The sequence below is a fragment of the Salvelinus fontinalis genome, chromosome 10 (assembly GCF_029448725.1).
Source record: "Salvelinus fontinalis isolate EN_2023a chromosome 10, ASM2944872v1, whole genome shotgun sequence".
In the NCBI taxonomy this organism is placed as follows: domain Eukaryota; kingdom Metazoa; phylum Chordata; class Actinopteri; order Salmoniformes; family Salmonidae; genus Salvelinus; species Salvelinus fontinalis.
This window is the reverse complement of record NC_074674.1, coordinates 23033394-23105482: the sequence shown is the minus strand read 5'-3', so window position 1 is coordinate 23105482 and position 72089 is coordinate 23033394. Positions and strand designations below refer to the sequence as shown.

Here is a 72089-nt window from a genome sequence, read left to right as displayed (position 1 = left end):
TATTAATTTTTTCACTAACCTTCTCAGAATTCTTCAGATGACACTCCTGTAACATCATATTACACAATCCATATAGAGTTTGATCGAAAATGTTTATATTTAGCCACCAAAATCCTGGTTAGACAATGTGAAATGTAGCTCAGCTGGTCAGAAAATGTCCGTGCGCCACTTAGACAGTGATCTACTCTTATACATAAATACTCATAAACGTGACTAAAAAATATAGGGTGGACAGGGATTGATAGACAATTTAATTCTTAATACAATCGCGGAATTACATTTTTTAAATTATCCTTACTTTTCAATACAGTTTGCGCCAAGCGAAGCTACGTCAAAAAACATGGCGTCCTAAGCCACTAACATTTTTCGACAGAAACACGATTTATCATAATAAAAATGTCCTACTTTGAGCTGTTCTTCCATCAGTATCTTGGGCAAAGGATCCTTTCTTGGGTCCAATCGTCTTTTGGTGGAAAGCTGTCCTCTTGCCATGTGGAAATGCCAACTGCGTTCGGGATGAACTGGAAGCGTGCCCAGCAATTCACAGCGTTTCAGAAATAAATGTCCCAAAATCGCACTAAACGGATATAAATTGCTATAAAACGCTTTAAATTAACTACCTTATGATGTTTTTAACTCCCATAACGAGTAGAAACATGACCAGAGTAATATTACTCCCTCCACTAATGCTTGGAACAAGTGCGGGTCGATGTCCTCCACGCGCATTACGCAGCAAGAAAAGACTTGCTAGCTACAGGTTTTTTTAATTTATAGTGCCTGTGAACGCGCAATCGACCCCATTCAAATCGTCATCACGTAAAGGCATCCAGGGGAAGACGTAAGCAGTGTCCGTATAGTCATAGCAATAACAGTGCCCTTTTAACTGACTCCAGAACAGTGGCCAAAATTTCTGAAATCTGACTCCAAGTCAGGGAAATTGCTGTAGAATGGGCTCTGTTCCACTTAGAGACAAAATTTCAACTCCTATAGAAACTATAGACTGTTTTCTATCCAATAATAATAATAATATGCATATTGTACGATCAAGAACTTTGTGGGAAGCCGTTTAAAAAATTACACGATTAGCATAAATAGTCACAACAGCGCCCCCATCCTCAACAGGTTAAACATTTGGATAATAAAGCATTTAAAACATTCTAAAGATAGAAGCCGCCTGCATTTGTTTACTAGGCTACTGTGCAGTCTGACAAGTAATCATAGCCTACAGTACATACTATAGTAAACATGGTAACGTTCTTATTTCCTTACATAAGGGGGAGCAGGTCATGTCCAGACTTTCTCGGTGATCTCAAGTACTCATTAACTCTGTCTTTAATGGTTTTTGGGCTGCAGTCATGGACAGAAACTTCTGAGACACAGTATTAATGACGAACACCCGGAGGTTCACTGGTAATCCACATTTGCCTCGAGATCCATCCCAGTTGGTATTCTGTGTCCACTTGTGGTATCTCTCTTCAGTTACACATCCTTGGAATAGCAGAACAACATAACGGTCCGGACGGCCCTTGCAGTGCCTGGTGAGCATTTGGTCAAATTCTGTTGTCAGACGAGGAATGGAAATGTTAGGGTGAACTGAAAACCTGATGAACCCGCCAGGTATGTTGACTGCCTGTCGGAGGTGGAGTTCCAGAGCTCACATGTGTGCCTGGTATGGATTGTGACTCCATCTCGTTCCTCGCCCTCTTCAACGCGTCATCCTACACCTGATTCTTCGCCGTAAGCGCCTGATCCTCTGCCAATGATGAGTGACTATCTGCCAATGCCGCCTGGCTCTGGACCAATGCATCAGCTGTCGCCCGCATCTCTGCCAAAGTATCTATTGTCCTGCTAATAGTCCATAATGGCGCTGTACAACATGACCGGTCGGGAGTAGGCTACAGTACTACAGTAAGAGCAAAATAATCCTAACATTTCCACACCCTAATTGTAGTCTAAGTTTCTCTTAGAATAAATACCTTAGTGTAACAACAGTTTTAGTAAGTAATACTGACGAGTAGTAACAAAAAATATGTGTGCGTGTGCAGGACAGAGGAATTGCAATTCTTAGACTTTTTGTTCTAAATTCAATCACCTTCTTCATTCTCATCATTCAGTTCATTGAAATTCAATTTTGAAGTTGTGCACAATTATCAGTTTCTATTTGGTTTATGTTACCCATTCATTGTCAGTTAGCATAATCAATGCTCTAACTCCCACTTGTGCTGGTCTGGAGCAATGGAGTAGTGACGCAGGGTATTATACTAAACTACAAATTACCTCTAAGTCCTGCAGTATAAACTTTTAGTTGAGCTACCACTGTATTTAACCAACCAGGTTCAATGTTAGCTAGCTAATGTTAGACTATAACCAGCAAAGCAAATGGCTCTGAAATACGAATAATAAGATCATATACGTAACGTTAGCTAGCGAGCCAGCCAGCTTCGTTAGCTAGCTAGCTAACAGTACACTTTAACTTGAAATGCAAATGACTTTGTCACAATTTGAAATGTGTAATATCTGAAAATATAGCTAGCTAGACTATCTTACCCGTATAAATGGAATGGACAATTCTCCTTGTCACGGATGCCATGGTTGCCTTTAGTTTGAAGATTAAATCCGGGGACTTGTGTTTTCTCCATCTCCTTAACTATCATTCTTCAATTCCACTGATTTCAAAACTTGATCCTCCAGAAAGTGGAGAGCAACACTTAAGAAGCGTGCTATATGGCAGACCAATCCGAACTCATCTCTCAGCATGTCTAGCCCACTCATTATCTCAGCCAATCATGGCTAGCGGCAAGGTTTGCTTCTTTTTTTGTGGCTAAACCAACTACTGTAGGCTCATAATTTAACAATTGAATCCTACAGACGAAGAACCATATATGTGACAATTTTTCCATTTTAAGATAATCAGTTATTTTTATATTATTAATTGTGTGTACCACATTAGGTGTTTTATGGTTGACAAATAATTCACCATACCCATATCTTCCAACAACAATGAATATTTTTTTGTTATTTCAAAAAATACTTTTTTATTGTGGGTTAAAATGTTTAGAATGTGGAAGAACAGTATATCTCCAGTGATGATTTCAGTTTGTGGAAGAACAGTATATGTGACATTTTGCATGACTCTTGTAAGATGTCCTTTTTTTAACACCTGATATGATGTTTTAAGTACTTTCAAGTACAGATGCCCTTCATGTAAATAACTTAACTGCAATATGTAGTTAATTCATTTGAATGGAGGTTCATTTTAAAGGTGGTCTATCAACTTCAGCACTGATGACTTTTCTGAAAAGTTGAGTCATGAAATCTTAGTCTCATTTAAAATGAAGCCCTCAATGTGAACACCATAGAATAACTACAAAAATAGAATACAATTAAATTAATTCAATCAAAACAAGCACAACTTGTACATATCAAATATGGATCAATGTGATGTGCCAATATGCATGTCCATTATGCAGGTCCCTACGGTCAATATTACAAAACGTTCAGAAAACCATTCACTTTGCGTTTAACACTATGACCAGCAATTAAGTTTTGAATTGCATTAAACCCATGCTAAAGGCAGGAAATGTCCTTCTGTACTGAGGTGACAGCAGTAAATAAGTATTAACTGCTTAGAGTTAATGCTAAATGTGGTGACAGAGAGACGTACTGTATATTGTAACAAATAAAAAAGGGAATCAAGATCAAATGAATACTCACATACTGTATGTGATGACTTATTTGTTTTGAATTAATTCAGATTAAAAAATGTTCAAATGATCACACACAAAATAATTCTCAACAGAACACATTGTACATAACATTTTCTACACTAGGAACAACATCTTAAAATTAAATAAAATTAAATATATTGTGCTGGTTCAAATCCTACACAAATTGATTCACATAGAAAACACCTACTATACATTTAATTTCCTACAATAGGGGTGACATGTCTTCTGAAATGTATTCCGATTCAACATACTATACAGGTTCAGGGGATCATAAACTCACAGAAAAAACTGTGAATTATGTAGCTTGGTTTAACAACAAATGATTCACTCTGCAGTGATTTATAAAAAGAGCGTGCAGCAGCTGGCAAGTAGTTGAGCATGGTCATCAGATCTTGGTACTTGTTTCTTTTGATGGGCAGAGGACTCTCATATGCTCTAGGGTAGTGGCTTGCAAAATAGGGAGGTTGTGGTGTAGCTCCTTGTTTTGGTTTGGAGATCAGCCACGATTTCCATCCCTCAAATAGACTGTGGCTCTGTCTGGCGTACAGATTCCAAGGATCAACTGAAATTAGAACAGAAACATTTTAAGTTCCTGACATCAATAAACAACTTTCATAGTCAAGCATTAGGATATTTTATTGTTAGAACAACATGTTGTATGTTGATGGGACGTTAGTAAACTATTCTCTGTGCAATACCTGTGACTTAACCACCTCACTGAGATGATCTGTAGTCCAGCTGGTCGCTTGAGAACAGAATCTGGGAGGTGCCTGAAGTCTTCACATTGCATCCTCATCACCTTGAATGGTTTTGCTGGTTGTGCTTCAAGTATCATCTTTGAAACATCATCAGGTGTATGAAGGACTGACACCGTGCGCCTCTTCTCGATGGTGGCAAAAGATCGATCACAAGGAAGAAAAGAATGACCAGACCATGAACTTCTGCTCAACTCGGGTAAAGTAACCCATAGAGACGAGCATCGACATCAGATTGAGCATCCGCCAGTTGTTATTCTGCCCACAGATGCAGCTTGCCACCTCAATGAACCCTCGGTGTGCAATCCCCTCATGCCAAACACACATGTATGCAGGATCTTCTTTTCCAAGTTCCTGGATGCAAAGGTTAAAATTTGACAGCTGCCGCTGGTAGTAGACATGGGAGTGGGTCAGATTAGGGGTGTACATCACCCCTGTAGATCCACAGAAATGACATGACAGTCAGCATTGGCTTTAGCCCACTCAGTGTCACTTTGAAGCTGTGTGTAGGCCTTTTCGGCTTTTCGATGGTGCAACTCACTTTCAACTGCAATCTTCCTCTTCTCCTCTTCAGATGTTGCTGCTGACATCTTAGTGAAGAATGTGTCCCATTTGCCACAGGTGTCACTCCTGGGTTGGCCGAAATTGAGACTCTGCTGTTTGAAAATGCTGTGGTATTCTTCTCTTCTCTTCATATTTTCACTTGCCTGAAGAGGGCTGTTGGTTAGCTGGAACACAGACATGAAAGTGACCTTGCACACATTCAATCTCTGGCCTGCTTGCTGTACATGGTATTTAAAGGTTTGTTTCTGTCGTTTGTTCTCCTTTGTATCCTCAGGTTTACGTCTCCGTTTCACCTCATGCTGCAATAAAAATTGACAACGATAAATTCAGAATTGAATATACTGTAGCACATTCAGGGTATTGCTTGATCAGGACCTGATCTTGTGTAACACTGCAATTTTAGAGTTAATTAATGTATGTATCATTACTGTCAAAGTTAAACTATGCAAGTGTTCAAAATAGCTATTATAATAATAGGCGTTTTGTCTTATTTCTAACCTGTTCTAAGCCGGAGAGAATCAACGCTTGTTGTTTCTCGTATGGGACAGTGTAGAAACTGTTGAACAGATGCAGCTTGCGCTCATCAGTCAACTTTCCACAATCCTTTCTGCACGTTACCTGTAACTAGCTAGCTACTGTAGCCATGTCGAATCATCCGGTGGATGGAGAAAAAGTATAGAAGAAACATAGCTAGCTAATCTAGCAATAATATTTGTAACGATAATGTATAAGTCAGTAGCCAACGAACTTTAGCTAATATGTTTTCTCTATAGTTACAAATTAGACAACCCAGAACATACATGTTAGCTACTGTACTCTATAGCTAGCTTGATTGTTTAATATACGGTTCTTCCATGTACCTCTTTTGGAGAGCTTTTCACAGTTTTTCTTGACCCTTACGATTTGTATAGGGGTTTCCCGCATCCCGTAAGATCTTCCTTTGCCTGTCTTTCCATTCTTTTAGTTTTGTTTTACGTTTCTTTCCCACATTTCGGCGATTTTCATCAGCAACAGAAAAGTTGTGCGCATAAACGGTTATTCTACGAGAGCCTATCTTTAAATTTCAAATTATTGTTAATTAGCACGTGGAAACTTGTGAAACCGGTTCACTATAGAAAAAGGGTGTCCAATAATGATTTTTCATGTATATCTCTTTTTGTTTTTGTCACATATATGGTTCTTCATCTGTAGGATTCAATTGTATTCATATTTACAGATGGAATATTTACAGATGGAACACAAACGTGAAAGTTCACATGTTCCAGAAGGCATTTTCTGCCCCAAAAAATAATTATGATAAAAAAATGATGATTTAAAACAAAAGTTTACATTTAAATGGCTCTCCTGTGAAGTAGTGACCCGCGACATACGCCTAGTTTCCTGAAACAAGTCACATATGTTGATATCTCTCTCACTTTCTCTCGCGCTCGCTCTCTCTCTCAATTCAAGAGGTTTATTGGCATGGAAAACATATGTTAACATTGCCAAAGCAAGTGAAATAGATAATAAACAAAGTGAAATGAACAGTAAACATTACACTCACAGAAGTTCCAAAAGAATAAAGACATTTCAAATGTCATTATGTATATATACAGTGTTGTAACGATGTTCAAATTGTGAAAGTACAAAAAGGAAAATAATAACAAATTATTTGTTCTTCGCTGGTTGTCCTTTTCTTGTGGCAACAGGTCACAAATCTTGCTGCTGTGATGGCACACTGTAGTATTTCACCTAGTAGATACGGGAGTTTATCAAAATTGGGTTTGTTTTTAATGTTCTTTGTGGATCTGTGTAATCTGAGGGAAATATGTGTCTCTAATATTGTCATACATTTGGCAGGAGGTTAGGAAGTGCAGCTCAGTTTTCACCTCATTTTGTGGGCAGTGTGCACATAGCCTGTCTTCTCTTGAGAGCCAGATCTGCCTACGGCGGCCTTTCTCAATAGCAAGGCTATGCTCACTGAGTCTGTACATAGTACTTCAGATTCTACTAGGGTGAGGCCGGGTGCTGCAGACTGTTCTAGTGACGTCACCAATTTGTTGATATATATATTGACGAGGGCGGGCTTAAGCTGCATCCCTGTCTCACCCCACGGCCCTGTGGAAAGAAATGTGTGTTTTTTGTCTATTTTTGTGTTCATGGATTTTATAATGTCCAATGTTTTTCCCCCAATACCACTTTCCATCAATTTGTATAGCAGACTCTCATACCAAATTGAGTCAAAGACTTTGCCTTTGTTTTGATTTGTTTATTTGTCATTTAGGGTGTGCAGGGTGAATACGTGGTCTGTCATACGGTAATTTGGTAAAAAGCCAATTTAACATTTGTTCAGTACATTGTTTTCACTGAGGAAATGTAAGAGTCTGCTGTTAATGATAATGCAGAGGATTTTCCCAAGGTTGCTATTGACACATATCCCACGGTAGTTATTGGGGTCATATTTGTCTCCACTTTTGTGGATTGGGGTGATCAGTCCTTGGTTCCACATATTGGGGAAGAGGCCAGAGCTAAGGATGATGTTAAAGAGTTTAAGTATAGCCAATTGGAATTTGTTGTCTGTATATCTTATCATTTCATTGAGGATACCATCAATACCACATGCCTTTTGGGGTTCTCACTCTCTCTTCTCTCTCTCTCTCACTCCCCCCCCCCCCCCCCCCCCCCCTCCCCCCCCCCCCCCCCCTTTCCTCTCTCTCTGTCTCTCTCTTCCTCCAGGAGTTCTCATTCTCTCAGGTGTGGGCTAGTAACCAGCACCCACTGCAGTGTGCCTTCTCATTGGAGCGTTACAGCCCCGCCTCCTCCCAGCTGTCCTGTAAGATCAGTGTGCGCCAGGTCAAAGGTCAGGAGCAAATCCTCCAGGTCTACACCTCCGTGGTCGAGGTAAGGGGAGGAGTGTGTGTGGGAGGAAGAATGTGTGTGTGCGCACGTGTGGCCCTGTGTTTGTGAGTGCCCATCTTTGTGTGTGTGTGTGTGTGTGTGTGTGTGTGTGTGTGTGTGTGTGTGTGTGTGTGTGTGTGTGTGTGTGTGTGTGTGTGTGTGTGTGTGTGTGTGTGTGTGTGTGTGTGTGTGTGCACGCACATGCATGCGTGTGTATGTGTGTATTAATGCGTGTGTGTGTAAACCCCAAATGGAGGTGATGCTGTTATACTAATAGGCTCTCTCATTAGAGTGAATGTCTCCGGATTTGACTGAAGAGATTTTCTTAATGAAGCTCTCAGGGGGCTCTTGACTTGTATATTGCATCGGTTTAACTCTTTGAAGCCATATAATCCGCTGTTATCTGTAGAAATGCATTGAATTATGAAATAAAACTTATCCTGTAATGGTTTCTTCCTCCAGTGTGAAAAGGAGGTAGTCCCCTTCTTCACTCAGTCGGACTGTACCATCACATCACAGATGGGGTCCAGGGCTTTCAAGATCCCACTTTCCATCCGCCAAAGGATCTGTGCCACCTTCGACACAGCCAACGTCAAGGGCAAGGACTGGCAGCTGCTTGCACAGAAACTCTGCATAGACAGGTGAGATACTATACGCATGCACTTGAGCACACACACACACACACACACATTCACACACAGAAACACTTTCTGGTACTAGAAACAAAGAAACCCTGGTCCCCATCCTTAATTTCTAGTCCAACTGTTATACTGGCCCGTTGTCACGTTCTGACCTTAGTTCTTTTGTATTTTCTTTGTTTTAGTATGGTCAGGGCGTGAGTTGGGTGGGTTATCTATGTTTTGTGTTTCTATGTTTTCATTTGGCCTGATATGGTTCTCAATCAGAGGCAGGTGTTAGTCATTGTCTCTGATTGGGAACCATATTTAGGTAGCCTGTTTTCTGTTGTGTTTTGTGGGTGGTTATTTTCCGTTTCAGTGTTTTTTTTTATTTTAATTTATTTGTATTTTTTTTACCCCCTTTTCTCCCCAATTCTCGTGGTATCCAATCGCTAGTAATTACTATCTTGTCTCATCGCTACAACTCCCGTACGGTCGGGAGAGACGAAGGTCGAAAGCCATGCGTCCTCCGAAGCACAACCCAACCAAGCCGCACTGCTTCTTAACACAGCGCGCCTCCAACCCGGAAGCCAGCCGCACCGATGTGTCGGAGGAAACACCGTGCACCTGGCCCCCTCGGTTAGCGCGCACTGCGCCCGGCCCGCCACAGGAGTCGCTGGAGCGCGATGAGACTAGGATATCCCTACCGGCCAAACCCTCCCTAACCCGGACAACGCTAGGCCAATTGTGCATTGCCCCACGGACCTCCCGGTCGCGACCGGCTGAGACAGAGCCTGGGTGCGAACCCAGAGACTCGGGTGGCGCAGCTAGCGCTGCGATGCAGTGCCCTAGACCACTGCGCCACCCGGGAGGCCCCGTTTCAGTGTTTTCACCATTCGGGACTGTTTCGGTTTTCATTTTTGATTCACTTTGTTAGTTTTGTATTTTGTCGTATTCATTCTCATTAAAATACATTATGGATACATACCACGCTGCGCATTGGTCTGACATTTCCTACTCCTCTTCAGATGAGGAGGATGAATTCCGTTACACCCGTGCAATGTTCACCATATTTAAATTTGAGTACCACCCGTTTAAGTCAATTTAATTTAGGTAGTCTAATAAATAATATTGATTAATAATGACACTGCACGCTACAGAAATGTGTCTAACGTCTACTTCGTTAGCTCTATTGGCTTGGTCAATATGACTCATCATGAAATGACAAAATTACAGAAATTATCAATCTTGACTGATTCAACTCTGTCTACCAATTGTCCCCATGGCTGTGCCCAGTTCATTTGCATACTGGTTGGTTTTTAGTCTGAACCTTCACCACCAAGGGAAAGGGGGAGACCTAGTCAGTTGTACAACTGAATTCATTCAACTTCATTTTGATGCCAATCCTTATCTGCTATCACCAAGCAGCCCTACCAGAGACCAGGCAACAGGCACACATGGCTGATCTCATTATATATCTGTACACACACGCACACACACATACACAGACTGAGAGACACACACACACTGAGACACATACATACACAGAGACACATACATACACAATAGCTGGAGGAGATTGTGTATTTGGGTAAACTGCAGGAAGGTCTCAGGCCACCGGTTGCTCAGGCTGGAGCTGTAAGAGAGAAAACGAGAGAACAAGTTTATAATTTGATGATAATATTATGAGGGAAAAATGTTGAGACTGGTGTTTTGCGGGTACTATTTAATGAAGTTGCCAGTTGAGGACTTTTGAGGCATCTGTTTCTCAAACTAGACACTCTAATGTACTTGTTCTCTTGCTCAGTTGTGCACATGGGCCTCCCACTCCTCTTTCTATTCTGGTTAGAGCCAGTTTGCGCTGTTCTGTGAAGGGAGTAGTACACAGCGTTGTACGAGTTCTTCAGTTTCTTGGCAATTTCTCGCAGGGAATAGCCTTCATTTCTCAGAACAAGAATAGACTGACGAGTTTCAGAAGACAGTCCTTTGTTTCTGGCCATGTTGAGCCTGTAATCGAACGCACAAATGCTGATGCTCCAGATACTCAACTAGTCTAAAGGCCAGTTTTATTGCTTCTTTAATCAGTTTTCAGCTGTGTTAACATAATTGCAAAAGGGTTTTCTAATGATCAATTAGCGCTTTAAAATTATAAACTTGGATTAGCTAACACAACATGCCATTGGGACACAGGAGTGATGGTTGCTGAAAATGGACCTCTGTACGCCGATGTAGATATTCCATAAGCCGTTTCCAGCTTCAATAGTCACTTACAACATTAATAATGTCTACACTGTATTTCGGTAAAATTTTATGTTATTTTAATGGACACAAAATGTGCTTTTCTTTCAAAAACAAGGACATTTCTATATGACCCCAAACTTTTGAACGATAGTGTATGTCCCTCTCTCCCTCCTTCATTCCCTCCATCCCTCCCTCCTGTAGAAGTATTTCTGGGATAGCTGCCAGAGCGTTATTTGCTTAGGATGTTGGGGATTTTAGCGGTTCGATATTGGGCGATCTCTATTCCCTCAGCAGAAGAAGAAACAGTCAATAATAGATGGCTCATTTTTTAGCCATCTTGGCTGCGTTTACCCAGGCAGCCCTATTCTGATCTTTATGTCACTAATTGGTATTTTTTCCAATGCGATCAGATGTTTTGACCATAATTGGGCTGTCTGTGTAAACATAGTCCTGGTGTCTTGTTTCCACGTAGCCTACCCTTTCCACCATCACTCTTTCTCTCCCTTTATCTCCTTGTCCTGCAACCCCCCTCCCTCCCCCTCTCTCTGATCTTCCATCTATCTTTTACGAGTGTGGAAAAGGGGGGAGGGTAAAGTTTACTGAGTAAACGGGTGACATAAGCCGCGTGACATAAACCAGAAAACTGTGCTGGTAAACAACATGAGGCATTTTGGGAATGGGAGAAGGATTTGGGGAGTATTTTCTAACCAGTGGAAGCCGCCAGCAGCATTTTGCTATTATATCTCTGGGTGTGTGGGAGCATCATCACCACGCCAGAGAGAGAGAGAGAGAGGGAGGACGCAGAGAGCTGTGGGTTGGCAGCGCACTACATTGCTGCCTGCCATAAGTTGAGGGACAGTGTCTGACAGACCAATCAACCTGCACATGTACTCTACTGTGTGCTTATTGTTATTGTTGAATGTATGGTTATTTTGACCCTTGGTTATTGTTGTTACTGTTGTCCCGTTGACAATTTTGATTCTCATTTTATTTATTTTTATATTGTAAATATCCAAAATAAGCTTTGGCAATATGTACATTGTTACGTCATGCCAACAAAGCAGAGAGAGAGAGCGAGCGAGAATCTACTGTGATGTAACAGTGCCCTCTGGTGAATGTGAGTTTTAACAACAGCTAAGGTGGTGCGGTAGCGGTGAGGGGGTAGGAAGTATATGCTGAATTTGATATTCAGGATAATAATATAAGAGATGCAATATACATATATTTGTTTCCTTCTTACTTTTCATCATCCACTCATTTTTCCCCTCATACTTCTTGTCCAGTGTCTCCCAAACCTCTTCCTGAGTAACCACAGCTAGTACCTCTTGTTGGATCTATTCCAGTACAAGCATATCTGGTCAACTACTCATCAAGCCCCAGTATTCGATATGAACAGTGTCCTCCCTATCTCTGTTTCTCTGCACCCCCCCCCCCCTCCCCTCCCACTTCCCTCTACCCTCCCTCTAGGAACCTGTGTTACTTTGCGCGTCAGGAGAGCCCATCGGCGGTGATCCTCAGCCTATGGGAGGCCCAGCACCAGGACACAGGGGACTTGGACTCTCTGGCCAGCGCTCTGGAGGAGATCGGCAAGGTCCACTCCACCCACTCCACCTCCAGTAGGACCAGCACGCAGACCACCACAGGGACCACCACAAGGACCACCGCTACCCTGGGCCGCAGCACTGAGGAGCTGGACGCTGAGTTCACCTAACCAGGGGAGGGATGAACGGATGAACTGGAGCACCAGCAAATGATCACAAGGCTGGGAATGAACTAGCCTAAACAGGGGAGGAATGGATGGACCCTTACAGTGGAGGAGGTCATACAGAAGACTCCAGCCAGGGGAGGATTGGAAAGAGAGCGGACATGACTAAGTACAACAGGGGAACTAATTAACTACTTTAACTAAAGTCAGACCACCAGGCTGAATGGAGGGGTAAGAGGGACAAGATGATAGGAGAACAAGAGGTGCTAGAAGAGAAGGGTATAAGGGAGAATGAAAAGGGGTGAGGGGGACAATGGTTTGAGAGGGGAAGGGTGAAGACCAGGGCTAGGGGTGCAAGAAGAGATGGGGACAAGGGATAGTGGTGCAAGAGGAGAAGAGGTGCAAGGGAGAAGGGGACAAGCAAGCAGTGTAGTGGGTTCTAGAGGTGTGAAGGTCCTGCCACAAGAGGGCAGCTACTGTTGTTTAGGTAGAAACAGAGGAACTAATAACAGTAACCTAGGGACTAATCCACAACAGAGTCAAAAAGTGAACCACAACTGAACCACAAACCAACAAGTGGCACTCTTTCTAACCTGGACAATTAGGCCCCACCCCTCTAGTCATTCCCCTCGGTAGCAAGAATTCTTTGTGTGACGTGAAGATGTTGTTGTTTATTTTATATTTAAAATATCTCTCTCTTTTCTTTATTTTCTTGTGTTTTTCCTTGCACATTGAAGGTGTGTTAATGCATAGGCCTACTGCGGAACCAGAGAGAAACAAGCTCTATCTAGGTATTCAGATGTTGACAACATGTTGTGAAAAACAGTCAGTTATGACGTCTGCCATATGACGTCACAAACATTTGGGTTACCCATACCTGGGGTTACCCATACACACACGAGCATACTACTTAGAATGAAGGAATGTATTTGGGCATACATTCACAGTGCAATGTATTGGGGCATACATTCAGAGTGGTGTGCTTTGTGGTATATGTTGATATTGGTCACGCAGCCAATATGTCATTTTACTGAATGGCACTGAAAAGGTTCTGGTGTCACACTAAAGCAGTGACATTAATTAACAAATGGCTATCTGCAGATGAATGAAGGAGAATGTATGAGGGATGGTCGAAACATCCCAGGCTGTCACATGGGCAAGATCAACACCCACACACAAACAAGCAGAATGGCACTTTCCTATCAGGTGGATATTTTTTACCTAAATGTATTGGTCAGAAAATGAATTGAAGTGATTAGAGTATTTACGTGTGCTGTTAACCCTTAAACTCCCACTCCAGTGGTGCCGTAGGCCAAGTCAGGCTAACTAACTAACCCTTAGCCTACTACCAGGAAACACAAACACAAATATTATTCAACTTCAAAAAGTTTCCCACCCACATACACACACAAAATAGGTCAAAATAAAAAAAGGTAAACTGTGAGGAACAGTGTGTAGAACTGTCATGGTGTTGTTTCATGGAATTTACAGTGTTTTTACATGCTAGTACCTAACTATAGTAAGCTGTCCAGTCTCCTCTACTTAGTGTGGGAGACACCAGGCACGTGGCAGAGGTGCTCCCAACGTTGTTACAGCATTTAAACCCATCACACACGATAGCAGGAGCTGCAGCTTGGAGATGATGAACTCACACACTCTGAACTGATCTGAAATACACACACACTCTGGGCACATGCACACACAGTTCTCCAATGTAGTGAGGTGTATGCCTAATTGAATATCTGGAACGCAACAAATAAGCCGACGGAAAGAGCTATCTATACACATCAGTTTGTGGGTGCATGTGTGCGCACCTGGAGGTGTGTTTGTGTGACATGAATTTGAAGATCTGTCTTTGTCCCTTTGGAGAATCCAGCCTAGTGCTAGTATTTGAGTTCATTCTGATGTGTGATGTGTGTATCTCTCACAAGCTACTGTCTTTAGAGCTGTATTCCTTTGGAGAAAAATAAAGAAACAGTACTGATTTGAGTAAAACGATATCTATGTCAGACGTACTGAGACATTCATCTGACAATGTATCGCTTTTTATTTGAGCTGCTGTTTTCACATAATCTGCCCTTCCTTATTAGGAAGAAATCGAAGAGAAATCTAAGAGATCCTTCCTAGTTCTCATACTGCAATTATTATATTTTTGGTTAGAGTAAAACATAACTATTAAAAATAGTTGAATGATGGTTTTATGCTGAAAATATTATTATGCATACAGTGAGAGGCATTTATAATTAATTAAATTCAATTAAGCCATGAACGTTCTTTATACATACTCTATAATCACATTTTATTGACTTAGCTATGTTTTACAACGCTATACATTTTCAATGTTAAGCAGGTGAATAGTACGATGATTATTATGCTGCTTATCACTGTTTGTAGTGTATTTTTGCTGATTTATGTTCGTTTTTTTCCTCAACATGATTTGCAAATGTATATACTCTATCATGTTTTGAAATAAATATGCAGTGAAATTCACTTGTTTTCTTTGGTCTGAAAATGACATTGTAATAAACCTTAGGCCGGGATTCAATCAACATTGTGCCTCCTAAAGGTAATTTTCGCATGAGCCAACATTTGCCGTGTTTACCATCAATGCAATCTCCTTTTAAGCATTGTCGGCTGTACAGTGCAGTCCTCTATAACATGCCTTGGATTGAATCCTGGCCTTAGGTTTATTGCAATAACTAGGGTACCACCCACTCTGCCCAGAGTGGGTGAAAACGTGCTTTGGTGATGAAATGTCACTTCTTTATGTTATAAAAAGTAGCGGTGTGTAGGTAAAATCACTGAGGAAGAAAAAAATCATACTACAACCCACTGTACAGCACCAGTCAAAAGTTTGGACACACCTACTCATTCCAGTGTTTTTCTTTATTTTTACTATTTTCTGCATTGTAGAATAATAGTGAAGACATCAAAACTATGAAATAACACATATGGAATCATGTAGTAACCAAAAAAGTGTTAAACAAATCAAAATAGATTTTAGATTCTTCAAAGTAGCCGCCCTTTGCCTTGATGACAGCTTTGCACACTCTTGTAGGTGTGTTCAAACTTTTAACTGGTACTGTATGTAGTGATGAGTACCCAATACTGCCCATAAGTATGTCTAAGCTTTGACTGAACTCTCAAATCGTCTATAAATGATTTACCCACATGTATAACTGCTAAAAGTATGCCTTACTTTAAAGTGACAAACCTATAAACATTTATAACTGAGTTATCAACATTTATAACTGCTAAAAGTTGACCTTATTTATAGTGGCAATCACCAGACTTTAACAAATGAGTTACCAACATTTATAACTGCTGAAAAGATACCTTTAAAGAAAGTGGAAACCTACTGACCATTTATTAATGAGTTAGGCCTACCAATATTTATACCTTATGTCCCTTGCATTCAATGCTACGGGCAGCAACAATGGCATACACTTTTTTGACCAGACAGCATCAGATAGATGGCCTGCACATACTGAGACAGAGGGAAGCTGTTTTGCTCGCTAGGATGCCTTCTCCAATGAGATGCATTTAGCATCTTGTGAATTGAAGGAAAATTATGAAACACAGAGAGACGAAAGATAAATTATTTTAAAAAATGATTGGTCAAGTTTTTTGTGGAAGCATCCATGAATACACGCCAGTGGAAAATACATTTTACCAAGACAAATATAATTTGTTGTGTTCTGAATTGTTCAGTGGGGTCTTTCTCGAACATATCATTCACATTATATAAAAAGATATAGCGATTTCGTAACCTAATACATCCGATAATAAGCACTGAGTTCTGTTTAACAGAGCGGTGCTGCATTCTCACTGCGTCTTTTGTGGATTTTATATGTTGTGGTGGTCGTCTGCATAGTTGTTTCCTCTGGTTGCAAGAAGCTAAATTAATATGAGACAAGTTAAATGAAATGTAAAAGCCTTTGAAAAGCTGGTGGTGTGCTCAGTGCTCCTTTGACATTTCACAGAGATACGCTTGTTTTTGTGAGAAAACTTCAGAAAAATAACAGGAATTTTACATGAATATGAAAAGAGTATACTAAAATATGAAAATGCTACATCAAAATCAATATTTATCTTACCTCTATAATGTTTTAGGGGTAACATAAAGGGGTTATAATTACGTTATTAATGATTAGGCCTATTTAATCATGTGTAAAGCATTATAAACCATTAATAAATGTCACGTTCCTGACCTTGTTTTCCTTTTGTATAGTTGTGTTTAGTGGGTCAGGACGTGAGCTGGGTGGGCAGTCTGTGTTGTTTGTTCTATGTTAAGTGTCAGGTTTAATTGACCTTGTATGGCTCTCAATCAGAGGCAGGTGTTTTACGTTTTCCTCTGATTGAGAACCATACATAGGGAGGTTGTTTCACATTGTTTGTTGTGGGTGGTTGTCTTCCGTGTCTGTATGTATGTTCGTGCCACACGGGACTGTAGCGTTGGTTTGTAGTCTGTACCTGTTTCATGCGTTCTTCGTGTATTTGTAAGTTCTCATGTTTTAGGTCAGTCTACGTCGTTTTGTTGTTTTGTAATTTTCCAAGTGTTTTTCGTGTTCGTCTTTAAATAAATCTATTATGTATTCACAACCCGCTGCATTTTGGTCTGATCCCTACTCCTCCTCTTCAGACGAAGAGGAGGAGAGAAATCGTTACAGAACCACCCACCTTTCAAGGATCAAGCAGCGGGGAAAAGGGCAGCGACAGCAACCGCAGAAATCCCAGGATTCATGGACATGGGAGGAGATCTTGAACGGAGAAGGACCCTGGGCACAGGCTGGGGAGTATCGCCGCCCCAAAGCTGAGCTGGAGGAAGCGAAAGCTGAGCGGCGGCGATATGAGGAGGCAGCAAGGCAGCGCGACAGGTACGAGAGGCAGCCCCATACATTTTTTGGGGGGGGCTAGTAAGGAGTGTGGCTAAGCCAGGTAGCAATCCTGAGCGCACTCCTCGTGCTTATTATAAGCAACGTGTCACTGGTCAGGCACCGTGTTATGCGGTTAAGCGCACGGTGTCGCCAGTGCGTGCCCATAGCCCGGTGCGCTACAGGGCAGCCCCCCGAAAGTGTCGTGTGGGCATCCATCCGGGGCGTATTGTGCCTGCTCAGTGCTTCTGGTCTCCGGTACGCAGTTTCGGTCCAGTGTATCCTGCGCCGGCTCTATGTGCTGTGTTTCCGGGGCGCTGGGAGGGTGCAGTGCGTCCTATGCCTACGCTTCGCTCGTACCGGGCAAATGTGGGAGTGGAGCCTAAGGGAGAGGTGCGCGTAGTAGGCACTAGATCTCCAGTGCTCATCCACAGCCCGGTTCAACCTGTGCCTGCACTCTGGAGGCTACGGGCTGGAGTAGTACTCCAGCCTGGGGGAGTGGTGCCAAGGCTGCGCACCAGAGCTCCAGTGCTCCCCCACAGCCCGGTCCTTCAGGTGCCTCCTCTTAACATCAAGCCTCCTGTAGGTCTCTCCAGCCTGGTGGGTCCTGTGGCAGCCCCACGCACCAGGCTGTCTCTCCGTCTCCTCCCTACAGGTGTGCCAGTCTGCCCAGAGCCGCCTGCACTACCAGTCTGCCCAGAACTGTCCGTCTGTCCCGAGCTGTCAGAGCTGCCCGTTTGTCCCGAGCCGTCCAGGCAGGACCAGCCAGAGCCGTCCAGCCAGGACCAGCCAGAGCCGTCCAGCCAGGACCTGCCAGAGCCGTCCAGCCAGGACCTGCCAGAGCCGTCCAGCCAGGACCTGCCGTCCCTCAGCCAGGACCTGCCGTCCCTCAGCCAGGACCTGCCATCCCTCAGCCAGGATCCGCCGTCCCTCAGCCAGGATCCGCCGTCCCTCAGCCAGGATCCGCCGTCCCTCAGTCCGGTGCTGCCCCTTATCCCGGTGCTGCCCCTTATCCCGATGCTGCCCCTTATCCCGTTGCTGCCCCTTAATTTAGGTGGGTTTAGTTGGAGGGTGGTCATTGGGAGGGGGATACGGAAGCGGGGAGTGACTATGGTGGTGTGGGGACAGCGTCCAGAGCCGGAGCCGCCACCGTGGACAGATGCCCACCCAAACCCTCCCCTTGAGGTTGATTTTTGCGGCCGGAGTCCGCATCTTGGGGGTGGGGGGTAATGTCACGTTCCTGACCTTGTTTTCCTTTTGAATAGTTGTGTTTAGTGGGTCAGGACGTGAGCTGGGTGGGCAGTCTGTGTTGTTTGTTCTATGTTAAGTGTCAGGTTTAATTGACCTTGTATGGCTCTCAATCAGAGGCAGGTGTTTTACGTTTTCCTCTGATTGAGAACCATACATAGGGAGGTTGTTTCACATTGTTTGTTGTGGGTGGTTGTCTTCCGTGTCTGTATGTATGTTTGTGCCACACGGGACTGTAGCGTTGGTTTGTAGTCTGTACCTTTTTCGTGCGTTCTTCGTGTATTTATAAGTTGTCATGTTTTAGGTCAGTCTACGTTGTTTTGTAATTTTCCAAGTGTTTTTCGTGTTCGTCTTCGTCTTTAAATAAATCTATTATGTATTCACAACCCGCTGCATTTTGGTCTGATCCCTACTCCTCCTCTTCAGACGAAGAGGAGGAGAGAAACCGTTACAATAAATGGTTATATCACATTGGTAAAAATAGCGCAATAACTGGTCAGTGTTTGCCAAATAGTGAGCCAATACAATGCATTCGGAAAGTATTCAGACCTCTTGACTTTTTCCACATTTTGTTCCTTTACAGCCTTATTCTAAAATGGATGACATTTTTTTATTCTCATCAATCTACACACAATACCCCATAATGACAAAGCAAAAACATTTTTCTAGAAATGTTTGCAAATTTATCAAAAATAAAACAAACGTAAATTTCACATTAGTATTCAGACCATTTACTCAGTATTTTGTTGAAGCACTTTTGGCAGCAATTAAAGCCTCGAGCCTTCTTGGGTATGACGCTACAAGCTTGACACACGTGTATTTGGGGAGTTTCTCCCATTCTTCTTTGCAGATCCTCTCAAGCTTTGTCAGGTTGATTGAGGAGTGTCGCTTCACAGCTATTTTCAGGTCTCTCCTGAGATGTTCGATCGGGTTCAAGTCCGGGCTCTGGCAGGGCCACTGAAGGTAGCTAGCTACACACAATAATACCAAAGACAATATCAGCATGTAGCGTAGCTAGTTAGCTGTAACATCGCCTAAACAAACTGCACTATCAATTTAGGATTCTACAATTTCACCATGTTCAACCTGCAGACTGATGTGCCTCACAGAGTGGAGTCCATCACTTCCTTGATTGCCTGCCCTTTATATGTCACTCCCTTTGTTTCCTTCCCCAGGCGTCATTGTTTCTGTTTCATGTATGTGCGTTGTTTGAGGTTCTTGTTTTGTATTATCTTCCGTTTATTTTATTAAAACACTCACTCCCTGAACTTGCTTCCCGACTCTCAACGCACATAGTTACAGAATGACTCCTCACCTAAGGGAAGCATCTGGAATTGTTTTTCTTTTTTTGGTTAGTTGGGAATGACGTTGGGTCCGGGAGCTGCTACAGGCTCTCATGCCTCAGCAGGCTCGACGGGCTTTCATACCTCAGCTGGATCGCCAAGCTCCCCTGCTTCCACTGGCTCGTCAGGCTCTCATTTCTCAACCGGATCGCCAGGCTCCCCTGCCTCAGCCAGTCTGTCAGGTTCCCGCGTCCCAGCTGGCAACAGGTTCCCGCGCATCAGTGGGGGTGACCCGTCCGCTCCTAATCCCCGGGATCGTCCCTTGGGTTGGCGTCCTGCAGCTGGAGCCAAACGCGCAGGGGGGGGGGGGGGTACCGTCAGTTATGCTCTCTCTCCTGCGCTCTAGGCCACCATACATCTCAGCCGGATTTACGAGTTTCCTGCGCCTGCAGAGGTGACCTGTCCGCTCCTGTTCACCGGGATCGTCATTTTGGTCGGCGTCCTGCGGCTGGAGCCACGCATCGGGGAGGGAGTACTGTCACATGTGCTCCCTCTCCAGCCTGCTCGTTTTGGCACACACCTGTCACCATCGTTGCGCGCAACTGCGCGTCATCAGACTCACCCGGACTCCATTACTTCCTTGATTACCTGCCCTATATATGTCACTCCCTTTGGTTCCTTCCCCAGGCATTATTATCTCTGTTTCAAGTCTGTGTGCTGTTAGTGTTTCTTGTTTTGTATTATGTTCCGTTTAATTTACTAAAACACTCACTCCCTGAACTTGTTTCCCGACTCTCAGCGCACATCTTTACAAAGCAAGTCGAGTCACAAGTTTTCAAGTCTCAAGTTAAAAAAAAAAAATTCACATGCAACGACTTGTTCAACTACAAATCGTTGTCTATTTATTGAGGCTACCAGACAACCCTTTTCATTATTTTGTCTACAACACATATTGAATAGCCTACGTGGAGTAAAAGCACTTGGCCCCTAGGACTATACAATTACCCAATTGGCAATTACAACCAATAACCTGGTTCTGCAATGCAAAAGGAAATTTCCACATCCATTGTTACTTTGGTACATTCGTCTTAATCAGACGTAATTGTTTTGTATGATATTTCAACACCACGCATACATGGAATTATCATTTTCTCTTATTCAATGTTCTTACTCCAAAGCATTCTATGCGCAATGATGCGCACACACTCCTGAGGCGCACAACAACAATGACAGAGACATAGGACACAGACACATGGAACTCCAACATAACACGGGAAATATGAAGAAATTGTTGTCTAAATGAAAATGTGTCGTAGGCCTATCAAACATGAAACAGAAATATTTTTGCTCATACACTAGCTAGTTAGCTAGCTAGCTAGATAGTAAGTCTTAAAATTTGGACCACTAGTTTTCTGTCCAAGGATGCTATCTAGCTAACTTACAGTACAGTAGTTCACAGGTTAGATAACTAGCTAGCTAGCGCGCTAATCCAAAAAAAGCTGGCTAATCAAATTGCATGGAAATTCTGTCATGGTGATGTTAGCTAACACTGTTCCCTATAGATTTAGCATATTGCGACATTCAAGTAAGGCTGCAATGAAAACTAATGGGACTGTAGCGACTGTGTTGGTGTAATAATGTGCGCTGAGAGTCGGGAAACAAGTTCAGGGAGTGAGTGTTTTAATAAATAAACACAACATAATACAAAATAAGAAACAAGGACAACGCACAGACATGACACAGGAACAGAAACAATAACGCCTGGGGAAGGAACCAAAGGGAGTGACATATACAGTATATCACAAAAGTGAGTACACCCCTCACATTTTTGTAAATATTTGAGTATATCTTTTCATGTGACAACACTGAAGAAATGACACTTTGTTACAATGTAAAGTAGTGAGTGTACAGCTTGTAAAACAGTGTAAATTTGCTGTCCCCTCAAAATAACTCAACACACAGCCATTAATGTCTAAACCGCTGGCAACAAAAGTGAGTACACCCCTAAGTGAAAATGTCCAAATTGGGCCCAAAGTGTCAAAATTTTGTGTGGCCACCATCATTTTCCAGCACTGCCTTAACCCTCTTGGGCATGGAGTTCACCAGAGCTTCACAGGTTGCCACTGGAGTCCTCTTCCACTCCTCCAAATTCAATTTCCTCTTGCTGATCAGTAGGCAAGTACCATGGTCTTGTAGTGGATGGTGGAGTGTGCAGAGGAGCGGGGTGACTTTGGGAAGGTTGAACACCTTTGGCAGCGATTACAGTGATTACAGTTGTGAGTCTTTCTGGGTAAGTCTCTTAAGAGCTTTCCACACCTCGATTGTGCAACATTTGCCCATTGTTCTTTTCAAAATTCTTCAAGCTCTGTCAAATTGGTTATTGATCACTTGTAAACAACCATTTTCAGGTCTTGCCATTGATTTTTAAGCATATTTAAGTCAAAACTGGAACTTGGCCACTCAGGAACATTCACTGTTTTCTCTGTATTTTAGGTTACTGTCTTTCTGAAAGGTGAATTAATCTCCCAGTGTCTGGTGGAAAGCAGACTGAAATAGGTTTTCCTCTAGGATTATGCCTGTGCTTAGCTTCATTCCTTTCCTTTTGAAATCCTGAAAAACTCTGCAGTCCTTAACAATTACAAGCATACCCATAATATGATGCAGCCACCACTATGATTGAAAATCTGGAGAGTGGTACTCAGTAATATGTTTAGTTGGATTTGTCCCAAATGTAACACTTTGTATTCAGGACAAAAACTGAATTGCTTTGCCACGTTTTTTGCAGTATTACTTTAGCGCCTTGGTGCAAACTGGACACATGTTTTGGAATATTTTTATTCTGTACAAACGTTCTTCTTTTCACTCTGTCATTTGGGTTAGTATTTTGCAGTAACTACAATGTTGTTGATCCATCCAAATGTTTCTCCTATCACAGCAGTTTCCTTCCTCTCCGTCAACTGAGTTAGGAAGGATGCGTTTATCTTTGTAGTGGCTGGGTGTATTGATACACCATTCGAATTGTAATTAAAAACTTCACCATGCTCAAAGGGATATTCTATCTCTGCTTTTTTTTACCCATCTACCAATAGGTGCCTTTCTTTGCAAGGCATTGGAAACCCTCCCTGGTCTTTGTGGTTGAATCTATTTGATATTCACCACTCGACTGAGGGACCTTACAGATAATTGTACGTGTGGGGTACAGAGATGAGGTAGTCTTTCAAAAATCATGTTATACATTGTTATTGCACACAGAGTGAGTCCATGCAACTTATAATGTGGCTTGTTAAGCACATTTTTCCTCCTGAACTTAGGTTTGCCATAAGAAAAATGTTGAATCTGCGTATTCCTCCAGGGCTTAGCTGTCCTGGATCTGCACAGCTCTGCCAAGGCCTGGGATCGGGAGAGACACTTAAGTGTTTTAGTACTATATCTCTTGACACAATGATGAAAATAATCATGGCCTCTAAACCTTCAAGCTGCATACTGGATCCTATTCCTACTAAACTGCTGAAAGAGCTGCTTCCTGTGCTTGGCCCTCCTATGTTGAACATAATAAACAGCTCTCTATCCACCGGATGTGTACCAAACTCACTAAAAGTGGCAGTGATAAAGCCTCTCGTGAAAAAGCCAAACCTTGACCCGGAAAATATAAAAAACTATCGGCCTATATCGAATCTTCCATTCCTCTCAAAAATTTTAGAAAAAGCTATTGCGCAGCAACTCACTGCCTTTCTGAAGACATGCAATGTATACAAAATGCTTCAGTCTGGTTTTAGACCCCATCATAGCACTGAGACTGCACTTGTGAAGGTGGTAAATGACCTTTTAATGGCGTCAGACCGAGGCTCTGCATCTGTCCTCGTGCTACTAGACCTTAGTGCTGCCTTTGACACCATCGATCACCACATTCTTTTGGAGAGACTGGAAACCCAAATTGGTCTACACGGACCAGTTCTGGCCTGGTTTACATCTTACCTGTCGGAAAGATATCAGTTTGTCTCTGTGAATGGTTTGTCCTCTGACAAATCAACTGTGCATTTCGGTGTTCCTCAAGGTTCTGTTTTAGGACCACTATTGTTTTCACTATATATTTTACCTCTTGGGGATGTTATTCGAAAACATAATGTTAACTTTCACTGCTATGCGGATGACACACAGCTGTACATTTCAATAAAACATGGTGAAGCCCCAAAATTGCCCTCGCTAGAAGCCTGTGTTTCAGACATAAGGAAGTGGATGGCTGAAAACTTTCTACTTTTAAAGTCGGACAAAACAGAGATGCTTGTTCTAGGTCCCAAGAAACAAAGAGATCTTCTGTTAAATCTGACAATTCATCTTGATGGTTGTAAAGTCGTCTCAAATAAAACTGTGAAGGACCTCGGCGTTACTCTTGACCCTGATCTCTCTTTTGACGAGCATATCAAGACTGTTTCAAGGACAACTTTTTTCCATCTACGTAACATTGCAAAAATCAGAAATGTTCTGTCCAAAAATGATGCAGAAAAATGTATTCATGCATTTGTTACTTCTAGGTTAGACTACTGCAATGCTCTACTTTCCGGCTACCCGGATAAAGCACTAAATAAACTTCAGTTAGTGCTAAATACGGCTGCTAGAATCCTGACTAGAACCAAGAAATTTGATCATATTACTCCAGTGCTAGCTTCCCTACACTGGCTTCCTGTTAAGGCAAGGGCTGATTTCAAGGTTTTACTGTTAACCTATAAAGCGTTACATGGGCTTGCTCCTACCTATCTTTCCGAGTTGGTCCTGCCGTACATACCAATACGTACGCTACGGTCACAAGACGCAGGCCTCCTAATTGTCCCTAGAATTTCTAAACAAACAGCGGGAGGCAGGGCTTTCTCCTATAGATCTCCATTTTTATGGAACAGTCTGCCTACCCATGTGAGAGACGCAGACTCGGTCTCAACCTTTAAGTCTTTACTGAAGACTTATCTCTTCAGTAGGTCATATGATTGAGTGTAGTCTGGCCCAGGAGTGTGAAGGTGAACGGAAAGGCTCTGGAGCAACGAACCGCCCTTGCTGTCTCTGCCTGGCCGGTTCCCCTCTCTCCACTGGGATTCTCTGCCTCTAACCCTGTTACAGGGGCTGAGTCACTGGCTTACTGGTGCTCTTTCATGCCGTCCCTGGGAGGGGTGCGTCACTTGAGTGGGTTGAGTTACTGACGTGATCTTCCTGTCTGGGTTGGCGCCCCCCCCTTGGTTTGTGCTGTGGTGGAGATCTTTGTTGGCTATACTCGGCCTTGTCTCAGGATTATAAGTTGGTGGTTGAAGATATCCCTCCAGTGGTGCGGGGGCTGTGCTTTGGCAAAGTGGGTGGGGTTATATCCTTCCTATTTGGCCCTGTCCGGGGGTATCTTCGGATGGGGCTACAGTGTCTCCTGACCGCTCCTGTCTCAGCCTCCAGTATTTATGCTGCAGTAGTTTGTGTCGGGGGGCTAGGGTCAGTTGGTTATACCTGGAGTACTTCTCCTGTCTTATCCAGTGTCCTGTGTGAATTTAAGTATGCTTTCTCTAATTCTCTCGTTCTCTCTTTCTTTCTCTCTCTGAGAACCTGAGCCCTAGGACCATACATCAGGACTACCGGGCATGACGACTCCCTGCTGCCCCCAGTCCGCCTGGCCTTGCTGCTATTCCAGTTTCAACGGTTCTGCCTGTGGTTACGGAACCCCTACCTGTCCCAGACCTGCTGTTTTCAACTTTTAATGATCGGCTATGAAAAGCCAACAGATTTATTCCTGATTGTTATTTGACCATGCTTGTCATTTATGAACATTTTGAAAATCTTGGCTCTCTCTAATTTTCTCCTTCTCTCTTTCTTTCTCTCGGAGGACCTGAGCCCTGGGACCATACGTCGGGACTGCCGGGCGTGGTGGCTCCTTGCTGTCCCCAGTCCGCCTGGCCTTGCTGCTGTTCCGGTTTCAGCTGTTCTGCCTGCGGTTATGGAACCGCCACCTGTCCCAGACCTGTTGTTTTTCAACTCTTAATGATCGGCTATGAAAAGCCAACTGAATATTATTCATGATTATTATTTGACCATGCTTGTCACTTTGAACATTTTTGAACATCTTGGCATAGTTCTGTTATAATCTCCACCCGGCACAGCCAGAAGAGGACTGGCCACCCCTCATAGCCTGGTTCCTCTCTAGGTTTCTTCCTAGGTTTTGGCCTTTCTAGGGAGTTTTTCCTAGCCACTGTGCTTCTACACCTGCATTCTAGCTGTTTGGGGTTTTAGGCTGGGTCTCTGTACAGCACTTCGAGATATTAGCTGATGTACGAAGGGCTATATAAAATAAACTTGATTGATTGATTGAATAGTAATTGACTCAAGACATTTCAGCTTTTCATTTTTTATGGGGTATTGTGTGTAGGCAAGTGAGATTTTTTTTCTCCAATTTAATTCATTTTAAATTCAGGCTGTAACACAACAAAATATGAAAAAGTCCAGGGGTGCGACTACCTTCTGAAGCCACTTTATGTGCCATAGAGTGCAGTATATGTAATCGACCACTAGATGGCAGTATATGCAAGACCTATGTTTTCCCCAGCTATTTCTACTCAGTCGAAAATGGTGAATAGGCATATACAGACATCTTCATGTTATTAAGCTTTATATGGTAAGTAGTTTCCAGGACATATTATGCAGCCTCACATTCTGGTACAGTATGTGTAGCCCTTTAAATATCTGTGTAGTGTCTCAGTTTACCATGGCACCGTGTGCAGCTAGCTACACCCTGTCAGATCATGACTGAAGCCTCTCAGCACATGAACAGGGGACAGCTCATAGAAGTACAATTAAAAGAACAACAAACATCCCCAACCGCTCATAGAATTAGAATGAGTAGAACGAACATTCCCATTCAAAAAATGTTCTGTGCAATGGAGAAAAAAGAAAAAAAAACATCTTCAACAAAAAGGGAATCAGGTGTTCGACTAAGGAACTTGAAAATCCCCAAAATATTCCTTACCCCAGGACACTTCAACGGGTGACTCTCCAGGAAATTAAAGAAAAAGAAGCACTCTGTATCTGCATAGACCTGATGATTTATTGACGGGAAATACAAACAGGCGTGCATGTTCTGTACACAGAATCATAATACATTATGCTAAAATGCAGAACTTTCACAGTTTTATGACCTACAGATATATTGGATTTTTGCTTATAGCAACAGACTTAGAATTTCTCAAATTTGGATTAAGATTTTAAATTGCATACTTATCAAACCTTTTCTCAGAATCGAATGCCTTTCTCAGACAGCTCTCTACACATGACGCAACAATGACAAACTCTACATGCCAGCCATGCCACGGGGCGGCAGGTAGCCTGGTGGTTAGAGCGTTGGACTAGTAGATTGAATCCCCGAGCTGACAAGGTCAAAATATGTTGTTCATCCCCTGAACAAGGCAGTTAACCCACTGTTCTTAGGCTGTCATTGAAAATAAGAATTTGTTCTTAACTGACTTGCCTAGTTAAATAAATATAAAGTGTCTCTCTCCCAGGCAGGCAGACCTTATGTGTCCCAGGGCCAGCTACAGTGAGGCCAGCCAGACCATGCCTCCTACCCTTCCAGACGCTACACATCCATTGGTAAATCCAGACCTCCACCCCCTCCTTCCCCCCCAGCATACCCTAATACTCTCTCCCACTTCACCCCCCCCCACACCCGGTCTGCCTGCCCCTGAACAACTGCTCTGACTCAAACGGATTAAAGATGACTCTCTTCTCTCTCTTTCTCTCTCTTTTTTCATTCTCTCTCTTGACTTTTCTTTTCTTTCCATGCCGGATGAAAGGGCTCCCAGACACCCACTCCATGCGCATACCATTCAGGCCTGGACACACAGGAAGTCTGTGTGCTCACTGCTGCACAGGGAGGAGGGGAGGGGTCAGGGGGGGGGGGGGGGGGGGGGGTTCAGGAGGGGGAGGGGGGAACAGAGTACAGAGGGAGAAAGTGGGAGAGTAAATAGAGAGAGAGGGGGACTAGAGAGAGAGGGGTAAATGCAAGTCATGTGAACCTCATGAGCGCAAACTTTTACAAAAGTCCACATTTTGTTTTCTCGCTCACCAACTGGGCTTGTTTTGGAGTGCAATTCTTTTATTACCCTCCTTTTCTCACTGTCTTTCACTCTCTCCCTTTTATGCTGTTGTGTGTTATAGTTGGGACCAAACTTATTTGTGTTTGTTGAATTGACCTACATTGCTGTATGTTCCTGCATACAATCAGATATGATGTAGGCCTGTCTTTAATTGACTTGGAATTTTGAACAAAACAGCTCACTCTTTCCTGGGTGCATTGAACCAGCGTTGCTGTTGTGTTGCTCATCAAACACTAATTGAAACGTTAAACGTTAAATCTGATTTGCACACTACTGACATATTTTGTAGTCCCATCTTTACGATGTAGTAACATGTTTGAGCTGCTTCCATGTTGTGCTGCTGACATGTGTTGCTGCCATGCTGTGTTGTTGTCTTAGGTCTTTCTTTATGTAGTTTTGTGGTGTCTCTTGTCGTGATGTGGGTTTTGTCTTACATTTTTATTTTTAATCCCAGCCCCGTCCCCGCAGGAGGACTTTTGCCTCTTGGTTGGCCGTCATTGTATATAACAATTTGTTCTTAACTGACTTGCCTAGTTAAATAAAGATTCAATAAAAAAATACAAAATGAAAAGTAGTCTGGGTAGTACATGTTAGCATCATAATGTCGTCTCTCTGAGGATCCTTGGGATTTTGTGGATGCAGCAGATAGTATAGCTATAGCACCTACAGTACCACTCAAATGTTTGGACACACTTACTCATTCAAGGGTTTTTCTATATTTTTACTATTTTCTACATTATACGATAATAGTGAAGACATCAAAACTATTAAATAACACATATGGAATCATTTAGTAACCAAAAAAGTAATAAACAAATCAAAATATATTTATATTTGAGATTCTTCAAAGTAGCCACCCTTTGCCTTGATGATAGCATTGCACACTATTGGCATTCTCTCAACTATTTCTTTCCTCCTTGATGAGTTTGAGCCAATCAGTTGTGTTGTGACAGAAGATAGCCCTATTTGGAAAAAGACCAAGTCCATATTATTTCAAGAACAGTTCAAATAAGCAAAGAGAAATGACAGTCCGTCATTACTTTAAGACATGAAGGTCAGTCAATCCGGAAAATGTCAAGAACTTTCAAGAAGTTTCTTCAAGTGCAGTCGCAAAAACCATCACTCGCTATGACTAAACTGGCTCTCATGAGAACCGCCACAGGAAAGGAAGACCCAGAGTTACCTCTGCTGCAGAGGATAAGTTCACTAGAGTTAACTGCACCTTATATTGCAGCCCAAATAAATGCTTTAAAGAGTTCAAGTAACAGACACATGTCAACATCAACAGTTCAGAGGAGACTGTGTGAATCAGGCCTTCATTGTCGAATTGCTGCAAAAAAACACTACTAAAGGACACCAATAAGAAGTAGAGACTTGCTTGGGTCAAGAAACATGAGCAATGGACATTAGACTGGTGGAAATCTGTCCTTTGGTTCCAACCACCGTGTCTTTGTGAGACGCAGAGTAGGTGAACCGATGATCTCTGCATGTGTCGTTCCCACCGTGAAGCATGAAGGAGGAGGTGTGATGGTGTGGGGGTGCTTTGCTGGCAACACTGTCTGGGATTTATTTAGAATTGAAGGCACACTTAACAAGCATGGCTACCACAGGATTCTGCAGCGATACGCATCCCATCTGGTTTGCGCTTATCATTTGTTTTTCAACTGGACAAAGACCCAAAACACACCTCCAGGCTGTGTAAGGGCTATTTGACCAATGAGAGTGATGGATTGCTGCATCAGATGACCTGGCCTCTACAATCACCCAGCCTCAAACCAATTGAGATGGTTTGGGATGAGTTGGATCGCAAATGTGGGAACTCCTCCTTGTTGGAAAAGCATTCCTCATGAAGCTGGTTGAGAGAATGTGCGCAAAGCTGTCATCAAGGCAAAGGGTGGCTATGTTGTTTTACACTTTCTTGGTTATTACATGATTCCATGTGTTATTTCATAGTTTTGAGGTCTTCACTATTATTCTACAATTTAGAAAATAGTAAAAATGAAGATAAATTAGATGTGTCCAAACTTTTGACTAGTACTTTATATAAAGTATATACGTTGCTATATAAAAAGTCAGTGAAGCCATTTGAAATATATTGTTTTTCTTCAAGGTACCGTAGGATTGGTGATTAGGCGATTAGCTTTAGTATGCATATTCAATGGAAATTGCAGTTGCGTGTGTGTGTGTGTAACCACACATCTCCCACTCCCAAGGACCGGCGTCAAGTCGCATGCTTTGAATCACTGTACATTTGTGTCTGGTAGAGAGCCAACTGCCTCTTGCTGGATCAGACAGCGGCTGACGCATGGTTCCTCCTCCAATGTCTCTGTTTCTCTCTCACACACTTTCTCTCTTTCTCTCCCCTCTTTTTCCTTTCCCTCGTTATCTCCCTCTCTTAAAATGTTTCATTTTGTTCTTTTTCTCTTTCACACTTTCTTTCTCCCTTTCTCTGCCCTGGTTTTCCTTCTCTGTTCCTTCTCTCTCTCTCTCTCCAAATTGTTCTCTTGTCTCTCCAATAAACACTCACACACTGTACATCTACATACCATGCACACACACCGAGAACAGGCTCATTTCCCACCGTGTTCATGGTGTTAATCCTGTGGTGAGCTGAGGCAGCCTCCCTCTCCTCTGATAGGTTTGGTTAGGGAAAAAGTGTCAGGTGACTAATCAGGCCACATTACAATACAGTTTGATCATGACCTCCTGACTGCCTAGCTCTGAGCGTGTGTGTTTGTGTGTGTGTGTGTGTGTGGCTAGCTGGCTCCTTCCATGGAATTTTCAGAGGTGCCAGGGAAACACCATGACGTCACTGGCCTGCTCCAGGACCCTACAAAGAGAGACACATTCCTCTCTGTCAGATCTGAGCCTTCACCATGTTAACACTGACTGTGCTGCCCCGACCGACCGCAGCCAGACTGAACCAGTCAGAAGTCTCCCTCTTACATTCCTTCTCTCTCTCTCTCTCTCTCTCTCTCTCTCTCTCTCTCTCTCTTCTTTTACCAGGCCCCAACCCACCAACGCACGCTTGCCTGTTTTAGATCTATCGCTTCTGTGTGTGTGTGCATGCGCATTCCCCTAACCCGGTGAGCAGCAGAAAGATAAGCAGTAATCCCCTGCCTTTCCGGCCTTGACCTCCATCTCAACAGAACACACACCCCGGCGATCCCTGATCTTTGACTGTAAACAGACAGGTCAGCTTATCCGGTTGTTGCCCTTAACTATCTTACTCTGCAGGCACTCCTTGCAGCTCTTAAAGCACCCTTGTACTTAAAAAAAACACTTTGTTGAATTCCCAATGAGTGTTTGTGAGATAGTCAAGAGAAGAGCTCCTCTAAAACCGTTGTATTGAATTCCTAAATGTGTGTTACGTATTCAAGAAAAAGGCTCCGTCAAAGGAATAATTCAAGGTTTTGGGAATGAAGCCCATTATCGACTTCCCCAGGGTCAGATGAATTGTGAATATCATTTTGATGTCTTTGCGCTAAGCTAGTTAGCATTGGCTGCAAAACTACTTCTAACTTCATAAAAACATAACATTTTTATCCAGTAGTACATTTGATTCTGGGGAAGTAGATAAATGGCTTCATTGCCAAAATCACAAATTATCCCTTTAAACATTGAATTCCCAATGTGTGTTTGTTAGATACTGAAATTCTTCTTCCGTATGCTTGTTGTAATGTTGCCAAGAATTTCTACTTAGCAGCACTACAAGAGTGTGGAGTGTGGTGGCTGGCTTCCGGGTTAAGCGGGCATTGCGTCAAGAAACAGTGCTGCTTGGTTGGGTCGTGTTTCGGAGGACGCATGGCTCTCGACCTTCGCCTCTCCCGAGTCCGTACGGGAGTTGCAGCGATGAGACAAGACTGTAACTACCAATTGGATACCAAAAAAATTGGGGAGAAAAAGGGGTAAAATAATGTACCACAGGAGGTTGGTGGCACCTTAATTGTGGAGGACGGTCTCGTGGTAATGACTGGAGTGGAATAGGTGAAATGGTATCAAATACATCAGGTTTCCATGTGTTTGATGCCATTCCATTTACTCTGTTCCAGCCATTATTATGAGCCGTCCTCCCCTCAGCAGCCTCCACTGGTGTGTACACTGACCTCTGTAGTCTGTACTGCAGGGACATGTACAGTTTCTATGGCTGTATTGTTCAGTGTATGTCAGGGTGTTGACAGCCGAAATGCTGTGAATGCATGGGTCATGTGGGTGGAGGCTGGCCTGCACAACTGCTGTGTACTAAGTCATGATCCCACTGTCTGGTTTGTCAGTTTGTCTCTGCCGTCAATTAGTGCCGTTGAACAACTCACTCTCACCCAGTGTCAACCCACCCTGACATAGTCTGGCAAGATAAACTGGAGGTTACTCATCAACATTGTCATCCTTTCCTGGTGCCTATAAGGTCATTACAATGCTGCATAGGGAGACAACCATATATACAAATGTTCCTGTCTAAGTCAAGTCTGTCGGCTAATGCTTTGGGTGCTTTGGTAGTGATTACACTTCTGAGAAAGTTACTGTCAGATTGTTGCATCATAATTTGAACAAAAAAATGTAATTGTGTATCGGTCCCACGTGTTACCACTTAGTGCCTTGTAAAGATAAATCCAAAGGGGGTTTAGAAACAGTGCTAGGGCTAATGTGTCGATCGAAGAACATGATGGAAGTGATCAGATGTTTAGCATTCATGAGGATAAGACAGTTGTGTCCAATACAGGGAACACTGTAAAAGAGCAAATTAAAGTCTTTCAACTCAGTCTGTTGGAAGAGCAGAGCAGATGTAGTCAGGGGCAATATCATATTTTCATAGAACTGCACAGCCAGTTGTTGATTAGCCCTTGGATACTGTAGAGTACCACACCCTGGCAATTAACATGCGAATACTGCCACATTATCATGTTTAGTGCAACATGAGACATCTCTATATCAGTCTGTTCCATCTGCACAGTAAACTATTTAATGCAGTAATTCATGCATTTCATGTAGTAGTTAACGCTCAGTAAAACAGAGTATGTGGTGTAGTATTTCATGACATAGTTCATGCACAGTAAAACAGAGTATTTTCAAGCATGAGAGCACTGAACCACATGAGGTCTCGCCTGGAAGTGAATTTCTAAGTGAGTCCTCCAGCCAGGTGCAAACAGAACCCCTGTTCCCCCCGTTCTCAACAGGCAAACTGGGCATTAAACCAACATCTCCCGTCCAAGCTCAACAGCCCGAAGAAACAATATGCTGCAGGCGTCACAAGATAAGTTGTTGACGCTCAGGAAGGTTTTCCTTCCCTTTATTTTTGGTCCCCTTTCCCTCCACAGGTCAGAGCTGGTGTAACAGCCAACCCCTCTCCCCTCCTCCAAGTGGAGTCCTCCTCTATCTGACTTCCCATCCGCCCACACAGGAAACACAAGGTTACCACGTCAACTAATGAATCTAATGGAATCACTGTATGAAAATGGTATTTATTCACGAAATTGAGGTAGCAGACAGTAATGGATGATTTTGGGGTGATTTCTTAAAAAATAGGAGCAGACATGCAAACAGTGCAAGTTTTTGAGAGCTAAAATTCATTGAGTACAGTTCCAGCTCCTGTGCCCAAACTAGTCAGTGTGTAACAACAACTTCAAGCTCTATCAGGAGAGGCCAGAGAGAATGGTAAACAAGCCTATCACAACACTTCCTGTTGTTGAGCACGTCGTCAAATGGCCTCACCAGCAGCAACAGAAGCAACACAGGAAGTGATCCGAGTGGAAGAAATGGTCGACAATTATTTCCTAGATAGTACAAAAGCTGAAACACATGTTTATTTTATGGGAAAACTTTTGAATGGGGATGATGCATCTGTTATTTAACTTGAACTCTTTTGCCATGCCAAAATTGTGTTTGGTTCCATCATGTTTATATCTTCTAATCAAACTATGGTAGTGAGACATGAGGGATTTGGCAGAGAGTTTAGACCTAAGAGAACTGATGATGAAAAATATTATTTTCAACACTTCCTTTTAGTATTATGCTGTGAATGGACCCACTGCACATTATTACTCTTTTCCTCTGAATTGCAGTGTGGATTTCATTACTAAAGCCAAATAAAGCGGTAGTGTGAGTAAACCGCATTTCTATGTAAAGAATGAGATGTTTAAACTTGCCAGGATTAGGGTTTCTAATGGCAAGCCACAAGAATGAGTCACGGTCCCATGTCAAGCCCTCTACAGTTTGATGGTTACCCACAAGTCTCACTACAGTGGCACTTAAATGTTTTTCTACTTTGTTCCTTTTCACAACAGAGGTCAAAATCAAATAAAAGTTATTTGTCACGTACACAGACTTAACAGATGTTATAGCATACGCAGCTAAAGAATTGTGTTATTAGCTCCTAACAGTGCAGCAAAAATGTCAAACAAGTACACAAATAATAATCAAAAACAAGAAACAAGAAAACAAGACTGTCAGAATGAATACAGTTGACAACCCAAACAACAATGTGTCAGTAATCCAAAATGCAATCTGTATGTAAATACACCAAAAAGATACACTTGATATGTACAGCATTAGATGTATTACAGTGAGCTATGTCGAGAATCCATTGTATACATTTACAGTGTACCAAAATGCAAAGTACAGTAGTAGAAAAAAAGTATGTGGACACCTGCTCGTCAAACATCTAATTTCAAAGACATGGGCATTAATATGGAGTTGGTCCCCCCTTTGCTGGTATAACAGAATCCACTCTTCTGGGAAGGCTTTCCACTAGATGTTGGAACATTGCTGCGGGGACGTGCTTCCGTTCAGCCACAAGAACATTAGTGAGGTCAGGCACTGATGTTGGGGGATTAGGCCTGGCTCGCAGTCAGCTTTCCAATTCATCCCAAAGGTGTTTGATGGGGTTGAGGTCAAGGCTCTGTGGAGGCCAGTCAATTTCTTCCACACTGATCTCAACAAACCATTTCTGTTTGGACCTCGCTTTGTTCACGGAGGCGTTGTCATGCTAAACAGGAAAAGGCCTTCCCCAAACTGTTGCCACAAAGTTGGAAGTGCCGAATTGTCTAGAATGTCATTGTAAAAACTGCCACAGACCATCATTCCTCCTCCACCAAACTTTACAGTTGGCAGTATACATCGGGGCAAGTAGCGTTCTCCTGGCATCTGCCAAACCCAGATTCGTTTGTCGGATTACCAGATGGTGAAGCTTGATTCACCACTCCAGAGAGCTTGTTTCCACTGCTCCGGAGTCCATTGGTGGCGAGCTTTACAACACTCCAGCTGACACTTGGCATGGGGATTTTAGGCTTGTGTGCCGCTACTCGGCCATGGAAACCCATTTCATGAAGCTCCCTACTAACAGTTATTGTGCTGACATTGCTTCCAGAGGCAGTTAGGAACTTGGTGGAGAGTATTGCCACCTGAAATAGCCAAATCCAGTCGTTTGTAGGGATGTCCGTCCACATACATTTGTATATATAGTGTACATTAGAATGAGCTATGTGAAGATTACAGTATATAAATACACATTGTGAAAAACAGTAGAAAGAAAATAAAACGGTCTGGTGTTTTATGTCTCTATATACATGGGGCAGCAATGCTGGCTGTGTGTGTGTGTGTGTGTGTGTGTGTGTGTGTGTGTGTGTGTGTGTGTGTGTGTGTGTGTGTGTGTGTGTGTGTGCGTGCGTGCGTGCGTGCGTGCGTGCGTGCGTGCGTGCGTGCGTGCGTGCGTGCGTGCGTGCGTGCGTGCGTGTGTGTGTGTGTTTTGTGTGAGTCTGTCTTTGCCTCCTACTCCAGAAGATGGCTTTTCAACAGTCTGGTGGCCTGGAGATAGAAGCTGTTTTTCAGTCTTTTGGTACCGGCATTGATGCACCTGTACTGTCTCTTTCTGCTAGATGGTAGCGTAGTGAACAGACCTTGACTCGGCAGGTCCTTGATGATCTTCTTGGCCTTCCTGTGACACTGAGAGCTGTAAATGTTCTGGAGGACAGGCAGCATGCCACTGTTGATGCGTTAGGCTGACTGCAACACCCTCTGCAGAGCCATTCGGTTGAGGGCGGTGCAGTTGCCAGGCAATGATGTAGCCCGACAGAATGCTCTCAATGGTGCATCTGTAGGTTTATGAGGGTCTTAGGGGCCATGCCGAATTTCTTCATCCGCCTGAGGTTCTTCACCGTGGTGTCGGTGTGGTGTAACCATTTCAGGGCCTAAGTGATGTGCACATTGAGGAACTTGAAGCTTTTGACCCTCTCCACTGCAGCCCCGTCAATGTGGATGGGCTCCCTCTTCTGTCTCCTGTTGTCCACAGTCAGTTCCATTGTTTTTTTTTACATTGAGGGATAGGGCTCTAAGCTCCTCCCTGTAGGCTGTCTCGTCGTTGTTGGTAATCAGGCCTACCACTGTCATGGTTAAAAGGGAGTACATGAGGGGGCTGAGCACACACCCCTGGGGGCCTACGTGTTGAGGATCAGCATGGCGGAGGTGTTGTTGCCTACCATGACCACCTGGGGTCAGCCTGTCAGGAAGTCAAGGACCCAGTTGCACAGGGAAGGGTTCAGACCCAGGGCCCTGAGCTTAGTGATAAGCTTGGAGGGTACTAAGGTATTGAAGGCAGAGCTTTAGTCGATGAACAGCATTCTCACATGAGTATTCCTCTTGTCCAGGTGGGATAGGGCAGTGTGCAGTGCAAAGGCGATTGCGTGGATCTGTTGGGGCGATGATATGATACTTGACTCTCAAAGCACTTCATGATGACAGAGGTGAGTGCTACTGGGCGGTAGTCATTTAGTTCAGTTGCCTTAGCTTTCTTGGGTACGTGAACAATGCTGGGCATCTTGAAGAAAGTGGGGACAACAGACTGAGATAGGGAGCGGTTGCAAATGTCAGTGATGGCCATATTTTACCAAAGAGAACCGTTTTAGTCAGAGACGTATAAGTGGTCTTAGTTTGTAGAGTGGGTAACAGGACATTCCTTCGCTCTCTCCATGTCTTTTGTCAATGGAGCATTTCCCTAGCATAGTTGGCATACCAGTTGTCAACATGGACCCAGACACACTCATACAAATGCTGCACAACTCAGGCAAAACGACATGCTACATACAGTACGATGATCAAGCTGCAATATAGTCTTGTTCACCATCTGGTTAAGTTATCATAGAGAACCTAGCCTAGCAAGGGAGGATGTCAATGTGACCAATATTAACCCTGTAGACCTGTTGCATCTGGTCATTCACATAGGAGTGAAGTTCGGAGCCTACAGCGTTCTAATCATACCTCCAGATGTGGCATTACCTGTGGAACTACAGCTAATTTGCATCTTGGGTTGCTTGACTAAGCCTTTACCTTATTTGATACCCAAAACACATGTCCAATGGTAGCCAGAGTTTATCCAATGGTATTGAATTATACCATTACACCATTCTGGAGATGGACTGTAGATCTACATTTAATTGAGAGTCGTAGTAAGTCCTGCCAGTGTAAATTTAATTCCACACAGAAAGGGCGATTCAGTGCTGTGCTGTTGTTTTTTCCAGCTGTGCAGTGCCAAAGCCTGACACTATAAATATGGTCTCAGAAAACCTGAAACACTTTACATTGACACTAAATATGAGAAATTCATAGACATAAATACGTTGGAATTGTTTTTAAATATGTGACGATTTGCAATATCAACCAATTTGAGAGTAATTTTCATGGAAATACCATTCAAACAGATTCATTTAAATTACTGTAAGTTAAGTTTCACTTCTTTTATTTTATGGTCAAAAATACTTTACAGACAGATAAAAGGGAAGTAGGCATAGGCTAGCCAGTGAACTGACCTAGTAAAAAAGACCTAATTCTTTACTCTGTACTTGAGTAAAGTCACAGGTTTGCTGATTGCACAATATCAATGTTGCCTCACTGTCTGGCACTGGCAGAATGGATCCTATGATTTAAAGGAACTATCCAGTGCAAATCTCACTTTGGAAAGTTAATATTCTGTTAACTCATACCCAATTAATGTTGTTGACTCATCCTATACTCGTAATTGTGGCCAAGCATGAATTGGAGAAAAAGCATTTTTTAAAGCCACCTCAAACAGAGCATTTCCAAAATGCTTGCTACTTCCTCATAGAGGACGATGTCATCCTCCTGACGAGGATGAGCTGGTCAATCAGTGGTCGACACACGTGAATATTTTTGATGACCAGTATACGCCCACACCATTGTTGCTGGGGTATGGTCACACCATTCCAAAACAGAAAATCTGCTTTTTAACATACATGTACTTAATAAAAATAATATGGAAGGAAAACAATTTCACTCATATTGTACTTAATTATTGATCATATTTCATAGAAATCTGAAACACTGGAGAGTTACTTTAAAGAAGCAATCACGTGTTGGAATTCCCCAGGGTGCAATTGTTTACTCCTAATGACTCAGGTGATGCGAGAGCCATACATATGGCTTATTCAGGTAGGCCTACGTTACAGAAGGTTCAGATATAGTACACTTGATATTATCGGCAAACATTGTAATCCGGAATATATTTAACACAAAATGTTGGAATGAATGAAGTAGATGGCAGGTAGGTAGCCTAGTGGTTAAGAGTGTTGGGCCAGTAACTAAAAGTTAGCCGGTTTGAATCGCTGAGCCGACTTGGGGGAATATCTGTTGATGTGCCCTTGAGCAAGGCACTTAACCATTATTGCACCTGTAAATTGTTCTGGATCGGAGCGTCTGCAAATGACTCAAATGTAAAGATGAAAAAATACTCTATCCAATGTGCATAAAATATTATCTTTATTGATGTCAGCCTACTTCTAAGTTAACTCATGGGAGTGACATTCTTTTTTTTTTCTCTCCAAATGAAGTTATGTGATTGGTGTATGGGCATGACGTCAAGGAGTATAGAGGACTTACTTTGAAAGAAGTATGCCATTGGTAGTGGGACTGTCCCAAGTGAGAGTGCTAAAGGCTGACAACTCTTCAGTATCTTTTTTATATATAACTAAATGCATGGAAACAACCGGATGTTTTAATAGCGGATTTTTTTATTTACAATGTTTTTCTTTTGCAAGTAGTCGTGTTTTGAGGAAGTTTTAGATTTCATAACGAGGTTGAATTTTGGATGATAGTCGCTTGAGTTCGGAGTTCCAAGATGAACTTCAATCTGACGTTCATCAAAAGTTCGGTAAGAAAATAAAATATTGTACAGTGCCACATAGTAAACTATGTTGTTTTATTATGTTTTGATAACACTGAAATGTATGAGACGTGTAATCACTCTATTCGAGAAGTGTGTCGCCGATAATTGCAGCCTGTCAAGACCACTGGTTGAACTGAACTGAAGTGATTAGTTGAAGTATGAACGATACAAAGTCATTTTTACTCCGGCTGAAATAGTAGCCAATGGCGCGATGCTATGGAGATTAAATACTTTGTATAACCTGTTACAAACGAAGACTTAAATTTACCCGAAGTTTATAACTTGCTCTCGGCAAGGGGCCACGCTCGAGCAGCCGCCGCGCGGCTGATCAAGAGAAGCAATAGGCTACTGCAATCTCAGCCATCCATTAGATAACACTTCTCAAGACGTATTGGTTTAACTATAACTTTCGGTAGTGTCTCAAGTTGTAGCCCACGTGCAGTAGAACACCATGGCGTGATAACTGCTGCGCATTTTAAGTGGTGTGTGTTTGTTTACTGGGAAACAGTATTGGAAGTGTATACTGTACGCTCCTCTACTGTACATATGGTGTATAATTTCGACCCCTTCCCCCATGACAACAGTCACCATCTGGTGCTGAACATGATCCCACGCTACTAATTCAGCCCCCAGGCATCAGCACTGTCTTGGACATTGGGTCAAACAAACCAGACCCTGCTGGCATCTTCTAAATTGGTGTCTTATAACAGTTTCAAACATTGGCTAAATGGCTGTCATGATTTAATTATATGATTGTATATATTTTTTTATATTCTTGTATAGGCTAGTTATTACCTTGATGTCAATGGGTGTACGCCTACTCACGACTAACACAGCTAACTACAGTATAGCCGAAGCCTACCTTTCAATGTAAGCCACCATGTTGATCAAACATGGTTTAGCACCTCTCTATTAGAAGTTTCAAAGTATACAGAACCCTTGGTATGCAGAGAAATGTGGTCTGCAAAATATCACAGCTTCATTATTCATGAATACATTGCGGGAAATGAATTTTAACTGTCCTAGATTCCTAGGTCACACATGCACACACACAGACAGACAGAAACGCGCGCACGCACGCACGCACGCACGCACACACACACACACACACACACACACACACACACACACACACACACACATGCCTATATATTTAATTGAGAGTCGTAGTAAGTCCTGCCAGTGTAAAGTTTATTCCACACAGAAAGAGCCATTCAGTGCTGTGCTGCTGTTTTTTCCAGCCGTGCAGTGCCAACGCCTGACACTATAAATATGGCCTCAGTAAAACCTGAAACACTTTACCTTGGATAAAAGACCTTTTGGGTTTGACACTAAATAAGAGAAATTCATAGACATAAATACGTTGGGATTGTTTTTAAATGTGTGACGATTTGCAATATCAACCCATTTGTGTGTCATTTTGATGGAAATACCATTCAAAGATGCATTTATTGCCACACAACCATAGGTTGGTGGTATTTGCTATTTTATTGTCAGTTGGTTAATGGTTATTGTCAGTTGGGTAGGGGTAGGCAACATAAAAGGACATCACTTTTCCATTTCTACAAGTCAGCACCAGGGGTTGTTTTGGACAGAATAGCCTAATCACCAGATCCAAGTTTGAAGTCATGCATTGCTCCGCTACTTGACTTTGCTTTCTGGTGTGGCGATGTCATTGTTTATCTTTTCTGTAAACTACAGAAACTTCTGGAGTCTTCTCACCAGTCAGTGCTTGTTGCTAGGGGACTATGCGGGGGACTTTCAAACCCCCTAACCCCTCTCCATTGCAAATGACTGCAGTGTATGTGCATGTCCCTTTAGTAAATACTGATTTACGGATTATCAGTGGCATCAATCTAGTCGTGCCCAGTGTGGGTTCACACAGGAAATCTCTGAGGTCAACAACAAAAAAAGACACCCATCAAGGAGTTATAGGCCTACCAACTACTTCTATATTAGTAGCAGAACAAGTTCAAAAGTGTTGCTTAGGATATTGGTCAACAGAGTGATTGTTTCTGCTACTTCATGGTAGATATTGGTCACGTGGAAAACATAGGCCTATTCTCTAGAACCGCATTTTAGAATATGTCTCTTTAACACTAGAACCGCTGGGCCTAGAGGGACCCCCCTTCAAGCTAATGAGCAGTCATTCTGACTGCGAAAATTCTAAGAGTGTAATAAATGTCATATAAAATAATCATTTGGTTATGTCTCTGAAGGTAACACAAAAGCATTTAAGGATTGTATTTTTGAATACCATCTCTGGTATAATGAAATAGAATGGTACCAGGCTGGCACCTCTTACGTTCCACTGCAAGCACCTGCATGGATAAAGTAGAGAAGTCACATGCAGACTACAGCCTACATTACGATGCAACCCCAGTGCAAGCATTGTAATAAGAAGGCAGGTGTCAACATTCACTCACACGTCTCTCTGTTCTGTTGTCAATTAGAGTTCATATCAAACCTCAGAAAGTAAGAGGAAGGATGTGGGGAACAGCTGTGACGTTGTCAATGTATTTTAACACTATCATTTTTATTGCCAAGGACCAGAACAAAGGAAGTGATGTTTTAATATTTACGCCATTGAAGAGACATTCTTCGTACTTTGAAATTCATTCTATGTTACTCAAAATTCATAATTCAAAGGTGTTGATAAGGAGTAGTGACGGTGACATGTTCCTTTATTGACTCAACCACGGGTTCCAGGCCGTCAAAGATCTCAGCTACTTAATAGCCTCTGACAAAGACTTGTTTATCTGTTGTAAATGTTAGATTGACGTCATGTGTTCACCAAGATTTATCAGGAAATACACCTGTTGCCCACACCTTATGTATGACTCCGTTTCCTGTTTACTGTAGCCCCTGTAGACACATAGAGCAAGAGAGAGAGAGACATAGATACAGACAGACAGACAGCTGGCATTTATGACACCCGCTCAAGCTTAGGAACATGCCAAGACGTGTTTGATGTAGATGAAGTTGCTCTTACATTCTCAAATTCATGCCTTCACTACAGTAGACCGATCAGTTTGAGGCAGTTGTCATCCACCAATGACCTGTTACTCAGGGAACATACACTCGGTGGCCAATTTATTAGGTACCCTCATCTAGTACCGGGTCGGACCACCCTTTGCCTCCAGAACAGCCTGCATTCTTCGGGGTATGGAAACGTTGCTCAATCAAGGTAACTAACGTGTGCCAGGAAAACGTTCCCCCATACCATTACACCACCGCCACCAGCCTGTACCGTTGACACCAGGCAGGATGGGGCCATGGACTCATGCTGCTTACGCCAAATCCTGACTCTGCCATCAGCATGACCCAACAGGAACCGGGATTCGTCTTGCCATTCTCTACCTCTCTCATCAACGAGCTGTTTTTGTCCACAGGACTGCCGCTAACTGGATGTTTTGTGTTTGTCGCACCATTCTCAGTAAACCTTAGACACTGTCATGTGTGAAAAACCCAGGATGCCAGCCATTTCTGAGATACTGGAACCCGGCGAGCCTGGCACCGACAATCATACCACGCTCATAGTCGCTTAGGTCACTCGTTTTGCCCATTCTAACATTACATCTAACAGTAACTGAATGGCTCGATGCCTGTCTGCCTGCTTTATATAGCATGCCAAGGCCACGTGACTCACTATCTGTAGTAGCGAACCATTTTTGAGAACGGGATGGTGTACCTAATAAACTGGCCACTGAGTGTAGTTAGTGAACCTTGTACTTTATTTCATGGTACATCAGTTACCAGGTATTTATTAATAAATTACATAGTCAAATGGAAACTACATGGTTTGTTTCTTTGGGGATTCATTAACCATCACAGTGCTTTACAGTGTAAAGAACACATTTCTCTGACTGTACTAGTAAAGTATAGATCTACTGAACTAGTAAAGTAGCCTACTAGTTCAACTAGAGCTGAATTCAAGAAAACTCAGACAGTTTGTGATGTCAGAATTATCACCAGTCTGAATTGAACACAGACATCTGTAACCGTGGCTGGGAGGACATATGCTATCAATGACAGTGGCCACACTTCTGTTTAAAATTTGAGTTCAAACTGTCTCAAAGGTGTCTCGCAAACCTGCCAAGTTCTCTATGTATTTTTCCCTCCTAGATCTTAGACCAAAAAAATACTCAAATGTTCAGAGGATGTTGAACGAGACCCAATCTTTGTTCATAGGTTGGGATAGTGTTTACAAAGACATAAATCATACGTTGAGATAGTCACTTAGGCCCTGTAGATCTGTTGGCCCAGACACATAGTCTGAATTTTTCCTCTGATGTGTTTATGGAGAAGACTATAAAGTATCCAGGAGCTTCAAATAGCTTTTTACTTGGAGACACCCCTGTTAAGGAGCTAATGTGATTGTCTTTGGAACAAGTTAATGGATTCAGGATTCTCTAAAGAGATTTGTGAGTGAGTCACTCTTCTCTTTCTCTCCATCTTCCCATCTTTCTCTCTCTCACGCCGCACTTTCAACAGCCTACCTACATCTGTGTCATTCCTTTCTAACTCGGGCAAATTCGATATACACGAGTTAAAAAGAACATAATCTGCTCTAAAATGAACGCAAAAACTCAATCTCAATCTAATCAACTTCAACTCAATCTAATAGGTTAAGTTGGCTCAGTATGGTGTTACTGCGAAGTTAGTTTCACAGAAAGTCCAACTCTTTGTCCATAAAGACTAGTTAACTCTATGGAACACCTGTTTGAGTCTCCTTACCACAACTCTTAGACATTACAGTGCACGTCTTTCTCACACTTCATCGAGTCAGATTTATTGTGGTCACTCAGAGTCTCATTGTCAGTCATGTCACCAACCACAAGTGTTTGGCTTTGAGCAGGAATTTCGTCATAACTAACGTCACAAAGGTTGTTTACACCTCGTACTGAGGTGAAAGCCAACTAACCAACTAACCTAACCTGTCACTCACTGTAACCCAGCGTCACACACAGGCACACACAAACACAATGTGCTATGGTATAGTAATCAATGAACCCTACCCCCATGAGAAAACTCTGTGTGTGTGTGCGTGTGCGTGTGCGTGTGCATGTGTGTGTGTGTGTTTGTTCCCTGAGTATAAATAACTGCCGGAGCGGATACGGCCCAGTGGCTCTCGGGCCCGGCCTTGACTAGAAGGACTAGGACTGTCGAGAGAGAGAGCGAGAGAGAGAGAGAGAGGAGCTGAACCCGGCATGAAGCCTCTGCATTGTCTGGGCCTTCCTGTACTCCCTGGGAGGAGGGGGCCACACCGTTTCACACGCTCCCTACTGATACGCTGTGCGCGTGACTGGGGAAACTGTATGTGTGTCATTGTATTTTGGTGGCTTCGTGTCATGTTTGTGTGTGTGTGTGTGTGTGTGTGTGTGTGTGTGTGTGTGTGTGTGTGTGTGTGTGTGTGTGTGTGTGTGTGTGTGTGTGTGTGTGTGTGTGTGTGTGTGTGTGTGTGTGTGTGTGTGTGTGTGTGTAACTGTGTGTGTGTGTAACTGTGTGTGTGTAACTGTGTGTGTGTTGTTGTGGTTATTGTTGTGTCTTTTTGGTGGCTTCATGTAGTGCTCCATATTTGTCTGTGCTGTTTCTCGTATAACAAAGTCAAACTTTCACCCCCCCCCATATGTTTTTATGTTACACTCTTAGAGAACAAAGGTGCTATCTAGAACCAAAAAGGGTTCTTTGGCAGTCCCCATAGGAGAACCATTTGAAGAACCCTTTTTGTTTCCAGGTAGAACCCTTTTGGTTACAAATAAAACCCTTTTGGGTTCCACGTAGAACCCTTTCCACAGACGGTTCTACATGGAACCCAAAAAAGTTCAACCTGGAACCAATACGGGTTCTTTTATGGGGACAGCCAAAGAACCCTTTTGGATCCCTGTTTTCTAAGTGTCTGATGAAGAATAGCTGTGGTGGGTGAGTAACTTGTTCTTAATGATACACGCTGTGATGTACCATACCCCAGACCCCTACCACAGAAGAGGTATGCGTACTGCATACAGTATATCACCTGGTTTAGTCCTGAAAGACATAACCAAAGCATGTCTTCTCCTCCCAGCTTTAAAAGAAAAGCAGGATTTATCTCATAAGTAGAAGACCAGTTTACTTTCAGCATCTTGTCAGGGTTATCTATGTGGGTTTGAATGGTAAAGTAGTTTAGCGTGAGCTTACTCAGAGTAAAATTAGTCAATTGAACACACTCACATTCAGGAATTTCCAGATTTAAAGGAGGAGAGAAACTAAAGTAAAGGAGTGGTGAGTCATCAAAACATGAATGGATGAATTTCTAAATTATACACTGCCATGAGGAATGTTGCTAGTGTACGTGTGTTGTCAGTCAAACGTGTAATTGATATACGGTATTGTACATTTGGCTACAAGGCAGTATTTTGTAATGGTATTCAAGGTTACCTAATGTTTACATGGATTTATAGGTAGAAAAAATAAGAGAGCAAGGGTCTGAACAGACTAAGAACAAGATGTGGTTTGTGTCCTGAAGAACAGTCAAACTGAAAACCCGCAACAAATACCTTGTTTCTTGTTGTTGCCTTTTAGTTTTGGTCTTTCAGTAGTTCAAGACGCAAACCACAAAGGGTCTTGTTCTTAGCCAGGTACTTTGTTTAGGGGTGACTGGGATGAGTAATAGTTGAATGTTGTGTCGTGTGAAGACTTATAATATAGGTCCCCAGGAAGTTGTAAAACTGGCCTAATACAGTGATTATAAGCAATTGACCCACAAGACACCATCCCTCGTCTATCTATTGGCACGTTTACAATGGATAAGGGACTGTTTCTGTCCAACTATATCGCAACCCTAAATAAATGGGGGTAAAATAGACACTGAATGAAATTAGGGAATTTAGACAGTTCTTATTTGTTTGCTATTAGGACATAGCTAGATCTACATAAAATATGACATGGGACGCAAACCCCTCTTGACATCACCCCGTAGCACTCACTTCTGTCAACATGAAGTGCTTTGAGAGACTAGTCAAGGACACCTCTACCTTACCTGTCACCCTAGACCCACTTCAATTTGCTTACCGCCCCAATAGATCCACAGACGATGCAATCGCCATCACACTGCTCACTGCCCTAGCATGTAAGAATACTGTTCATTGACTATAGCTCAGCATTCAACACCATAGTACCCTCCAAATTCATCATTAAGCTCGAGGCCCTGGGTCTGAGCCCCACCCTGTGCAACTGTGTCCTGGACTTCTTGACGGGCCGCCCCCAGGTGATGAGGTAGGAAACAACACCTCCAGTTTGGTGATCCTCAACACCGGGGCCCCACAAGGGTGCGTGCTCAGTCCCCTCCTGTACTCGCTGTTCACCCATGACTGCATGGCCAAGCACGCCTCCAACTCAATCATCAAGTTTGCAGACGGCACAACAGTAGTAGGCTTGATTACCAACAATGACGAGACAGCCTACAGGGAGGAGATGAGGGCTCTGGGAGTGTGGTGCCTGGAAAATAATCTCCCACTCAACGTCAACAAAACAAAAGAGATGATCGTGGACTTCAGGAAACAGCAGAGGGAGCACCCCTCTATCCACATCAACGGGACAGCAGTGGAGAAGGTGGAAAGTTTCAAGTTCCTCGCTGACGAACTGAAATGGTCCACCCACACAGACAGTGTGGTGAAGAAGGCGTAACAGCGCCTCTTCAACCTCAGCAGGCTGAATACATTTGGCTTGACATCTAAAACCCTCATAAACATTTACAGATGCACAATTGAGAGCATCCTATTAGGCTATATCACCGCCTGGTATGGCAACTGCACCGCCTGCTACCACAGGGCTCTCCAGAGGGCAATGCGGTCTGCCCAACACATCACCGGGGGCAAACTACCTGCCCTCCAGGACACCTACAGCACCCGATGTCACAGGAAGGCCAAAAAGATCATCAAGGACAACAACCATCCGAGCCACTACCTGTTCACCCCGCTATCATCCAGAAGGTGAGGTCAGTAAAGGTGCATCAAAGCTGGGACCGAGAGACTGAAAAACAGCTTCTTTCTCAAGGCCATCAGGCTGTTAAATAGCCATCACTAGTACATTAGAGGCTGCTGCATATATAGATAGACTTTAAATCACTGGCCACTTGAAGAAATGGAACACTAGTCACTTTAAAATTGTTTACATATCTTTCATTACTCATCTCATATGTACAGTATATACTGTATTCTATACTATTCTACGGTATCTTAGTCTACGCCGCTCTGACATCGCTCATCCATATATTTATACATTCTTAATTCCATTCCTTTACTTAGATTTGTGTGTATTGGGTATATGTTGTGAAATTGTTAGAAATTACTTGGAGCTAGACACACAAGCATTTTGCTACACCCACAATAACATCTGCTAAACACGTGTATGTGACCCATACAATTTTATTTTATTTGACATCGACTTTTGCGATTTCGAAACATCTGTCAAACAATCATTTCCATGCGAAGTGTCCCTTTAAGTGTCTCTCCACGTTCTGTGTCTCTTCATCTCAGCCTACCTTCCTCTTAGCAATACTTTCCTTGACTAATCGGAACCTTCATAACAGGGCCTGTTTCCTCCATCCGCCTGTCCAGTTAATCTGAGCGGATGGGTGTTCAGTATTCCCACTGTCACGTATTTCCCTCCCAGATAATAGATGAGAGAATAGGCGAGGCTAATGGGAAAGGCATGATTGGGATACGGAGGAGGGTCAGGGTCCCAAATCTCCCACTCTCCGGATCCAGGGGCGTAATGAGGTACAGCGTGCTGCTCCTTATATCAGATACGGCGATGATTGAAATCATCTGTCCTGTATCAAATAAAGTACATTCTCCCTTGGCCCTTCTACCGTGTGTGCATGTGTGTGTACACTGTGCTTACTTGTGTGTGTGTGTGTGCGTACGTGTGTGTCTTTCCCTCGCTCTCCCTGAGATAATGAGGCTCACTGTACGGCCCACAGGAGGGGAATTAAACTCCTGTAAATGCCACATTGATAACTTGCTCCACTGAAAGGGGGTCCTGTCATTCAGCAATAAATACAATCTCAGTGTACACGGTGGCATGTGTTGAATGTGCCAGGGCAATTTGGAAGTACCCGAATGCAGTGACAGGAACTGGTTGAGAGTGCGGCTCAGTGATGCTCAGATAGGCTGCAGTCCATTCATTCTCTCTCTCTCTCTCTCTCTCTCTCTCTCTCTCTCTCTCTCTCTCTCTCTCTCTCTCTCTCTCTCTCTCTCTCTCTCTCTCTCTCTCTCTCTCTCTCTCTCTCTCTCTCTCTCTCTCTCTCTCTCTCTCTCTCTCTCTCTGTCTGTCTGTCTGTCTGTCTGTCTGTCTGCCATGTGCAGGGCAGGATGTCTGCTGTACTGTACAACACTAGAGTGTTTAGTATTGGTGGGCTGCCAGAGACAAGGGATTGTGGCTTTAGGACTTGGAGGGCTCTCTCTCAACGCTGAGGTTGAGGTGGCCACTCTGGTCCTCTTCCTTACGAAACATATACCACATTGCGGCTGGTCAATGTGTGCATGTGTGTGTGTGTGCTGTCTAGTGTTTAGAGAAGGGTATGATAAGGGATATTGTCTTCTGCAGCACTTAGCATTGTTAGCCATTATACCAGGGTACTGTAACTACAAGGAAATAACCAGTGTAATATGAAAAACACAAAAAGGTGTGTGAAAAGTGGTAAGGCCTGTAGGAAAGAATAGCTTTGTAGCTGTGATGTTGGTCAATCCGGTTTTGATGTCTGCATTTAGGACTTGATACTGTACAATATGGCAGTCTGTCTACCCAGTTTCATACCAAGAGCTTACTGTACATGTACAGAAGTGACTTTGTGCAGAATACAGATGTTTTTCTAGTGGTGTAAAGTACTTAAGTAAAAAATACTTTAAAGTACTACTTCGTTTTTTAGGGTATCTGTACTTTACTATTTATATTTTTTGACTACTTTCACTTTTACTTAAAGATTCATAAAGAGAATAATCCATACATTTTCCTTGACACCCAAAAGTACTCGTTACATTTGGAATGCTAAGCAGGATATGAAAGTGGTCCAAGTAGCCTAGTGGTTAGAGTGTTGGACTATTAACTGAGAAGTTGCCAGATCGAATCCCTGAGCTGACAAGGTACAAATCTGTCGGTCTGCCCCTGAACAACGCAGTTTTAACCTGCTGTTCCTAGGCTGTCATTGAAAAAAGAATTTGTTCTTAACTGACTTGCCTTGTTAAATAAAGGTAACGTTAAAAAGAATTCACACACTTATCAACAGAACATCCCTGGTCATCCCTACTGCCTCTGATTTGGCAGACTCACTAAACACACATGCTTCGTTTGTAAATTATGTTGTAATGTTGGAGCGTACCTCTGGCTATCCGTAAATTAAGAAAATGGTGCCGTCTGGTTAGCTTAATATAATGCACCTGAATTTAAAATAATTTTTACTTTTACTTTTGATACTTACGTACATTTTAAACCAAATACTTATAGACTATTACTCAGTTAGTATTTTACTGGGTAACTTTTACTTTTACCTGAGTCATTTTCTATTAAGGTATCTTTACTTTTACTCAAGTATGACAATTGGGTCCTTTTTCACGACTGCTTTTTCCCAATTCAACACTTGAGCAGCAAACCTCAGTCACACAAGAAACTCTCACACTCTAATGGCCATGGCTCAATGGGAAAATTCCATTGTTAGATATTCCTCCCCATAAAGTGAACTTTTCCCTCTGTGGGGCGCCTATAAACTGCTGAGAGAAGAACAGGTTTGTCTGTGAGGATGGGATGGCTGCTGAATGGCGGAATCTAGTGATCCACAGGCCCAAGAATGCACTCAGACAGGAAATTATGTCACCGTTCAGCAGTCCTGTGTGTGTGTGTGTTTGTGGTCTTTCCAGTATAGACAGGCCACCTGGCTTTTGATTGGGCACATAACCATGGTTACCCTTCTAAGCAAGCCTGATTACTGTCTGTGGGATTCGCCATGGTTTCAAAACTTCTTTTTATATGATGTGGTTCCAATGCATGGCTCAAGCTCTCCTCTCTCCTTCCCTGGTTGTGTTTTTCTCCTTTTTTCCTTCTTTCCTTCTCACAAATTTCAGAAAATGAACACATACTTGCACACTGTCATTTTCCTCGCTTGCCTTCTTTTTTCACACGGCCTCAGTCACACTCAACTCTTTTACTCCCTCTATACAATCTTACAAGCTGTTATAATCCTCTCTCCCTCTCGCTTGTTCTCTGTTTGTGCCTGCAATTTCTCTCTCTCTCGCGCTCTCTCTCCCTTGTCTCTTTGGCTCTTCTCTCTCACAATAGCCCTATTCCCACTGCGAGATATGAAGGAGAGTCTGTGGAGCAGAGTGGTGAAAGAGATTCCCCCCAGCACTCTGGGACCTGTGGTGCCACCTCTGAAATCATCAGACATTGTTACAACATATCCTATTTGTATGATCTACATTTTACATGTTTTTGCTGGGGATGGGCTTCCATAGTTTTACGTGGCTCAGTGTAGCCGGCAGCTACTGTGGCAATTTCAGAATGTAACAGACTGTTACTGTAATTGCAGGTAAAAACTCAATAAAACAAGTCTCAAATGTTAGGAAAATGTCAACATTTCAGCTGTTTCAAAAACATTGCTCTGCTCTGACCATTTATACTGTAGAGGTGTTGGCTCAATGAGACAATTCTGTTCGTACTGCTCGATGCCTAGCAAGTATGCAAGTTTACATTTGAGTAATATGTGCAGTTGACAGTATTTTTATGAAAAGTGTAGTAGATGTGAAGAGGCTCTGTGTTTAGATAAAGCCAAATGGTATGATTGTGAGTGCTCTGCCGGTCGTCGGCCCCTCCGCTCTACCTCCCTGTGTCTGTGGAAAGTCTGACATGAGCAGATAGAACGGGGAGAGTAGGTGGGAGGAGGGAGAAGGAGAGAGCCATCAAGAGACTTGATGGCTGCACAGCAGGAAACTCCCTGTGAACAACAAGACATGACCACCTTCCAGAGAACCAAGTCAGGAGCGACAGGAGCTTAGAGTCAGGAGTCAACTCTGTTATCAACAGCAGCCTGTCAGTCAGGAGTCAACCTCAGTCTGACAAGATGGCAACTCCAGTCTGTTAGTCGGAAGTCAACTCCAGTCTGTTAGTCAGGGGTCAAAACCCACTAGTGTTCCAGGAATGCCCCTGGATCAGAAGATTGACCCCAAGAGACACATGTAAGAAGTGGTGTGTTATGATGAGCTTCTGTTGGTTGTCATAGACAAAGTGGAGTTTTATAATACCATTGCAACCGTTGCTACACACAGGAAAAAAAGTGCTACCTAAAAGGGTTCTTCAGCTGTCCCCATAGGAGAACTCTTTGAAGAACCCTTATTGGTGCCAGGTAGAACCCTTTTGGTTCTAAGTAGAACTGTTTTGGGTTCCATGTTGAACACAGGGTTCTACATGGAACCAAAAAGGGTTGTCCTATGGCAGGGGTGTCAAACTCATTCCACGGAGGGCCTAGTGTCTGCAGGTTTTTGGTTTTTCCTTTCAATAAAGCCCTAGACAACCAGGTGTGGGGAGTTCCTAACTAATTAGTGATGTTAATTCATCAATCAAGTACAAGGGAGGAGCGAAAACCCGGAGACACTCGGCCCCCCGTGGAATGAGTTTGACACCTGTGTCCTATGGGGACAGCCGAAGAACCCGCTTGGAACCCTTTTTTCTAAGAGTGTATGTTTCTCCAGCGTCTTCGTTTACCAGCTATTGCCCGTGCACACACAGACTTATTCTGAAAACGGCTCTACCTTTTGAGGAAAGTCTACCTACTATTGGTACTATACTTTTTTTTGTTATAGTACCCAAAATTGTATGTTTACATGCACACTGATAATTCAATATTAAACTGATTATGGCAGTAGGCCGAGAATGGAAATAGTCTTGTAAACACCTTACATAGCTTATCTTCATCGGCATAAGGTCAAAATCAAAGTAAGCGCATGCCAATTAAAATTCCTGGTTATCGAAACAATCGTTCAAATTATTAGGACATGTAAACAGTTTAAATGGCGTTCCAGCGGTGTATTTGATCCACACCGGCAGCTCAAGTCTCCCTGTTATGCGCGAGTGAAGTGAGTTTCGAAAAACTGAAAGTATGCATCTTAGAAATAGTTTTCACACAGAAACGTTATACGTCCGATCTCAGAATCAAATAGGCTTCACAAAAATAACATGGTCACTGTGGTAGAATGTTTATTTTGATTAGGCGATTTTCTGCATTAACAAAAGTTTTTGTTGCCTGAAAACAGGATTATTAGGGAAATCGTTCTTAAAAAGCACGTAAACATTTTAAACAAACTATTAGATTAATATGACTATCCACAATAATGAAATTATTCTATGCATGTATATGTGCTCAGTGACTTCCATATATCTGTGATTTAATTTGACCATGGGAAAAATAAAAGAGCTATTGCCTAAAAATGATGGGTTCAATTAAACTGAGCCCTGTGTGCGAGGTATGGGGGTCGGAGGGTGATTGGATAAGGCGGGGTACAAGAGAGCCAAAACCTCACAAAACTAGGCCGCTCATTTACACGGGAAGGTTCGCGTTACGTCCGAGGCGGTTTGTGGTGGTGTCGCATGTCAGCCCAGTCAAAGAGCCCGGCTTTAAGAATGTGGGTCATTTGAAGTAGAGGAACTAAAGCTTGTTGTTCGGCCGTGAATAGGGCCTTCTCACAATGACACGATGAAAAGGTGTGTGAACAAACACCCGTGCCTGGGGGACACACTAAAGTCCTCTGCCGTATTCTTTTCTGTCCCTCCATCCATGCAAGCCCTGTTATTATCTAGCACATGAATGGATTACTGGGATGATGGGAATCAATCTGTAATAGGCAGCAACGTGCTAGCTTTAGCTATAAGATATCTTATCTCTTTACTAGGGAGGATCATGGTCATCCAAGACAATAGGTTTAACCAATATGACATTTTGAATAGGTTGAAATGGTTTGGATGAGCTTTGAACTCTCATAAGCGTCTGTTTGTCTATGTGTAAAAAAAAATATTGGTGCAAGGAGAGGGATGGAAGCAACATTGTGACAAATGCAATCTGTTTTTAACTCCCTTCATGTCTTTAACCCTTGAATCTTCTCTGAACACCAGAACAGTGATGCCACCTGGCCATTCAACATTGTCAGAATCCTACTTCAACTGTACTGAATGACTCATTCACTCCACACTCCACACCTTAATTTAAAACCAGTACATGGTGTAAACCTGTATATGAGGGCTGACCCCAATTCGTCGACTGTTTGGTCGTTAGGCAGTTGGTCGACCGAAATTATTTTAGTTGAGCATAACAAATATACAGTTGAAGTTGGAAGTTTACATACACTTCGGTTGGAGTCATTAAAATTTGTTTTTCAACCACTCCACACATTTCTTGTTAACAAACTATAGTTTTGACAAGTCGGTTAGGACATCTACTTTGTGCATGACACAAGTAATTTTTCCAACAATTGTTTACAGACAGATTATTTCACTTATAATTCACTGTATCAAAATTCCAGTGGGTCAGAAGTTTACATACACTAAGTTGACTGTGCCTTTAAACAGCTTGGAAAATTCCAGAAAATTTTGTCATGGCTTTAGAAGCTTCTGATAGGCTAATTGACATAATTTGAGTCAATTGGAGGTGTACCTGTGTATGTATTTCAAGGCCTACCTTCAAACTCAGTGCCTCTTTGCTTGACATCATGAGAAAATCAAAAGAAATCAGCCAAGACCTCAGAAAAAACATTGTATTCCTCCACAAGTCTGATTCATCCCTGGGAGCAATTTCCAAACGCCTGAAGGTACCATGCACATCTATACAAACAATAGTACACAAGCATAAAAACCATGGAACCACACAGCCATTGTACCGCTCTGGAAGGAGACGCGTTCTGTCTCCTAGAGATTAACGTACTTTGGTGCGAAAAGTGCAAATCAATCCCAGAACAACAGCAAAGGACCTTCTGAAGATGTTGGAGGAATCAGGTACAAAAGTATCCATATCCACAGTAAAACAAGTCCTATATCGACATAACCTGAAAGACCACTCAGCAAGGAAGAAGCCACTGCTCCAAAACCGGCATAAAAAAGCCAGACTACGGTTTGCAACTGCACATGGGGACAAAGATCGTACTTTTTTGAGAAATGTTCTCTGGTCTGATGAAACAAAAATAGAACTGTTTGGCCATAATGACCATCGTTATTTTTGGAGGAAAAAGAGGGAGGCTTGCAAGCCAAAGAACACCATCCCAACCGTGGAGCACGAGGGCGGCAGCATCATGTTGTGTGGATGCTTTGCTGCAGGAGGGACTGGTGCGCTTCACAAAATAGATGGCACCATGAGGTAGGAAAATTATGTGGATATATTGAAGCAACATCTCAAGACATCAGTCAGGAAGTTAAAGCTTGGTCACAAATGGGTCTTCCAAATGGACAATGAGCCCAAGCATACTTCCAAAGTATGGCTTAAGGACAACAAAGTCAAGGTTTTGGAGTGGCCATCACAAAGCCCTGACCTTAATCCTATAGAAAATGTGGGCAGAACTGAAAAAGCGTGTGCAAGCAAGGAGGCCTACAAACCTGACTCAGTTACACCAGCTCTGTCAGGAGGAATGGGCCAAAATTCACTCAACTTATTGTGGGAAGCTTGTGGAAGGCTACCCAAAATGTTTGACCCAAGTTAAACAAGTTAAAGGCAATGCTACCAAATACTAATTGAGTGTATGTAAGCTTCTGACCCACTGGGAATGTGATGAAAGAAATAAAAGCTCAAATAAATAATTCTCTCTGCTATTATTCTGACATTTCACATTCTTAAAATAAAGTGGTGATCCTAACTGACCTGAGACAGGGAATGTTTACTAGGATTAAATGTCGGGAATTGTGAAAAACTGAGTTTAAATGTATTTGGCTAAGGTGTAAAGTATGTAAACTTCTGATTTCAACTGTATATACACATTTGCACTCATCTCAGTAAACTAATCCATTGCGGAGGCCTAGACGTAAAGCCATTGTATGCTTGATCCGAAAATGTGGATCGGAGGCAGAGGCATACAGAGGCCAATCGAGCTCTGTACCGCATCGCCATGTGCCTCCCGAATTTTTTTTCTCTAATCTACAATGTTTGTTATTTTGGTTACGGTAATTTCTGTTAATACATTCAGTATTATAATTCCAGTCTTCCCATTAACATTGTCGGAGTGGAAACGTTGTTTGCAGAGTGCACAAACTATGCTACACTTGTGAGAAACAAGTTTTGGTTTATGACATTCCATTTATGAGTTTAGCAATTGTCTTTTATTTGGAGGACTCCTGTCAATGTTGAGTAAGGATGCGCTCGCATAGAAGTAGACCTATAGGCTACCTGGCCTGCGCGCAAATGTAGGTATATAATTGTGCCCATTTGGGGATCTGATAGTATTTCTGATTGGTTTAATACACCACCACTAATGACTTGTGGAGCTTCTGAAAGTAAGGTTTTCTTCACCTCAAACAGCAAGCAAATAATATCTGTTTTTACATTCATTGGGAATTACAATATTTCCTCAATGTTTTTGAAAAATCTTTCCAGTTCTCTCCCTTTCGATAACCACTCGGCGTGAAAGTGAAAAATGTCATGCCCTGATCCAGTGGAAACGTCATAAAATAGGCCTACCTTATTACTTCTTATTAGTGCTTGACTTGGACATAAATAGGTTCCGGTACTCATTTTGGGTGCTGGTTCTGTTTATATTTAGGTGCAGGAGCTCAAGCAGTAGAACATTTGAGGTGCCGGTACTCAGCTCCAGTGAGCTCCTGCCTAAGTCAAGCACCGCTTCTAATTCCTTGCACAAATAGCCTACAGCTGTGTCTGTCCCGAGGTCACTGGGTGGAAAACTCTGAGGGACGAGAATATTTTTGAATAGTTGGCAATGTCAATAGAAGTAACTTTTTCGGTTTGTATCATTTTCATTTAGATTTGGATAGAATTTTGATTAACCACATAACAATAGTTTTAAGATATTCTAAATTAAATTGAACTGTTTCACGAAAATGTGCATTTGAAAACCATAACTGACATGCAGATTGGTAGAAATGGTAAGATAAATTGGCATTCCACATGAGAAAGGTTGCCGACTCCTCGTGTAGCCTATTACCGGCAACTGCAGGAGAGCAATGGCAGGATCTGCGAAAGCCAGCAGGAGACGGAGGAGAATAGTTGGGTCAGGTATCTAGATCTCTGGCGGTGTCTTGAGGCATTTGTCTTATTTCATCAAACTGTAGCTTAAAGCATTAGATAAGCTCAATGCATATAGTTGATTTGATTAAAACACATAGGGTGTATCTATATATGGAAAAATACACGTTTAAAAATGTAGACCAATCAATTGGTTGAAAGAACAGACGACTTCGGTCGCCCAAGATTTTCTGTTGTCGGGGACAGCCCTACTGTGTATATACACATGTTATGTTGTTCTGTCCCTGTTTTCTAACTCCGGCCGGCTCTCCTAATTGGCTTTCCTGTGCAGATGTTCAGATCAGATAGTTCAAACAAGGTTTCTTACGAGAACATATACAGTCCTCTGGGTGGGTGGGTGTGAACCTGGCAATGTGAACCTCTCCCTCCCTCCCTCCCTCCCTCCCTCCCTCCCTCCCTCCCTCCTGTACTCTCTCTCTCTCTCTCTCTCTCTCTCTCTCTCTCTCTCTCTCTCTCTCTCTCTCTCTCTCTCTCTCTGTCTCTGTCTCTCTCTCTCTCTCTCTCTCTCTCTCTGTCTCGCTCTCTCTCTTGCTGCACTGACAATCATCTCTTTCCAGGCCATCATTGTAAATAAGAATGTGTTCTTAATCGATTTGCCTGGTTAACTAAAGGTTAAATAAATAAATGAAATTCTCCTCCATCTCCCCCTCCATCCATCTCTTATCCATCTCTTTCTCCCTCCATCCCCTTCTCTCTCCCTCCATCCCTCTCTCGTCTAGGTGGTGGTGTTCCTGCTGTGCTCTTGGCTGGTGTGCTGTGGGGCAGAGCTGAATGGCGTGGTGGCGACCCAGTGGTCCGGCGATGACAGGAACCGAACGCTGCAACACAAAAACTGTGTGGAGAACCAGCAGTACCTCCACCAGGGCCTCTGCTGTCTCAACTGCCAGGCTGGTAAGGAGAACCCAGTCCCAAAACCTGATCTAGAACCCAAGCGAGAATGTTGGTCTTATACACTGCCAGGCTATCAGTCAAGGCCAGACGAAACTGAGTTTCTAAAACCTGAGCCCGGAACCAGAACTAGAACCACCCCTTATGAACAGAACCAAGAACCCAATATAGAACCAGTCCTTATGATAAATTGTAAGCAGGCATTCCAGAGAGAAGGTAACTCGGACTGGGTGTACAGCTTCTTTAACATGGTTCCTATTAGAGTCTGTGCCTTAGGACAGGTTCTTATAGAGTCAGAGTAATGCCAAATATGTGAGGATAGCAAAGCAGAACCCATGTCCAAGCTAGCAGCTGGGAACCAAACCCATGCTTTTTAACAAAACCCAGTAGTAAACATTCAGGGAGTAGGGTTTGTTTTAAAAGTGGAAGTAGTCCCATTAAAACTGAACCACTGCCTTACTGATGCCAGCGCTTTAACATATGCCATGCCAGTTAGCAAACACACACACACACACTACCATCACAACACACACATACGTAAGCACACCACCCTCTGTGTTACTCGAAGAAATGCTACAGGCTAAAGTTGTACTAAATTTGGTTAAAGGTTAAATAAAACAATTAAAAAGGCTATAACAGAGTATTTGTATTTGTGTACAATTTTTATTAATTGATTGGTTTATTGGTCGACAGGTACATTCATGCTGAGGGCGTGCGACCGGGACATGGAGAAAGGGACGTGCATGCCCTGCGAACATGGCTTGTCCTACACAGAACACTCCAACGGGATGAACCGCTGCCTGCCCTGCACCCACTGTCGCATGGGTAATGGAGTCCTCTGACTTGTATTTGTAGTCATGTAACTGTTGTTTGTTGTTTTACCTTTTACCTGCCCTCTTTAGCTGTCCTTAAAGGATTGTGTTACAACAAGTTTGTGTCGTTATAAGAAGAGACTCTCCATTTCACATGAAGTTAGCTATTTCTGGTCAATCAAGCAGAGTGACCCTCTCTTTTGTCTGTTGCCAATTCATAAACTATTAACCAAGGTAGACAACCATTCTGGAAGGCTTTTCATGGAGCATTGGGCAATCACAGTTTAACTTGATAGACTTTTGTTCCAGAGAGGGCAGAATAATACATTGTGGCTTTCTCCCTGTCTTAAAAGCTCCATGGTAATATGATCCAGTGGTATTACATGGCATATGTGGGTGGGTCTTTGTTGTTTTGTTTCACACACACTGAATGCAGATTGTTTGTTACCTGTCTCAGGAGAGTCGTGTGTGTGGTTGCATTACCTTGCACAGCAGTTGGATGTGGTTGTGTTGTATTGTCTCCCACATCGTGTGTCTTTGTGCCAAACGAAAGGCCTGACCCAAAGAAAAGAGACTATGGAGACTACTGTTACAGGAGATTGACATGTTTTGTTCTTCCCCACTGGGCAAAACTGGTTGAAGCAACGTTGTTTCCATGTTATTTCAACCCCCAAAATCAATGTGATGGTGTGGAAAACGAATTGGATTTGCAAAAAGTAATCAACGTAAGGGCATTTAGTCATTTTTTCACTCAACTTTTAACCTAAATCCAATGACGTGGAAATTGTTTGTTGATTTCATGTTGAATTCACGTTAGTTGACAACTCAACCAAATGTAAATCAAAACTCGACGTGAACTAACATCGGTGCCCAGTGGCTAGTCACTGAGGTGTTGAGAAAGAACATTATTATATGAGTGCATCAGTGCATACACACCTCAGAGTCCACACTGTGTAAACAGACAAATCTTTGTCTTAAAACTTTCGCTCGAAAGCACAATTTTATTAAGTTGTGGTGTAAAAAATGATGTTTCAGAAGGCTTTCATCAAATAGTCTCTCACGCCTTATACAGAGAGAGCATCTAAGAAACTAAGAAAATGTATCCTCCAGCTACTATATAATCTTGTTAGTCTTTTTCTTTAGCCAGCTATATTACAAAGTTACTTTCTGTAGGATTACTTAAGAATTCATTTTCTTATCATTCACAAGTTGTGAAATTGTTTTTTTATGGTTCTTGTTCGGTCAATGTTTTAAAAGATTTTATGAGCGCACTATGATCTTTTGAGTAACGCAGTCAATTTAGTGGCTATTTTTGACCTTGGCATCGGTTTAGTTTATTGGTCCGACTCATATAAACATATGACTACACCTTACCTTACAGTGCCCTAAATACCTGGTGTTTATTTTTTGAAATGCCTAATAAGGATATTGCAAGGTAATTGCATAAGAATAACCTAGTGATGTATAGTGCCTTCGAAAAGTACTCAGACCCCTTGACTTTTTCCACATTTTGCTAGGTTACAGCCTTAAATAGTTTTTTTCCCCATCATCAATCTACACACAATACCCCATAATGACAAAGCAAAAACAGGTTTGTAGTCATTTCTGCTCATACATTTTTTGTTGTCGAAATATCACAAATATCAATAAGTATTCAGACCCTTTACTCAGTACTTTGTTTTTAAATATATATTTTTTAAATCATTAGTTTTACCCTTTTTTCGTGGTATCTAATTGGTAGTTACAGTCTTGTCTCATCGCTGCAACTCCCGTACGGACTCGGGAGAGGCCGAGAGCCGTGCGTCCTCCGAAACACAACCCAACCAAGCCGCACTGCTTCTTGACACAATGCACACTTAACCCGTAAGCTGCACCAATGTGTCGGAGGAAACACCATGCACCTGGCGACTGTGTCAGCGTGCACTGCGCCCAGCCCGCCACAGGAGTCACTAGTGCGCAACGGGACAAGGACATCCTTGTCAGCCAATCCCTCCCCTAACCCGGACAATGCTGGGCCAATTGTGCGCCCACCCCATGGGTCTCACGGTTGCAGCCGGCTGCAACAGAGCCTGGACTCGAACACAGAATCTCTAGTGGCACAGCTAGCACTACGATGCAGTGCCTTAGACCACTTCGCCACTCGGGAGGCCATTACTTTGTTGAAGCACCTTTGGCAGTGATTATGGCCTCGAGTCTTCTTGGGTATGACGCTACAAGCTTGGCACACCTGTATTTGGGGAGTTTCTCCCATTCTTCTCTGCAGATCCTCAAGCTCTGTCAGGTTGGATGGGGAGCGTTGCTGCATAGCTATTTTCAAATATTTTCAGAGATATTCGATCGGGTTCAAGTCCGGGCTCTGGCTTGGCTACTCATGAACATTCAGAGACTGTCCCAAAGCCACTCCTGCGTTGTCATGGCTGTGTGCTTAGGGTCGCTGTCCTGTTGGAAGGTTGAACCGTCACCCCAGTCTGAGGTTCAGAGCGCTCTTCATCAAGGCTCGCTAGAAACAGGATGCACCTGAGCTCAATTTCGAGTCTCATAGCAAAGGGTCTGAATACTTACGTAAATAAGGTATTTATTGATTTTTTTATACATTTACAAAAAAAAAAAACTTGTTTTTGATTTGTCATTATGGGGTATTGTGTTTAGATTGCTGAGGACATTTTTTTATTTAATCCATTTTAGAATAAGGCTGTAACGTAACAAGGGGTCTGAATACTTTCTGAAGGCACTGTATACCAGCTGAAAATAAACTGCTACCTGTATTATTGAATGTAGAATATATTAGTACTCTCTCCCTTCCTCCCTTCACAGACCAGAGCCAGACAGTGCCCTGTACCAGTACAGCAGACACCCAGTGCCAGTGTCAAGCGGGCACCTTCTGTGTGCCAGAGCAGGCCTGCGAGGTCTGCAAGAGATGTGCCAAGTGAGTGCCAGCTTAAACATTTACACCCAGGCCTCTAAATAAAAACAAATCAAAGACAGGCACACAACTTCACTTTTAGGATCACAAGAAATTGTAGAAAATTGATTGAGATACAGGTTATATTGTGGCTATAAGAATTCCAGCTACTTTTGAAGCATGTTTTAGAAGTGAATATGTATTGAATAAGTCTATAAAGATGTGTTTATTATAAAGCTGTTGATACAAATACCTGTCATTGAAATTACAGTCATTTTTGGAATACTGTGAAAAAAGAACTATTTCCTATTGAGATTGTACACTGTTTCTTTAAGATCGTCAAGCTAGTGAGTGAAGACATGCAAGAGATCTGTCAGAAGCTTTCCACTTTCCTTTCTTTCTGTGCCCCATAATGTTTGGATATACTGGTAAATTACCAGATTGTTAGCTACCTAGCTAATGAGGTATCATGACTGAACAAGGTGTGAACAAATGGTTAATGTTCCGCGAGTAGTTTTAGAACGGCCCATGGTTTATGAATGTAATAACGGCCGCCAAAGCGTGATGGAAGGAAAAAAACGTAGCGCTGGTAATTTGAGTAGAACTTTTGAACGATTTGGGCTAGGAAACAAGACATTTCTCGGGCTAGGTGGCCAAACCGTATTTTACTATACACTGAGTGTACAAAACATTAGGAACACTTTCCTACTATTGCGTTACACCCCCTTTTGCCCTCAGAACAGCCTCATTTGTCGTGGCATGGACTCTAATAGCTGTCGAAAGCCTTCCAAAGGGATGGTAACTGTTGAGTGTGAAAAACCCAGCAGCGTTGCCGTTCTTGAGACACTCAAACTGGTGCACCTGGCACTTACTACCATAACCCGTTCAAAGACTTTTGTCTTGCCCATTCAACTTCTGAATGGCACACATACACAATCCATGTCTCAATTGTCTCAAGGCTTAAAAATCCTTCTTTAACCTGTCTTCTCCCCTTCATCTACACTAATTGAAGTGGATTTAACAGGTGACATCAGTAAGGGATCATAGCTTTCACCCGGATTCACCTGGTCAGTCTATGTCACGAAAAGAGCAGTGTTTTGTACACTCAGTGTATACTGGTATTGCCCTTACGAAAAAAGATTGCTGTTAGAGTGCTGTATAACTGCAGTATGCTGAAAATACTGCGTCCAAAATAACACGTTTCTTGCAGTGTAACTTCAGAAACAGTGCAGTATCACTTCAGTTTAGAGGTCGACCGATTATGATTTTTCAACGCCAATACCGATTATTGGAGGGCCCAAAAAAACGATACCGATAAATCAGACGATTTTTATATATATATTTGTAATAATGACAATTACAACAATACTGAATGAACAATGAACAGTTTTATTTTAACTTACTATAATACATAAATAAAATCTATTTGGTCTCAAATAAATAATAAAACATGTTCAATTTGGTTTAAATAATGCAAAAACACAGTGTTGGAGAAGAAATTAAAAGTGCAATATGTGCCATGTAAAAAAAGTTATCGTTTAAGTTCCTTTTATGAAACATATGAAACATATGAAACCTTTTAACATGAGTCTTCAATATTCCCAGTTAAGAAGTTTTAGGTTGTAGTTATTATAGGAATTATAGGACTATTTCTTTCTATACCATTTGTATTTCATATACCTTTGACTATTGGATGTTCTTATAGGCACTATAGTACTGCCAGCCTAATCTCAGGAGTTTATAGTCTTGTAGTCATAAACAGCGCTGTGCTCAAGCATTGCTAAGAGCTGCTGACAAACGGAGGAAAGTGCTGTTTGAATGAATGCTTACGAGCCTGCTGCTGCCTACCACCTCAGGCTGTGACCAGGCTTTAGACATAGTTTCAAGCTTTTATTTTGAAAAATGAGCGAGATTTATCAAAACGCGTCAGGTGTCCTTTGATTAGTTCATGCGCCCGAGAGTTGTAGCTCGACATTTTCTTTCTCTGTAGTATTGAATAGTTTACCGTCCGGTTGAAATATTATCGATTATGTATGTTAAAAACAACCTGAGGATTGATTATAAAAAACCTTTGACATGTTTCTACGAACATTACGGATACTTTTTGGAATTTTCGTCTGCCCTCGTCTGCCCTTCAGGACCAGCACAAGCCTGTGGTTTTCTGAACACCAAATGGAGGTTTTTGGTTATAAAAATAATCTTTATCGAACAAAAATAACATTTATTGTGTAACTGGGAGTCTCGTGAGTGCAAACATCCGAAGATCATCAAAGGTAAGCGATTCATTTTATTGCTTTTCTGACTTTCGTGACCAATCTACATTGCTGCTAGCTGTTCGTAATGTTTTGTCTAGTGATCGATAAACTCACAAACGCTTGGATTGCTTTCGCTGTAAGGCATATTTTCAAAATCTGATACGATAGGTGGATTAACAACAAGCTAAGGTGTGTTTTGGCATATTTCACTTGTGATTTCATGAAAATAAAAAAATTTAGTAATATTTTTTTTATTTGGCGCTCTGCAATTCAGAGGTTGTTTACAAAAATGATCCCGTTAAAGGGATCCGTGCGTCAAGAAGTTAATACCACTTACAATGTATTTGTTGTCCACCCTAGGATCATGCACTACTCATTAAGCATATTTAGAACTTGTATTATTCAAAAACATAAAATACTGTCAAATACCATCATCCCGTAAAAAATAAGAAAAATATTGTGATATGATATTCTGGCCATATCGCCCAGACATATTTTCTCTGTGATATAGTAATGGTGCAATCATGACGGTCACAAATCTGCGCTCGCATTCTTCTCTAGGGCACTAGGAAATAGAGGTACAGCGACGCGTAATCATTACAACAATTAAAAATTCCAGGTCATAAAAAATATTTAGGAGCATATACAACCAAAATTGTCACAATTTAGTGCCCTGTTTACACCTCCAGACCCCAGTCTAGAGATCACACCATTAGGTATACTTAAAAGTAGCCTTGTCCCAGATCTATTTGTGCTGTATAGCCAACTTCTATGGTCATTGGGATGACCATAGGAGTTGGCAAGACCACACAAACAGATCTGAGATTAGCACTGTCATATTTGAACCAATTCTCTACTGAAGTAACACTAGCCCCATCAAAGAATAAAATACTAATTCCTTGATCTCTTTTCTTGTCTTCCCAGGTGTAAAGCGGGGGAGGAGGAGGTGAAGAAATGCACCCCCATCTCCAACACTGTGTGTAGGAAACGGGACGTCTCTACTACCCTCCACCCGACTGCCATCCCCACCCCCGCCCCCATCTCTGCAGAGACTATAGGTAGGTCTACATAAGCAGTGGTGGAAAAAGGACTCAAAGTCATACTTGAGTTTGAAGTAAAGATACCTTAATAGAAAATGAAATACTAAAGTATTTGGTTTTAAATATACTTACGTTTCAAATTCCTTATATTATGCAAACCAGACAGAACAATTTGTATTTTATTTCTTATTTACGGATAGCCAGGGGTACACTCCAACACTAAGAAATTAATTTACAAATGAAGCATTTGTGTTTAGTGAGTCTGCCAGATCAGAGGCAGTAGGGATGACCAGGTATGTTCTCTTGATAAGTGGATGAATTGGACCGTTTTCCTGTCAAAATGTAACAAGTACTTTTGGGCGGCAGGGAAAATGTATGCAGTAAAAAGTACATTATTTTCTTTAGGAATGTAGTAAAAGTAGTCAAAAATATAAATAGTCAAGTAAAGTACAGATACCCTAAAAAACTACTTAAGTAGTACTTTAAAGTATTTTTACGTAAGTACTTTACTCCAGTGTACATAAGTCTTTATCTCTCTGTTTTATAGTCTCTGAATCATTTTTATTGAGGACCAATCAAATAAAGAGAATGAACAGCATACAGTTGATGTCATATGCTCGCAAATTCCTACTTTAGTAAAGTGTCTGTGACATGATTCTAAATCAGTGGTATTCAAACTTGGGGTTGCGACGACTCGGGGGACTCGGGGGAGTCTCGGGGGATTTGCAGTGGGGTCGCCCCAAATATATTTGTATTATTTTATGTACACCAAATTAAGAGTACAGATTATTGTATGGGACAATATGCAAACGTTTTTGAGAAAGAGAATTAAAAAAATACAATTATATTGAGTCAATGTATTTATTGGTTTCTTTTCATTTTGATAAGAGATAAAAATGCAATGAATTGAAGGTCATTTGTTGATTTAAAAATCTAAATATACAGATTTTAAAGTTGTGCCATTAGATTTGGGGTGGGGACGCAAGAAATTATTGTGGGAAAAATGGGGTCCCCAGAATTCTGGCGGAAAAAATGGTGTCCCCGCTGAAAATGTTTGAATACCAATGTTCTAAATGGTTGTTTCCTCATTTCCCCTTCCCAAAAGTTACGCCATTGGTCATTCTGCTCTTGCTCTTCCTCCTCTTCATCGTGATTGGTGTGTGGCTTTGGATCAAGAGGCCATGTACATTTCGGCCAGGTGAGTAACCAAAATAAATGTCCCTTGCCACTCCTGTGTATTGAAATACATATTGACTCAAAACATTGTAGATTGGTTCTTTAATAGTTCTCTTTGTGTTTTAGTTTGTCTCTCAGGTTCAGACAGTCGCTGTGACTCCAGTGACATTGTGAAGATTGCCATTGTAAGTTTTCCCATCTCTATCCCTTTAGTTATGCTATTGGGGTTATGTTATATATCGTCAGTGTAGATCAATATATGTCTGTTGGATTGATATGAATCTCAGGTGGTGAAATGTTTTAATTCGTCCTCTCAGAATGTCTCAGAGTGTACTTTGATCTGCTGAGGGAACTTCCATGCTTCACACTCGCTCTCCATGCCGTCTCCTTATCTCCCTCACCACCTCTCTCTCTCTGTCTCGTCCTCTCTTTCTCTCTCTCTCTCTCTCTCTCTCTCTCTCTCTCTCTCTCTCTCTCTCTCTCTCTCTCTCTCTCTCTCTTACTCCCTCTCTTTATTTATCTCTCCCTCAGGGTGAGAGTGGACCCACAGCAGAGGAGAGACAGAACAGCCAGAATGCTGGCCTGGAGGGGGAGGAGGGTGAGGAGGTCCGTCCCGAGTCACGTCCCCTGCTGCAGGAGACCCAGGGTGGCCTAATCAAGGCCTCCCCTCCCCTGGGATTGGGGGAGGACGAGGACCGTGGCCTAGGTGACAGCCTGCCCAACACCACCAGCTCCTCCCAGACCAGCCTGTCGGCCCTGCCCACCGCCGGGGCAGCCTCGTCGGGCAGCTCCCCCCGACACAGCCCCTCCGCCCAGAGACTGCAGCCCACAGCCAGGGTGAGTGAGGCAGGGGTGATGGTTGGGGGCTGTGGGGTAGGAGAGCTTGAGGGATATGGGGGCAGAGGAGGTTAGACGAGGACCAGAGCCAGAGAGGGGGAGGTAGGGGATACAGCGATAGCAGGATGGGGGGACAGAGGGACAGGGACCCTGGGGCTAGGTTTGGCCTAGGACACAAAATCACACAAACCCTACGTGCACCAGATCATGTGAGTACAACTTCAGTTCTAGAGGGCAGAGACTGGAGTTGTGCATTCCTGCAACAGACACATGTCCTAAGAAGTGCAATAACATTATCAAAGTTTTCAGTATTTTAACCAAGGCAGACTTTCATAATACTAATACTATTTTACATATTTCGAAACGGATAACAGATTTGTCCCTGGTGGCCCCTGGTGGTCTGTAGAAGGGCTGTGGTTAACTCTTGTTTTTCCTTCTGTCGTGTTTCAGGATGATCCTCTGCAGAAGAGACTGGTGTCCCTGAAAGGTAAGAGACCTCACACAGAGTTGGAGGGTGGGCCGGGTCCTAGTAGGGAGGGGTTCCACACACATCATTAACAACACATTCATCCTGTCCTGACTGGGGTCTGTTTAGAAGAGAGAATTTTTACTGAACGGTCAGATAGAAATCTATTGGGTAGAACAAATACTGTGTGATTGTCAGGTAAATAGGGTGTACTAGTTACATTTCTATATGCACGGTTCGGAGCATTTCACCTCACTGAATACACCCCATAGAGACGGAATACCGTTTAGTTAAAGTCAGGCCTCAGAAAATCAAAACAATCATGAATTTGTTCCATTATTTAATTATGGATTTTATATGGGGTCCTTTCATCCTATGATTTTAATTTGATGAATAGAAACTCCTATAAGGTATATAATTAGTAGAGTGTGTGCTACTGAACTATACTAGTATGTAGTCAATGTAGCTTGGCTTTGTTTGTTTCTCTCCCTGAAGTAAATTCTGTGTGTCTAGCGCTTATTTACTAACGGCTCCACGTTTAAACCTCGTTACCTCTGTATTCAGTGGTTGATTGCTTTATGAGTTAACTCTCCGGCACTATAAGGTTAGCAACAATTTACAATTTGGACCCTAACAAGGAGCTCTATTGTAAGGCTGAGAAAATGGACAAAATGTGACAGGGGAAGCACACTGCCTGAACAGACCCCTACAGATTATGTTTTTTAAATCATTTTATTTCGTTTTTTATTTAACCTTTATTTAACTAGGCAAGTTAGTTAAGAACAAATTCTTATTTACAATAACAGCCTACACCAGCCAAACCTGGACAACGCTGGGCCAATTGTGCACCGCCCTATGGGACTCCCAATCACAGCTGGTTATGATACAGCCTGGATTTGAACAAGTGTGTCTGTAGTGATGCCTCTAGTGCTGAGATGCAGTGTCTTAGACCGCTGTGCCACTCAAGACCCCAATACACAAATATACAGATAAAAAGGTAATAGACAACTTAACATTCCACAAACATAGACCCAAAACAAGTCATGACATTTGTTGGGACCAAACTTCAACATAAAGAAAAAAGAGGAATAAAGACAAAACCACCAATTTAGACAAACATTAATGACCGCCACAGATTCTGAAATAGATAATAGTTGATGCAGAGCACCATTAAATCAGTGCAGGACTGTACATGTTTATCTACAGAATGCTCTTGTATTATTGTTAATTGCAGCTTACCTTTTTTTAAATGAATTATTTAAAGTGCAATAATCATTAAAAGGAAATATCATGATAAAGAGTTATGTTTTCTAAGATAATGGGTGGGAGTTGTTTTCCTGATCATGTGACTGGTTCAGGAAAAAAGTTTGAACCTTAGTCAGTGTCTATAACTAGAGCCCATATTTTCTTGGTGGTCAGGAAAGGGGGAAAAACTCCCCTATTTTTGATATCAGCAACAATGAACCAAGGTACCATTTCTCCTTTCTCTCCCCAGGGGATGAGACGTCCCTGAAGAAGAGCTTTGACCTCTTCGATGAGTGCCTGGACGTGCGGATCCACAACAAGTTTTTTCGCTACATCGGCGTCCATGACAACCACATCAAGATGGCGGAGAGTGCCCCCCCTGGCGACAAGGTGTATGACCTACTGAAGAACTGGATGCAGAAGGAGGGCCTGAAGGCGGACATCAACGCCCTGCTCCAGGCCCTTCTCAGTCTGGACCAGAGGCGCTCCGCTGAGAGCATTGCCTTCGCTGCCATCCAGAAGGGCTACTACAAACACGCAGACATGCCCTGACACCCCCAGCCCACTGGGGGGCGCTGCCTCAGAGACGTGTGGATTGAGATTAAATAAAAAACATTGATGAAAGACAACGTCAACTCTTATCGGCCTAATTGGCCTGATGTATTCTGCCTATATGCCTGTGCTTCTAAAACAACATCAATGGAGGAGTTGGAGATAAACAATGTTGTCTTTTGAATATCTGCAAATATGGTCAGGTGTATTTGGCCTAAAGGCCAGTGCTTTCTAAAACAAAACCTAAAAAACAAAATGGAGGATTTGGAGATGGACCTTGTTTTCTTTTGAAGATAGCATTATCGGCCTGGTGTGTCCGGTCTTCATGGTGTTCTAAAACAAAACAAAAACATAAAATGGTGGAAGAGTTGGATGTTGTTGATGGATGTTGATGTTGTTTTCCAGTGGGTGGGTCTGGAGCTCAGCTTTGACCTCCATGATTTTACGCCCCACCCCTTCTCTCTGAGCGACTGACATGGCTTATAGGCCAATACCGAACTCGGGGACAGGGACATACACTGGTTTGTAGGAGTGGCATTAGCTTGCGCGTTCCTATGCCCAGGCGTTGCTGACGCCTGCCAGATATTACAATGCCTGGATAGGTATTTTAAGTATCAGCTAATCACAACATATGTTATACCAATCTGTCAGTCGATGACACAGTTGATGGCGTGGCACGCAACCATTGGTTGATGCATGTAACGTCTGAGCAAGGGAACGCAACCACTATGTCACTGATACTGTGTCTACTTGATGCACTGGCCTCTGGCACGTGTAGGGTTTAGAGCTACAGGTAACAAATGCCCATATTAGGCAGAAGGTTATATGTTTAAAGTACAGGTAGAGATAGGCCATTTAAGCATAATGCTGTTAAAAATTACAGTAAAATACAGACCATATTGTACTATGTTAGTTTAAAATGCAGGTTGGTATGAGTCATGACCATATTAGAAGTATTTTAGCCAAAGTTAGATATGGTCCATTTTAATATTTGCATAATTGTGTGTAATATGTGTTATACGGTAGTCCGTTACTGTTACTGTTTTGTTTTTTGAAGTTTCAGAATTCGTTTGTGATTTAAAACGTGCCATAGGCTCATTTAAAGTGTATAAGTGCAGGCAAGGGCGAGGATGTTAAAAAAATGCATAAGTGACTAAACTGAATGTTTTATAGACTGCGTTGTTAGTTATTTCGTTTTTCAGTGTTGATGCGTTCTCACGCAACACTTGTTGGAAGGAGTTTCCGGAACTATTTCTTTTGTTAGTCAAATGTTTCTCAAACATTTCCCACAAACACTCAGAGCCCTCAAGGTTTCATAGCTGTTTTATTTATTGACATATTTATTTTAAACGGATGATAATTACGTTTCGTTATTTATTCATTTACCAACACAGCAACCCTGGAAAACTAAATAGGGCAGTAATGTGTTGCTACGTTATCATGACTACATTTATCTAGAGGACAACATGACTGAGATCAAATAGACAGACAGGAGTGGCTGAACTGCATTTGGGGTTAATCCTGTCCTGCTCGATGGCGCCACACTGATCAAAGACTATGTTCAGTCAGTGCACATACTGTCAAAGAAGTTCATAGTTACAGTATATATGCCATTTCTGCACATAGAGTTTCTTGTTCAGTCAAGGTGGTCATCATATGGTCACTTTTGTGTTGGGGCTCTTGTAATTATGCTTAACTCAACATTTGTGGACTATTGAAAAACATTTTTCTTTCTGCCTGATTCACACTGTACTTTTCACATTGTCCAGTATAGCTCTGCTCGGTTTGGCTCAGTAGTGGGAAAAGGGTAATAATGTATTGATAAAAAGTTGGACTCCTTTATACATGTCAACAAAGACATGAATATACAGGTACGCAAATCACGTTGTTTCTCATTGTTTGGCTCTGTCAAGAAGATGAAGGAAAGCTTTTCTGGATATTTAAGTCCAAGTTCTTTTTCATTTTTCGAAAAGTCCAAGTTTATTTCCTGTAGCGTCCTTTGTACATACATTACCAAGAGTGGTTTTATGTGCTTCACATTATATATATATATATATATATATATATAGAGAGAGAGAGAGAGTTTTATTAACAAAAAAGAAAAGCCTTAAAGCTGAAGGAACCGAATGAAGTGTGAAGTAAAATACGTAGAATAGACTAAGCGAGGCCTTAAGTGGTTTTAATTGTTAGACCTAAGTACTAGTATATGATTACTAAGTATGAGCACATTCAACTTGGTTTAGCACCTTTTTCCCTCTATTCTAGTGGCTACACTTATGTAAAAGAGAGAAGGAGTCTTCTTTATAGCTGACAGATTTGAAGCTACAGTGCTGGCACTGCCATCTATTGACGGACAATGAAAAAACAGCCTGCATCAATTTCTATGGACCTTTGTTTTCTAATTCTTCATAATGCTTTTCTACAAACCTTTTGTAACACACCTCTTCCATTATAATATTACCTTTGAGACTGCTTTTGGCTCTTTTTTTATGAACTTTTAGGAGTTAGGATTATACATTGGCGTTCATATCATGTTTGCGCTGTGGCGGTCTCACACCTCACTTCTGTTTATTTAGTTGCGTAGCTCAAAAACGTTTTCCTTATTTAAGTCATTTTCTCCCTTAGACAATTGTTTGCTAGTGTCTGGATTTCAGATAAGAATGTGTCAAAGCCATTGTGTTTGTTTAATGTCCATTTGAAATAAACATTTTGTACAAATATCCCATCTTTGCCTTTTGTATTGAATCTTGTATTAAAGGGATAGTTTACCCAAATTATAAAATGACACATTGGTTTTCTTACACTATAAGCATAAGGTATAACAGCAATTCATGCTTTGGTTTAGTTTCCCTGGCAATATTTCCGTATGCTAACATTTTAGCATTTGTGGCACAAATCCCATTCAAGTCATTGGACTGATATTAGCAGTTTTTTTGTTGCATCATGTCCAAATAATCTAAAAGTATCTAAGGTGTATTGTGAAGCTCCGCAAAGTCACTTATACAGGAGATAATTTGAACACAATGTGCAGAAAATGTCAATATCACTTCAATGGGATTGGTGCCACAAATGCTAAAACGTTAGCATGTGGAGACAGTGCCAGGGAAGCTAAACCAAGGCATGGATTGCTGTCGTACCTTGTCCATAGATGGCTTACAGGGTAAGGAAACCAATATGTCATTTTGTAATTTGCATATTTTGTATTTCAAAACTGAATAACTTGAATAATTAATTCCAAATTATTGTAATACTGCACTCAGTGGTTTTGTATATTATACAACAATGTGTGAAAGAATGGCGTATTATTAAGTATTTAAGAATGTTGTTATATACAGAGAATTGATTAACTATTTGTTTCTTAATTTCAATAAACTAGCTTGCTATTGTGTACTAGCTGGCTGGACAAGCAACACTGGTGACCATAATGTCCTGGACCAGAGCTAGTGTGCCGAAGAGTGCACTGAGATGGTG

The 72089-nt window shown here is 42.4% G+C and overlaps 2 protein-coding genes across 6 annotated transcripts in view; both read left to right on the top strand.

Moving 5' to 3' along the window:
* LOC129863842 (netrin receptor UNC5D-like) overlaps positions 1-14977 on the top strand; it is a 323353-nt gene extending 308376 nt beyond the window's left edge. For all 5 annotated transcript variants that reach the window (XM_055936165.1, XM_055936163.1, XM_055936166.1 and 2 more), the window contains 3 exons: positions 7763-7927; positions 8387-8565; positions 12250-14977. In XM_055936165.1, the coding sequence (XP_055792140.1) occupies positions 7763-7927; positions 8387-8565; positions 12250-12493 (588 nt within the window). In that variant the 3' untranslated portion in view covers positions 12494-14977. The remainder of the gene's footprint in view (positions 1-7762; positions 7928-8386; positions 8566-12249) is intronic.
* Positions 14978-38922: 23945 nt separating this feature from the next.
* On the top strand, positions 38923-71338 carry LOC129863841 (tumor necrosis factor receptor superfamily member 10A-like). The gene is made up of 10 exons (XM_055936159.1): positions 38923-39164; positions 57165-57336; positions 58027-58158; positions 60960-61071; positions 64227-64360; positions 65448-65540; positions 65645-65703; positions 66050-66355; positions 66806-66842; positions 68317-71338. Exons 1-10 carry the CDS (start codon positions 39132-39134, stop codon positions 68616-68618), a joined length of 1380 nt encoding a protein of 459 aa, XP_055792134.1. The 5' UTR covers positions 38923-39131; the 3' UTR covers positions 68619-71338.
* The last annotated feature ends 751 nt before the right edge of the window (positions 71339-72089 follow it).

Bases quoted from the DNA above. Each gene is read 5' to 3' on its own strand.
- LOC129863841 (XM_055936159.1), top strand. From the start codon at position 39,132: ATGAACTTCAATCTGACGTTCATCAAAAGTTCG. The intron at 39,165-57,164 runs GTAAGAAAATAA...TCTCTCGTCTAG, and splicing joins TGACGTTCATCAAAAGTTCG to GTGGTGGTGTTCCTGCTGTG. The intron at 57,337-58,026 runs GTAAGGAGAACC...ATTGGTCGACAG, and splicing joins CTGTCTCAACTGCCAGGCTG to GTACATTCATGCTGAGGGCG.